General features: G+C 42.4%; 3 protein-coding genes across 4 annotated transcripts in view; 2 read left to right on the top strand and 1 right to left on the bottom strand.

Moving 5' to 3' along the window:
* The window catches only part of siah2l (seven in absentia homolog 2 (Drosophila)-like), a 28,073-nt gene extending 25,566 nt beyond the window's left edge, over nt 1-2,507 (bottom strand). For both annotated transcript variants that reach the window (XM_028595059.1, XM_028595058.1), the window contains exon 1: nt 1,950-2,507. In XM_028595059.1, coding sequence (XP_028450860.1) covers nt 1,950-2,405 — 456 coding nt within the window. In that variant the 5' untranslated portion in view covers nt 2,406-2,507. The remainder of the gene's footprint in view (nt 1-1,949) is intronic.
* Nucleotides 2,508-12,816: 10,309 nt separating this feature from the next.
* LOC114566836 (neuronal acetylcholine receptor subunit alpha-10) lies at nt 12,817-45,639 on the top strand. Its single transcript, XM_028595621.1, has 6 exons — nt 12,817-12,980; nt 28,903-29,048; nt 33,435-33,589; nt 34,784-35,030; nt 35,120-35,405; nt 44,077-45,639. The coding sequence occupies exons 1-6, from the start codon at nt 12,923-12,925 to the stop codon at nt 44,802-44,804; spliced, it is 1,620 nt and encodes a 539-aa protein (XP_028451422.1). The 5' UTR covers nt 12,817-12,922; the 3' UTR covers nt 44,805-45,639.
* Nucleotides 45,640-70,792: 25,153 nt separating this feature from the next.
* The window catches only part of LOC114566264 (olfactory receptor 52D1-like), an 11,554-nt gene continuing 10,257 nt past the window's right edge, over nt 70,793-72,089 (top strand). The window contains exons 1-2 of the mRNA XM_028594592.1: nt 70,793-71,175; nt 71,652-71,878. Coding sequence (XP_028450393.1) covers nt 70,799-71,175; nt 71,652-71,878 — 604 coding nt within the window. The 5' untranslated portion in view covers nt 70,793-70,798. The remainder of the gene's footprint in view (nt 71,176-71,651; nt 71,879-72,089) is intronic.

Below are 72,089 nucleotides of genomic sequence, written 5' to 3'. Positions count from 1 at the left end.
CATACCCCCCCTACAGTCCTCCAGAGGACCCCTAGGGGGACACATACCACCATCAGTCCTCCAGAGGACCCCTAGGGGGACACATACCCCCCCTACAGTCCTCCAAAGTACCCCTAGGGGGACACATACCACCTGCAGTCTTCCAGAGGACCCCTAGGGGGACACATACCCCCCCCACAGTCCTCCAAAGTACCCCTAGGGGGACACGTACCCCCCCCTACAGTCCTCCAAAGTACCCCTAGGGGGACACATACCACCTGCAGTCTTCCAGAGGACCCCTAGGGGGACACATACCCCCCCTACAGTCCTCCAAAGTACCCCTAGGGGGACACGTACCCCCCCTACAGTCCTCCAAAGTACCCCTAGGGGGACACATACCACCTGCAGTCCTCCAAAGGACCCCTAGGGGGACACATACCCTACCCTACAGTCCTCCAAAGTACCCCTAGGGGGACACGCACCCCCCCTACAGTCCTCCAAAGTACCCCTAGGGGGACACATACCACCTGCAGTCCTCCAGAGGACCCCAAGGGGGACACATACCCCTCCTACAGTCCTCCAAAAGTACCCCTAGGGGGACACGTACCCCCCCTACAGTCCTCCAAAGTACCCATAGGGGGACACATACCACCTGCAGTCCTCCAGAGGACCCCAAGGGGGACACATACCCCCCCTACAGTCCTCCAAAGTACCTCTAGGGGGAGACGTACCCCCCCTACAGTCCTCCAAAGTACCCATAGGGGGACACATACCACCTGCAGTCCTCCAGAAGACCCCAAGGGGGACACATACCCCCCCTACAGTCCTCCAAAGTACCCCTAGGGGGACACGTACCCCCCCTACAGTCCTCCAAAGTACCCATAGGGGGACACATACCACCTGCAGTCCTCCAGAGGACCCCAAGGGGGACACATACCCCCCCTACAGTCCTCCAAAGTACCCCTAGGGGGGACACGTACCCCCCTACAGTCCTCCAAAGTACCCATAGGGGACACATACCACCTGCAGTCCTCCAGAGGACCCCAAGGGGACACATACCCCCCTACAGTCCTCCAAAGTACCTCTAGGGGAGACGTACCCCCCCACAGTCCTCCAAAGTACCCCTAGGGGACACATACCACCTGCAGTCCTCCAGAGGACCCCAAGGGGGACACATACCCCCCCCTACAGTCCTCCAAAGTACCCCTAGGGGGACACGTACCCCCCCTACAGTCCTCCAAAGTACCCATAGGGGGACACATACCACCTGCAGTCCTCCAGAGGACCCCAAGGGGGACACATACCCCCCCCTACAGTCCTCCAAAGTACCTCTAGGGGAGACGTACCCCCCTACAGTCCTCCAAAGTACCCCTAGGGGGACACATACCACCTGCAGTCCTCCAGAGGACCCCAAGGGGGACACATACCCCCCCTACAGTCCTCCAAAGTACCTCTAGGGGGAGACGTACCCCCCCTACAGTCCTCCAAAGTACCCCTAGGGGGACACATACCACCTGCAGTCCTCCAGAGGACCACTAGGGGAACACATGGTTGTAAACAGAACTTTTCACGTTTTAAAAACAGCTTGAGAAGAAATTTTAGAGCGGGGGAAAGTTCACGTTTGTAAACTTTTTACTGAAAAATCCATATCTAGATTTTCGATAACAACCAGGGTTCACTGTCAGTCAACTAAAGATTAATTCTTCTTGCCACAAGTCCATTTTTAAATGCCCCTATACACATTCCCCCCTGAGAAAAAAAAACACACGGACACACGCGCACACACACACATAGAGACAGAGACAGACACACACAAACCCAGTCCGAGAGACACACACACACACAAACACACACTATCTGTCAGCACGTTGATGTCGCAGAGAATAAGGAAGTGGTGTGAAAAGTGTGCCAAAGTGAGCAGTTAGCTCGTGTCTGTGCCCGTTTATCCGGGTGTTCCGGTTCGCTGTTACCTTGCAGGGGAACGGCAGAGTGGACGCCACCTTCTCCATGGCCAGGTTCCGGATGCTCGGGGTGAGCGGGCCTCGGCAGGTCGGACAGCAGCTCAGCTTCTGGCGGCACAGGTTGCACACCAGGTGACCCGCCTGGCACTGCAGGATGGGCGGCAGGACGTAGTCGAAGCATACCGGGCACTCGAACAGCGCCGTGAGCTCCGGGGACTGCCCCGGTAGACCGAGCGACAGAGACACAGCGGGGGAAGGGGAAGGGACAGCGGACCCGGCCCCGGTGCTCACTCCGGCGGCTACTCCCGTAACAGCCGCCGCGGCTCCTCCGTGTTTTCCAACGCCCACTTTCCCGGCCCCGAGTCCTCCTCCACCACCGGCTCCGGTTCCGTCTGGGGACGGACGGCTCATATCTTCCAGCTGCGGTCCGTTTCCTGTGAACTGCCGGGCGAGTGGTAACGTCATCTACTGTTTACTACCGGACGACGTCGCTCGCTCCTCCCGCTGTTGCTACGTGACTTGAGTGTCTGGCTCTCTCCCCTGGAGACACAACATGGCGGCTGCCAGTTTGTATCAACTGCCGCGCCGCTCTCATTGGACGCTACGTCACAGATTGACAGGGCGCTCAGCCAATCAGAGAGCGGAGTCGTGTCATTCTGGAATGCGTGGCAGCAAATAACTGAATTATAAACAATGCATAAACTAACAAAAAAGCAATTAAGACTTTTGAGTTATTAAATGATTATAATATTAAATAATACTACAAAAATGCTGGCTTCATGAAATGTGTATATATATATATATATATATATATATATATATATAGTATTGCCTTTTCTTTTCAAAAAATAAAGGGTTTATTTGCCAAAAAATGTTACTTATGTACCATTACACTTTTGTTTCTGTTTTGTAATATTTTTTTCATGTTTGTATCTTTTGTATATGAGCTTTTGCACAAAAGAGGTTGAGAACAAAAAGAACTGCTTTCTTTTCTCAAGTATTAGGTATTAAGTTTTAAGATTTTGGAAACTAAAGAGCTTTTTTTCTACCGAATGAATATACTTTTATATGTGTGTCATGTTCTCGTGTTTTTGGTCTTTTTTATGTAATATATCCTTTATATTTTCTATTTTTATTCATAATATTTTGTATAAATTAGTTTTGATTTGTATTTCCTAATGTTGTTTACCTGAATCTTTGTGAAGCTGTGTTTTTTGATGTGATAACTAAGTCTACTATTGTTAACTTTTACTATTGTTAATTTCATTCATAAAGTTCAATATCTTGATCCAACCCCATCTTTTGATGTAACGTGTCTGTGGCTCCCCTCAGTGGAGGATCAGGTGTAAATGCATCCTGCTTCTTCATTGCTCTCTTATGTGTAATATTTCTTTCTTTCCGTCCTGATTAGGCTAATACATTGTTTTTCGAGCGTTGTAGATCCCTAGTACTTCTGTCTCGGTTTTGGCTGAGTATTCTCTGTTTTTTTTAGCTTCATTTGGCCCAGTATCCTCTGCTGTCTAAGTCCTGGTTAGGTGGCTAGTGTTCAATATTCTCTAGTGTTTTGGCCCAAGTCCTATATTATTCAGTGTTTTATTCCCAGACTTATATCTTGGTTTGGCCTGTATTTTTCTGGTTTTGTAGCTTCATTAAGGCCCAGTATTCGCTGCTGTCTAAGTCCCAGTTTGATCAAATTATTCTCCAGTGTTTTAGCCCTTGTTTGATCCAATATTCTTCAGTGTCTTAGCCCTAGTCTGGTCCAATATTCTCCAGTGTTTAGCCCTAGTTTGGTCCAATACTCTCCAGTGTTTGAGCCCCAGTTTTATCCAATATTCTGCAGTGTTTTAGCCCTAGTTTGATCCAATATTCTCCAGTGTCTTAGCCCTAGTCTGGTCCAATATTCTCCAGTGTCTTAGCCCTAGTTTGATCCAGTATTCTCCAATGTTTTAGCCCTAGTTTGGTCCAATATTCTCCAGTGTTTAGCCCTAGTTTGGTCCAATACTCTCCAGTGTTTTAGCCCTAGTTTGATCCATTATTCTCCAGTGTTTTAGCCCTAGTTTGGTCCAATATTCTCCAGTGTTTAGCCCTAGTTTGGTCCAATATTCTCCAGTGTTTAGCCCTAGTTTGATCCATTATTCTCCAGTGTTTTAGCCCTAGTTTGATCCATTATTCTCCAGTGTTTTAGCCCTTGTTTGATCCAATATTCTTCAGTGTTTAGCCCTAGTTTGGTCCAATACTCTCCAGTGTTTGAGCCCCAGTTTTATCCAATATTCTGCAGTGTTTTAGCCCTAGTTTGATCCAATATTCTCCAGTGTCTTAGCCCTAGTTTGGTCCAGTATTCTCCAATGTTTTATCCCTAGTTTGGTCCAGTATTCTCCAGTGTCTTAGCCCTAGTTTGATCCAGTATTCTCCAATGTTTTAGCCCTAGTTTGGTCCAATATTCTCCAGTGTTTTAGCCATAGTTTGGTCCAATATTCTCCAGTGTTTTAGCCCTAGTTTGGTCCATTATTTCCCTCATAACTACAGCCACTAGAGGCCGCCACTACTATGAACGTAAAGATGAGTCTTACAGTTTTTCTTGATTGCTTTGACGCAGCAGTACACTCTAATTCCACATTTTTCAAAATATTTAAGACACAGGTCGAAACAGTGCACCACTGCTTGTCATTGAAGTCTATTACTGTACGTAGCTTTCATGCCAGTGACATTTGTTAACAAATTTGCCTTCTTGCAATGAATTGTATCCAGAATCAGAAATGCTTTTATGCAAATTTTATCATTTCCATTGATTCTTATTTTGAAACTGTGGCTGAAAACTTAAATACTGTAAATATTACACATAATACATGTAAACCAAAATAAAATCTATTAGAGTATAAGCAATTAAGAAAATAAAAATAAAATCTATTACAGTAAAGTATAAGAAATAGCCACTATTGATACTGAGTCTCTTCTGTCTTAGACCTCTTCCATCCATGTTGGCAAAGAACAACACAGACGCTGCACCTTTAAGGCCTGCAGACTGATTGTTAATTGAAGATTTGTGTGAATGAGTGTCAAACAGGTGCTTCAGACCCTATTTACACGTACATGGTTATTTTTACAAACGGAGACATTTCCCTTTGTTTGTGCCCTTCGTTTACACGCAAACGGGGAATTCTCCTATGAAACCAAGTCTTTCTAAAAACTCCTGCAATAGTGGAGACTTTTGAAATCTTCGTTTGCACGTTTGCATGTAAACTGAGACAAATTGAGGTTTAGGCAGCCGAGAGAGAGAAAGAGGAAGTGATTGGTTGCTGTTGTTGCTATTTTCTGGATTCTGATTGGCTAACGTGGGCTTGAGCTTCTCATTACACCGCCACCTACAGGTCTGGCGTGCTCTTGACTGCATTTACGTCATAGATACACACTGGTACGTGTAAACAAACACTTTTCTGAAAACTGACAGCTGTGCACAATGTTATTTTTGAAAACGGAGAGGTTGAAATGTCTGTTTATGAAAATAGCCCGGCCACATGTAAACGTGGCACCAGTGATTTCATACTGATGTAGGTAGTTTCTAATAGTTAAGAACAGATGCTTTCTCTTTGGTTACAATAGCTAGAACAACGGAGTTTGGACTGCTTGAATGACATCCGTGTTAAAGATGCAGTAGGTAAGTCTTATAAAACTAACTTTCTGTCACATTTGCTGAAACTGACCCTATGTTCCTGTAGAACTACATGAATTATGTAATATAAAAAAAATCCAGCTCCTCTGGCACCACCTACAGCCTGTACTGCTATTGGCAAAATTCCACAGCTCCCGGTCAATTTTCTTCAATCAGGGCCACAGGGGGGGTGTCTATCTGCATGTCAATCACTGCTCAGGCACTTACACGCATATAATAGTGTTCTCCCCTCCCAATTCCCCAGCGCACGAGCTGCAGAAAAGTTTCCTAAAACTCTGGTGGTGAAGTGGCTTTTCAGAGGTGGCGTGAGGACACGCGCTCTCCCTCAGCTGTTGCCTCGTTCTGACTCATGAAAAAAAAACACGAGTAAAATAACACTGCATAAACTCCGCTACCATGTGTTTATTTAAATATAGGTACACCATGTAGGCCTAAGAGATTGCAATAAGCCTGTATATTACTATTAGGACTATAGAAAATGTGTCAAGGATGTATAAATTAAATAGGCTAAACTTCAGCTGGAGTCCGATTTACTACGGCAACACTGTTGACCACATCAGTGATACAAATTTTCATCCCGCATTCAGGCTGCAAAATAGTAGCTACACACGTTAGTGCAAATGAACCTGAGATATCAGGGCTTCAATCTCCACCTCTGAAAAGTTTCTCTTCTCAGCCGGATTACGTCTCGCCATGTCGTAAATTGTAGGGGCGAGGCCTCAAAACCGAGAATATATTGGGGCGTGATATTTAAATGACGATCGTTCAGTGGCGTCCATACTTCAAACCTTCAGAAATACCTATCAGTTTGGTTTCTAAACGCACACTGAATCCCCATGTTGCCTAGTCCTTAGTTTCCAATCCAATGCTTCAATACCACTGTACTAGGCCGCCGCTGCTGAGAAACTAATCCCTCAAAATGTAATGCGATCATTGAGTTGCAAGGGAAGTCAAATTTCTAACATTATTATATGAACAGACATTTGCATCGATATTCTGGCGTTATAATTTATTTGCCTCGGGTGTACTGTGGAGTGGGTAAGACTGTTTTTAGTGGCAGGCTAGCAGATACTGTTGACTTGCGCTAGCCTAGCACCAGCGAACTCTGCAAGTGGAATGAATGGATGATAAATTACACACTCGCTAACTTGGAAATGAGGTCCTATGTCCAAAATTCTGAACCACCCCTTTAAGGTTAGGGATAGGTTGCGCTGCCTGGAAGGAGGTCTACGTTGGGGGCTTAAAACACCATCGAGCTAAATGTACTCAGTGTGTGTTGTTAAAGTTTGGCTCCATAACTGCTTTCTGTTGGCTGGTTCAGTCCAGCTTTGGCCCTCGGCCCGCCTGAAAGGCTCTTACTTTTATTTCCAGGGGGAATTAAAGAATTGGCTGACAGCAGAGTCCCAGCTCAATTAACCTTCAGACGCCTTCAAGTTCACTTCAACAAAAGCTGTTTGAAAAGAAAAAGAAGAAGAAAAAAATGGACAAAGCCTGTCCGGGCGGAGTCTGAAGCTGTGAGGATTCGAGCTCTCGGATATTTGCTACAGCTTCCTGTGTGACAAAGAATTTGAAAATACTGCTGTTGGTTTATAAAGCAGTGGACGGTTTCCATTAGGAAGACCTCTCAGATGGCCTGCTTCGGGTCTGCTTACTGTCCTCAGAGTCCAAACTAAACATGGAGAAGCAGCATTATTGCTTTACAGTCTTCACGTTGCACATATCGGAAACAAACTCCCAGAAAACCTTAGATCTACGTCTTTTATATCAGGGCTGAAGACTTTTTACATCTGTTTTAACATCCTATTTAAATGTCTCTTTATATTACCGTGTTTTTCCTTTATCTGCCTATTTATGGTTTATGTCTTATGTCTTATGCGCTTTTACACCTTTAATTACAACCCGGTCTCACGGCAGTTCGTGAAATGATCACGTTATTTAATCTATTGAGTTGTGTACATGGACAGGTTTATCTTGTTTTTTTCGTGGTGGCCGAAAGCATGTTTTTTAAACTAATGTAACAAAAAAATGTAACATCGACAACTTCTCAGTCCCTCCCCCCCTTTTCCGCTAAAGCCCAAAACGGTCTCCTAAGCCCCTCCCCCCACAAGGGAGAATGAATGCGCGTGCATGAGCAGTGATTGACACACAGTTAGACACTCCCCCTGGCCCTGATTGGTGCATCTGAACAGTTAGACACTCCCCCTGGTCCTGATTGGTGCATCTGAACAGTTAGACACTCCCCCTGGTCCTGATTGGTGCATCTGAACAGGGAGTAGTGGATTTATTGAAGTCCCACTACAGGCTGTAGGTGGAGCCACAGGAGCTGGATCTATTTAATTTTTTTATTACCTGCTTCATGTAGTTCTACTGGAACATAGGGTCAGTTTCAGCAAATATGACAGAAAGGTAGTTTTAGAAGGCTGACCTACTGCACCTTTAATAACACCGACCCAAACCAACCAAACTCTGGAGCGCTGGATCATCACTTGAGACACAAGTTGTTTGTAACCACACGGCCCGGAAAAACAGTTTTTAAAACACAAATAGAACAAGGTTTACAAATATATTTCCATTGAAAATTGATTTACAAATGTCGAGTTACAAATTAGAGGCACAGTCACAGATACACCTTTATGGCACTTACCCACGCCCTGCAGGTTTTCACGCCACCTTTTGGTATCGCCTCAGCTCGCTTGGAACCTCGAATAAAGAATAAACTAAATAAAGTACCTGTTAGCAGGTACCAGGGACCTTTTTATCATTATGGAAAACCAAAAAAGGCGAGTTGAGTCGAGGCGAGTCGAGCTGGTACCATGTGATGGAAAAACACCATACAGATACGAATCATTCTGTATTAATTTGTATGTTGTGTTTCAGTGTTTTAGCAACATCCTTAAACTGCTAAAAGCATCCTTGTGCTTTTATTCCGATTTTAAAGATGAACTTCAAGTCAGATTTATTTTCATATAAAAGATATTATCTCATATGTTTATGTGCTTATGATTAAAACTGAAACCAACATTTGAAATTAAAAACAAATGCAACCACAGTTTTCCTCTGTGGTTTTCTCCTAATCACTGAGATCTTTTATTCCATCTTAAATTCCTTTATATAAAAAGGGAGACCATGACTCTTTGACTTCATCACCACTGTGTCTGTCAGCCAATTTATTTTTTACTAATCCGTTAATCTCTTCTTTGCAGCCTCACTTCACTTTTCAAACTTTGTTATTCAATGACAATTACAGTTCTAAGGAAAATGTGCTCTTTTAATGTCTTCTCCGAGATGATGACTCTTTTATAGAAGTTTTATTGAACCAGTTTTAAGGTTTTGTATTGTGGGTTGGTATGGAAAATTGACTTACTTGGGCAACAAAAATAGGCTCGGTTATCAAAGTGGCTAGTAAATACAGAGTCAAACGTTCTCTGCACATGTTTTCATGCTAATCTGATGCGTCTCTAGCTTTAAAAAAGCTGCCGCAAACCGCTGATTAGCTGCTAATGCTAGCTTTTGGGGCAGAGGGTAAATCTCTATTTCTATACCACTAACAAGGCTCAAAATAGCACCACACTTCCACGGTAGCATAATGAGGATCCCTACATGCAAACCGAAGCATTGTGAACTTTGTAAGTGTACAGACAGTTTATTAAAAAGATAGATTATAAAGACAGTAGTGTTCATGTTTACATGAGGGTGCCATCTTGGAAAACATGACCAGTCGAATCACAAACGCTGTGTTTGAGCTATGTTAATGGTTACTGGTTGCACGGCGTTCATAGCTAGCGTTAGTAGCTAACCACCAGTTAGCGGCAGCTTGTTTAAAGATAGAGACACATTCGACTACCATGAAAACATGTCCCAGAGAACGATCGACTCGGTACACTTATGTTATTAACCCCTAGGGTCATTTTGCGCCAGAATTGTCCTTTAAAGCCCATGTTGCAGGATAACCACCACTGTTGATTAATGTTAAGGTACATATAGCACTCAATATACGTATAGCATTGTTAAAAATGTCTCCAAATAGTGTTAAAGGCCAGTTTTTGTCAGGTTTTTGTCGTTTTTGGTATTAGTGTTATTTTTCCTGGAATTCGGTGATGACGTCACGTTGGGGAGACGTGTATCAGCCTAGTACTGTAACTATGGTGACTGTGTATCAGCCTGGTACTGTAACTATGGTGACTAACTGGTATGAGGAGGATGTGTTTTTTACTGTCTGTGAACAGCACCAAGTGAAAGTCAATGTTTTATTTATATCTAGTGACAGTGATCATGTCGTTAGTTCAGATAAGTACCGGTAAACTTATCTAGATCTAGAAAATACAAGGCATTGTGCTAGCTATGTGCTAACTTGCCAGTCCCACCTGTTTAATCCCCCGATGGTTGTAAACACATAAATATGATTGATATCATGATTAGATATCGCACGTTTTGATGGTAGCCTACTAGCTCCAGTAACAAAATTTTGCCTGGTGTTTATTTATTACTTGGATGCTGTTCAGCTTTTCACAAGTTTAGACAGCTAGCTAACGCTACGCCGACGTTTCGCTAACATTAGCGCAACAGCGTTAGCATAGCCGGCTAGGTAAATATTACAACTGCCTTCAGAGTTTCCTATATCTGCGTCCACGTTGTCAACATAAGACTTGTGGCGTTGGTGCTCCTTTTGTGCCATAACTTTATTGAATGAAACGTTAAACTTCGCTCCTACGAGATGGTTTTTGTTAGTTACACACAAAGCTAACTGGCTATAGTTAGCCTGTACGTATGCTAGCGGACATTAGCTAACGTTGCATAGCCAGCAAGCAGCTTCGGCGAGCTAACCTCGACAGCTAACACATCCATGTGTCTCCATTTCAAAACATCACTGCAGATTGACTGCTTTTAACAGCGGAGGTTGATTGTGGGCAACATACTGTCGCGGTTAGCTCGCCAAAACTACTGCCGATTGCCGAAGTTGCTGGCTGGCTACGCAACGTTAGCTAATATCGCTAGCATACGTACAGGCTAACTATAGCCACTTAGCTTTGTGTGTAATGTTACAAAAAAACACCTATTTTGTAGGAGCGAAGCTTAATATTTCATTCAATAAAAGTATGGCACAAAAGGAGCACTAACGCCACGTCTTGTGTTGACAACGTGGACGTAGCTCCGAAGGCAGTTGTAATATTTAACTAGCAGTCTAAGCTATCGCTGTTGCGCTAACGTTAGCAAACGTCGGCGTAGCGTTAGCTAGCTGTTTAAACTTGTGAAAAGCCGAACAGCATCCCCGTCCAAGCTGCCTTTCACTTCCCCTCCAATATTATTATACACATAATAAAGACACATTGACTCGGTCGAGACCAAAAGCCATATTTTGCCAGACCGGCGGCAGAAACCGTGACCGGGACAGTGAACCGAGACGGGGCTTTTGCCTGTCGTCTCCAATGGTCGTCTCCCCAAGGTGACGTCATGCAATGCATTGTGGGGGAAAGGAGAAACCACTGTAAAAAAGTACTACTTTTTCGTATTTTATTCCGTTTTGTGATATCCATTGTATTTGATGTTGTTGGGTAACAGTTTAAATGTTTATTACCAACAAGCAAATTGCAAAAAATCGTTAGAAAATAAACCCTGCAACATGGGCTTTAAGTGCATCTTACAGATGCTTAGGCTACATTTTTATTGCTACGTTTTGGTTTTTAAGCATTAACTTTTTAGCCAATAGGGATCTCTGTGTGTTTTTATCTCCAGTAGAAGAACTAATCTCTGTTTAAACTAAGACGGCCAAACCTCACATCTCAACATTCTGGTATACTGGACATAAACAGGAGGCAGCGTGTGAATATGCCCATAGATGCCATTACAGTTGAGTTTAGCTGACAAAAAGTGGCACAATGCGGCGACAACAGTTAAGTTTAGACAACTAAACGACTAGTAAAGATTAGAAAAAGATCATTGTTTGGACACGAACACGCAATCTTCTACCAACAGTGTCCTACATTAGCCTATTTTTATAAAACATCTGCTACGGAGCCATAACGTGAGGTACAAGGTAATGGAGCCTTTTATACATTGTAAAAAGTAGTTTTAGTCGTGCAACAGAAAACTCAGATTGGACAGATAGTCTAGCTAGCTGTCTGGATTTACCCTGCAGAGATCTGAGGAGCAGTTAACCATAGTCCTCACAAATCCAAATCCGGAGGTTAGAACGCCAACACAAAGACAGAGGAAGGAGACGGACATCTGGCCATCACGAGTGACATCCAGTGGCACCTGAACAATACCGGGAATGAACGTGGTGGATACATAGACAGTAAAACAATGGACACAGCTACGCCATATATTTAGATGGAGACCTGTGAAGTCACTTTTCCGGTGCTGGCTGAGCGTTACTCAGCAGCCTCAAACTGAGCTTGTAGACGTAGATGTGACGTGAGCAACGTGTCTGAAAGTTGTAAGTCTTCTGGTAGCTGTGCCGAGAGAAATCTCAATCATTCCCAATCTTACAGAGACGGAGAGTGTAGGTATATGTAAGGAGATAACATAGACACAGGCTAATTACTGATCACTAACATGCTAGTTAACATTAGTAATTAAACCTAAACAGATAATGGAAGTCCAAACTGCCTGTGAGCTTCTCCTGTACTATACGGTAATTCCTCTACTGTGTGACAGTAAGTCTCGTGGTTATGACCCAATCGTTAGCCTATTGTTATAAAAGCGTCTGCTACGGAGCCATAACGTGAGGTACAAGGTAATGGAGCCTTTTATACATTGTCGTGTTTCTTTAGAAATAAACAACGGAGAAATAGAGTCTTTAAACGCTTCAGATGTAAAGTTATTCGCTGTCAAAGTGGCGCCAAAATGAATGGGAGTCAATGGGATGCTAACGGGAGGTGATGGCTTGTTAGCCTCAGAATGTCCACATAGGAAGTATGCTTTCTGGATGCTCGCTTACCCCCTTGGGTGGATATAGATTACCATAGCTTCAATCTGACAATGGCTGGAGCAAACTGGAGCTGTAGTTTTCACAGTTTCTCCAGCCTGTGTGGCACTAATGACCCATCATACTTCAGTGACCAATGCACTAGTCTCTCTCTCTCTCTGTCTCTCTCTCCCTCTCTCTCTTTCCCTGCCTCTCTCTCTCCCTCTGCCTCTCTCTCTCTCCCTCTCTCTCCCTGCCTCTCTTTCTCCCTCTGCCTCTCTCTCTCTCTCAGTGTGTCTCATCCTCTCTGCTTGGTGGTCTGACGCTGGGGCTGATCTGTGTCATCACTGTGTTGTAATCGGATTGTTATTTACCGAATCAATAACTGAAGTTACCGGAGCTGCGATGAAGCTTCTCTGCAGCGGATCGATTGCGTGTCTCCTGCTCCTCTTCTGTCTTCCAGGTGAGAACGTGTTAAGCTTTGCTTCTGCTGCTTTTAAGATAAAAACATATACAATAATTACACCCACAGAGTGGGGACTTTATATGGGATAATACACTTTAACTCAGAGTTTAGGCTGTTGTATCCATCAATGTTTTTTCTGTGTGCCATAAAATCTCAGATGCAATTATATCTACATTCACAAGTAGTCTTTTTCTATGGTGTATGTTTCCGGTGCACTTTTGCAATTATAACTTCATTTATCTTACAGCTGTTTTCTCTTTTATATTGTTCTTCTACTTTTATATTTATTTTTAAATGAAGCTGGATCTAAAAGCAATGCACAAAAATGTAAATGCACCACACGGCCGTGTACCTGTGCAAATAGTCATTAAACATGTATTCTACTCTATTTTACACAAGATTATCTCTTTTTAGAAACAAGCTCAAGGTGTTGTTGCACATATCGTCAGAGACTTGTGAACCCTCACAGTTCAAGAGGATTAAAGTAATTTGTGTGTGAACATCTAATCTGAAACTTAACAGTGTTTTTTTCTTATACATAGTTTAGTACAAAAGAGAGTAGTATGTAGATAGACAACAGTAGAGAGTAGTATGTAGAGACAGCAGTAGATAGTAGTATGTAGAGAGAAAGCAGTAGAGAGTAGTATGAAGAGAGACAGCAGTAGAGAGTAGTATGTAGAGAGTAGTATGTAGAGAGACAGCAGTAGAGAGTATTATGTAGAGAGACAGCAGTAGAGAGTAGTATGTAGAGAGACAGCAGTAGAGAGTAGTATGTAGAGAGACAGCAGTAGAGAGAGTAAAGAGAGAGAGACAGCAGTAGAGAGTAGTATGTGAGAGACAGAGTAGAGAGTAGTATGTAGAGAGACAGCAGTAGAGAGTAGTATGTAGAGAGACAGCAGTAGAGAGTAGTATGTAGAGAGACAGCAGTAGAGAGACAGCAGTAGAGAGTAGTATGTAGAGAGACAGCAGTAGAGAGTAGTATGTAGAAAGACAGCAGTAGAGAGTAGTATGTATAAAGACAGCAGTAGAGAGTAGTATGTAGAAAGACAGCAGTAGAGAGTAGTATGTATAGAGACAGCAGTAGAGAGTAGTATGTAGAAAGACAGCAGTAGAGAGTAGTATGTAGAGAGACAACAGTAGAGAGTAGTATGTAGAGAGACAACAGTAGAGAGTAGTATGTAGAGAGACAGCAGTAGAGAGTAGTATGTAGAGAGACAACAGTAGAGAGTAGTATGTAGAGAGACAGCAGTAGAGAGTAGTATGTAGAGAGACAACAGTAGAGAGTAGTATGTAGAGAGACAGCAGTAGAGAGTAGTATGTAGAGAAACAACAGTAGAGAGTAGTATGTAGAGAGACAGCAGTAGAGAGTAGTATGTAGAGAAAGCAGTAGAGAGTAGTAGTAGATGTAGAGAGACAACAGACAGCAGAGAGTAGTATGTAGAGAGACAACAGTAGAGAGTAGTATGTAGAGAGACAACAGTAGAGAGTAGTATGTAGAGAGACAACAGTAGAGAGTAGTATGTAGAGAGACAACAGTAGAGAGTAGTATGTAGAGAGACGACAGTAGAGAGTAGTATGTAGAGAGACAACAGTAGAGAGTAGTATGTAGAGAGACGACAGTAGAGAGTAGTATGTAGAGAGACAGTAGAGAGAGTAGTAGTAGAGAGACAGTAGTAGAGAGTAGTATGTAGAGAGACAGTAGAGAGTAGTATGTAGAGAGACAGCAGTAGAGAGTAGTATGTAGAGAGACAGCATTAGAGAGTAGTATGTAGAGAGATGCCAGTAGAGAGTAGTATGTAGAGAGACAGCAGTAGAGAGTAGTATGTAGAGAGACAGCAGTAGAGAGTAGTATGTAGAGAGACAGTAGAGAGTAGTATGTAGAGAGACGACAGTAGAGAGTAGTGTGTAGAGAGACAACAGTAGAGAGTAGTGTGTAGAGAGACAACAGTAGAGAGTAGTGTGTAGAGAGACAACAGTAGAGAGTAGTATGTAGAGACAACAGTAGAGAGTAGTATGTAGAGAGACAACAGTAGAGAGTAGTATGTAGAGAGACAGCAGTAGAGAGTAGTATGTAGAGAGACAGCAGTAGAGAGTAGTAGTGTAGAGAGACGACAGTAGAGAGTAGTATGTAGAGAGACAGCAGTAGAGAGTAGTATGTAGAGAGACAACAGTAGAGAGTAGTATGTAGAGACAACAGTAGAGAGTAGTATGTAGAGAGACAACAGTAGAGAGTAGTATGTAGAGAGACAACAGTAGAGAGTAGTATGTAGAGAGACAACAGTAGAGAGTAGTATGTATAGAGACAACAGTAGAGAGTAGTATGTAGAGAGACAACAGTAGAGAGTAGTATGTAGAGAGACAACAGTAGAGAGTAGTATGTAGAGAGACGACAGTAGAGAGTAGTATGTAGAGAGACGCCAGTAGAGAGTAGTATGTAGAGAGACAGCATTAGAGAGTAGTATGTAGAGAGATGCCAGTAGAGAGTAGTATGTAGAGAGACAGCAGAGCAGTAGTATGTAGAGAGACAGCAGTAGAGAGTAGTATGTAGAGAGACAGCAGTAGAGAGTAGTATGTAGAGAGACGACAGTAGAGAGTAGTGTGTAGAGAGACGACAGTAGAGAGTAGTGTGTAGAGAGACAGCAGTAGAGAGTAGTGTGTAGAGAGACGACAGTAGAGAGTAGTATGTAGAGAGACAACAGTAGAGAGTAGTATGTAGAGAGACAGCAGTAGAGAGTAGTATGTAGAGAGAGAGAGAGTAGTATGAGAGAGAGAGAGAGTAGTATGTAGAGAGACAGAAGTAGAGAGTAGTATGTAGAGAGACGACAGTAGAGAGTAGTATGTAGAGAGACAGCAGTAGAGAGTAGTATGTAGAGAGACAGCAGTAGAGAGTAGTATGTAGAGAGACAGCAGGAGAGAGTAGTATGTAGAGAGACAGCAGTAGAGAGTAGTATGTAGAGAGACAACAGTAGAGAGTAGTATGTAGAGAGACAACAGTAGAGAGTAGTATGTAGAGAGACAACAGTAGAGAGTAGTATGTAGAGAGACAACAGTAGAGATTAGTATGTAGAGAGACGACAGTAGAGAGTAGTATGTAGAGAGACAACAGTAGAGAGTAGTATGTAGAGAGACAACAGTAGAGAGTAGTATGTAGAGAGACAACAGTAGAGAGTAGTATGTAGAGACAGAGAGAGTAGTGTGTAGAGAGACAACAGTAGAGAGTAGTATGTAGAGAGAGAGAGTAGTAGTAGAGAGTAGTATGTAGAGAGACACAGTAGAGAGTAGTATGTAGAGAGACAGCAGTAGAGAGTAGTATGTAGAGAGACAGCAGTAGAGAGTAGTATGTAGAGAGACAGTAGAGAGTAGTATGTAGAGAGACAGCAGAGAGAGTAGTATGTAGAGAGACAGAAGTAGAGAGACAGTATGTAGAGAGACAGAGTAGAGAGTAGTATGTAGAGAGACAGTAGAGAGAGCAGTATGTAGAGAGACAGTAGAGAGAGTAGTATGTAGAGACAGCAGTAGAGAGTAGTATGTAGAGACAGCAGTAGAGAGTAGTATGTAGAGAGACAGCAGTAGAGAGTAGTATGTAGAGAGACAGCAGTAGAGAGTAGTATGTAGAGAGACAGAAGTAGAGAGTAGTATGTAGAGAAACAGCAGTAGAGAGTAGTATGTAGAGAGACAGCAGTAGAGAGTAGTATGTAGAGAGACACAGTAGAGAGTAGTATGTAGAGAGACAGCAGTAGAGAGTAGTATGTAGAGACAGCAGTAGAGAGTAGTATGTAGAGACAGCAGTAGAGAGTAGTGTGTAGAGACACAGTAGAGTAGTAGAGAGACAGAGTAGAGAGTAGTAGAGACAGCAGTAGAGAGTAGTATGTAGAGAGACAGCAGTAGAGAGTAGTATGTAGAGAGACAGCAGTAGAGAGTAGTATGTAGAGAGACAGCAGTAGAGAGTAGTATGTAGAGAGACAGCAGTAGAGAGTAGTATGTAGAGAGACAGCAGTAGAGAGTAGTATGTAGAGACAGCAGTAGAGAGTAGTATTTAGAGAGACAGAAGTAGAGAGTAGTATGTAGAGAGAGACAGTAGAGAGTAGTATGTAGAGAGACAGCAGTAGAGAGTAGTATGTAGAGAGAGCAGTAGAGAGTAGTATGTAGAGAGACAGCAGTAGAGAGTAGTATGTAGAGAGAGTAGAGAGTAGTATGTAGAGAGTAGTATGTATTTAGAGACAGCAGTAGAGAGTAGTATGTAGAGAGACAGCAGTAGAGAGTAGTATTTAGAGACAGCAGTAGAGAGTAGTGTGTAGAGAGACGACAGTAGAGAGTAGTATTTAGAGAGACAGCAGTAGAGAGTAGTATGTAGAGAGACAGCAGTAGAGAGTAGTATGTAGAGAGACAGCAGTAGAGAGTAGTATGTAGAGAGACGACAGTAGAGAGTAGTATGTAGAGAGACAGCAGTAGAGAGTAGTATGTAGAGACAGCAGTAGAGAGTAGTATGTAGAGACAGCAGTAGAGAGTAGTGTGTAGAGACAGCAGTAGAGAGTAGTATGTAGAGACAGCAGTAGAGAGTAGTGTGTAGAGAGACAGCAGTAGAGAGAGAGTATGTAGAGAGACAGCAGTAGAGAGTAGTATGTAGAGAGTAGTATGTAGAGAGACAGCAGTAGAGAGTAGTATGTAGAGACAGCAGTAGAGAGTAGTATTTAGAGAGACAGCAGTAGAGAGTAGTATGTAGAGAGACAGCAGTAGAGAGTAGTATGTAGAGAGACAGCAGTAGAGAGTAGTACGTAGAGAGACGACAGTAGAGAGTAGTATTTAGAGAGACAGCAGTAGAGAGTAGTATGTAGAGAGACGACAGTAGAGAGTAGTATTTAGAGAGACAGCAGTAGAGAGTAGTATGTAGAGAGACAGCAGTAGAGAGTAGTATGTAGAGAGACAGCAGTAGAGAGTAGTATGTAGAGAGATGACAGTAGAGAGTAGTATTTAGAGAGACAGCAGTAGAGAGTAGTATGTAGAGAGACAGCAGTAGAGAGTAGTATTTAGAGAGACGACAGTAGAGAGTAGTATTTAGAGAGACAGCAGTAGAGAGTAGTATGTAGAGAGACTAGTCAAGAACGATTTAAATCCGAGTCCAAAGAGTTCAAGTAAAAGACAGCTGGGACAGAGACAGAAACAAATAATCCACTTCCTTATCTTACTTACTAATGTCAAAAACATACACTTCCTCACCTTACTTCCTGATTTCCTGTCATAACTACTACGACCACTAGAGGGCGCTGTCACAACAAACCTAATTATAGGTTGCTATTGCTGCTTCAACAAACGACTTTTGGGAGCGTTTTTCAGGGGAGGAGAGTGTTGTTATAGCACAATGTCAAAAACCTAATTTGTGTGTGTGTGTGTGTGTATATGTGCATGTGTGTGGTGTGTGTGGCCTTAAAACAGTAGTCTGTGTTTGTGCGTGTGTGTATGTGTGTTTGTGCGAGCCTGCAAATGTGTGTTTTTATGTGTGTGTCTGTGTTTGTACGTGTGTTTGTGCATGCGTACTTGCGTGTGTGTGTTTATATGTGTGAGTGTGTGTGTGTTTATATATGTGTATATGTGTGTTTGTGCTTGCGTAAGTGTGTCTCTGTTTATATGTGTGTGTGTGTGTGCGTGCGTTAGTGTGTGTGTGTTTGTCTGTTTGTGTTTGCTTGTGTGTGTGAGTGTGTATATGTGTGTTTGTGCTTGCGTAAGTACTTGTCTGTTTATATTTGTGTGTGTGTGTGTGTGCGCCTTAGTGTGTGTGGCCTTAAAACAGTGGTCTTTGTGTGTGTGCGCACGTGTGTTTGTGCGTGTGTCTGTTTATGTGTGCGTGTGTCTGTTTATGTGTGCGTGTGTGTGTATATGTGTGTTTGTGCATGCGTACTTGCGTGTGTGTGTTTATGTGTGAGTGTGTGTGTGTGTGTGTATATGTGTGTATGTGCTGGCGTACGTGCGTGTGTCTGTTTGTGTGTGTGTGTGTGTTTGTATATGTGTGTTTGTGCGTGCATACTTGCGTGTGTGTTTATGTCTGAGTGTGTGTGTGTTTGTGTATATGTGTGTGTGTATATGTGTGTTTGTGCTGGCGTACTTGCGTGTGTCTGTTTATGTGTGTGCGTGTGTTTGTATATGTGTGTGTGTGTATATGTGTGTTTGTGCGTGCGTACTTGCGCGTGTGTGTTTATGTGTGAGTGTTTGTTTGTGTATAAGTGTGTTTGTGCGTGCGTGTGTCTGTTTATATGTGTGTGTGTGTGTGTGCGTGTGTGTGTGTGTGTGTGTGTGTGTGTGTGTGTGTGTGTGTGTGTGTGTGTGTGTGTGTGTGTGATTGATGTGGGAACAATGAGGGTAAAGGAAGGCAGGCTCAGCAGTGATGAGCGTTGATGGCTGTGAGGATTAAAGCTGTCAATCAGCCTGTCCATCCAGATAAGAGGCGGAGTGACCTGCCGAGGTCAATCTACAGAGATAATCCAAACACACTTCAGCTAACACACACATCTTCGCTGTGAAGATCCTGTCTGCTGCTGTAAACACTCCACACGTTGGTCCTGCGTAAATAAAATATAACAATTATGCTGTCCAGAGTGATGCGCTAGAAGAAGAGTGTCCAAAATGTAATGATAATTCCTACTGTTTGTGCAAATGTACATTTTTTCCAGTGGTGTAGTCTACGTGATATGCAGGTATACACAGTATAACCACTAAGAATACTCTAGAATTTCCATATACCAACTTAAAAAATGCGCAATATGGCACGTAACAACATACTTTCCATTATAATTTTGATATATTTTGAATTGTCATCCGTTGTTTTTCTTCGCATAGGCTAAGTAAAGGTATTTCCACTGTATATCGGTGCATAAAAGTGGGTCAGAATGCAAATCAAAAATTCCCTGTACTGCCTACGGGCCCATACAGTACAGTATACTCACTACAATACATTAGACTACACCACTGATTGTAACCTGTTGGTGGCAGTAGTGGTAAAGTGGGGGAGTCACCAAAAGTTAGGGCCCTTTCACTCCTACCTCGTTTGATTCAGATTTTTGGGACTTTTCAGTTTGATCCGAGCCAAAATTACAGGTGTGAAACATTCATGTTCCGAACCAAAGGGACAAAATTTGGTCAGACAAAAAGAGGTTTAGGGTCCTATTTTAACGATCTAAGTGCACGCGCGGGTGCATTTAAGGCATGTCCAAATCCACTTTTGCTAGTTAAACAGCGGAAATAAAAGGCGCTGACACACCAACTTGATTATCGGACAGTCTGGCGAGGTCGGTGACTTGAATCTGTTCAGCGTTCATTTTGGCCGATTTTACATGTATAATCGGCCAGTGGTCAGTCGGACTCAATGACCAATCTGATTGGTGTAGTGCTAACTTTGACTAGCGAATCAGAGCACGAGCTGACAACGGCAGTATCTTTCTTATTACTAGCCATCATATTTTCTTCCATTCAGCGAGTAATGACAACAATGATCCTTCTTGACTACTATCACCACTCTCTGATGAAAACAATTACCATTGACATATATAAAATGGACCAACAGACCCCGTGTCTCTGGACCAGGAAACCAGTGAAGGATATCAGAAGTCTCTTTCCTGGGGCTGGCTGAGTGTTACTGAGCAGCCTCCAGCTGAGCTTGAAGACGTAGATGTGACGTGAGCAACGTGTCTGAAAGTGTGAAGTCTTCTGGTAGCTGTGAGAGAGAAATCTCAATCATTCCCAATCTCACAGAGACGGAGAGTGTAGGTATATGTAAGGAGATAACATAGACACAGGCTAATTACTGATCACTAACATGCTAGTTAACATTAGTAATTACTGATCACTAACATGCTAGTTAACATTAGTAATTACTGATCACTAACATGATAGCTAACATTAGTAATTACTGATCACTAACATGATAGCTAACATTAGTAATTAATCCTAAACAGCTAATGGAAGTCCAAACTGCCTGTGAGCTTCTCCTGTACTATACGGTAATTCCTCTACTGTGTGACAGTAAGTCTCGTGGTTATGACCCAATCGTTAGCCTATTTTTATAAAAGCGTCTGCTACGGAGCCATAACGTGAGCTACAAGGTAATGGAGCCTTTTATACATTGTCGTGTTTCTTTAGAAATAAACAACAGACAAATAGAGTCTTTAAACGCTTCAGATGTGAAGTTATTCTCTGTCAAAGTGACGTCAGAATGAATGGGAGTCAATGGGATGCTAATGGGAGGTGATGGCTCACCTAGCATCAAAATGGCGCCATAGGAGGTTTGAGTTCTGAAGCTAAGCTTACCCCCCCCTTGGTGTTTACGAGGTCTAGAGAGATGTTCTGTCATTTCCGGTTTTCATTTTTTGGCCGACAACACAGATTAGCGCCACCTGCTGTTATGAAAACGTATTACGTCTCGCGCATGTGCAGAACGTACGCTCAAGTCGGCGTCACTTCGGTGTGTTCTGAGGCACTTTATTGATCTCGGGGAGCCGATTGATCAGTCCGACTGGCTTTTCTGCCGATGGTTGGCTGTCGGGTTGGCATGTCAGAGCCTTTAGGCTGATATGAAAGCTGTCAGTCCAACCCCAGTGTCAACTAAACAACTGAAAGACTGCCTTAAAAACGTTGAATCGGACTCCAGTTGGTTTTCCTCCTTGGTACGATTCGTTTGGGTACATCTGAAGAAATTTGCAAACCAAAACAAGCGCACAGAGACCCTTCACAGGAAGTGGTCTCAGTCTGGTTTCAAATGAACTGGTTTGAACAAGATCAGAGCTTGATCTGAATTCAACTACTAACTACATAGTTGCAGTCTGGGATGCCCATGGGTGAAATCAACAGTCGCTAACAGCTAGTTTTTATGATGTTTTTGTAGATTTTTTTCGGCGCTTTATTGACGTTTTCGTCGATGTGTTTCGCTGCATTTCTGAAGCTTTTTCCGGATTTTTAAAAACTTTTTTCAACGTTCTTTTGTAATTTTTTTTTTTTTTTCAAATCCTATAACATTTAATAAAACACCCAAATTCAATGAAAGTAGTGAACTGATCGGAAGTTTCCACGTTACACACACACACACACACACACACAGACACACACACACACCATGGTTGAAAGAAAGGACAACAGGAGGGTTAAGGTGTATACTTGCAGAAATTCCCCCGGCAGTTCTCTAGGTCTGTTTACTGGGTTATGAGAACTCAGATTTTAACCGGAGTAAGGTCTTTACATGCCGTTTGAGAAATCGGGGTACTGCCTACACACGAATATAATCTTTTTTTTTAAACTGCATGTAAACGCAGTGACTATTGAACTGGTTGCATCCATCTAAGGAGCCAAACTGGCCCTCTCCCAGCCGATTTGCATTGTGTCTCGTTGACTGTCCCTTAGATAATAATTTAGAATAATCATCTCAGAATCACCTCTTGAAGACATGTCGAGACAATCCATCACTGTATAATCAGCCTTGAAAGGACAAACAGAGCTGAGGAGATTTGGACTGTCTCTATCTGCTTCTCATAATGAGATATCTCCTTCTTCATGTCTCTCTGACAGATTCAGAGCTTCACTTCAACATTTCCATGTTTGTACAAAGTTATGTTAACACTATACCTGGTGGCATTTAGTCACATGCTGTTTTCTTGTTATCTGAAGGTCATTGAACTCACGGTGGTCTTGTGCGTTCCCTTTTTTGTGCAAAGCATGTAATTAAACCTCTGTGAGTCTGTTTATTTTTATCTTTAATGTCTCTCCTCTTGCAGTTATGGATCTCTCTGTCCTTGTTGAGTGTTCAGAGCAGCAAACAGAAGTTTAGATCACTGTTGTGTTCTGGTTTTTTCTCTCACAATCAAACATGGAGGAACAGAATACTTTTTTTAATGATAATTCTACTAATTTAGTGGTTCATAAACTACAGGTTAGGGGGCCCGGGATTAATCTCGGCAGCCGTAGTCCTGTATGCAGCGTGCATACATTTTCCGTTTTTTTGTGTCTCTGTTTCTGTTACCAGGGTTGAATTTTTAATAACAAATGCACCTGCGCCCATCTGTGGGCCCATTGGTGTGCTGGTCTTACAGGGAGGTGTGTTCAGGTGCATTCTGGGTGTGCTGGTCTTATAGGGAGGTGTGTTCAGGTGCATTCTGGGCGTGCTGGTCTTACAGGGAGGTGTGTTCAGGTGCATTCTGGGTGTGCTGGTCTTACAGGGAGGTGTGTTCAGGTGCATTCTGGGTGTATTGCTATCTTGAGAAGCGGGAAGTGATCGCGCCATTGACCAACACAAACCTGGTCTAAAGTCAGTAACGCAGCATTTCATTGTTATTTTAACAGAGCATTAGTAAGATGCTCCTAGGCTCGTGCACAGCACGCACACTATGCTTGTTACACTATCTTAGCACACACACACACACACACACACACACACACACACACACACACACACACACACACACACACACACACACACACACACACACACACACACACACACACACACACACACACACACACACACACACACACACACAAGGTCAAACGCGCCTGGCTTTTAAAGGGAATGGGAGCTGATCTCTGATTGGTTGATTGCATGTTAGGCCCAAAACACACCTCTGACTAATGAAGACAACCCTTTAGAACCAGGTGCCCGGCGCGTGGACACTTTTTAACGCCGTCAAACTAGCAAAAGTGGATTCCTACATGCCCTAAACGCACCTGCACCAGGCGCTTCACCCCGTGCTCTTAGATTGTTAAAATAGGGCCCCTAGTGCCTAACTTTTTGAGTGAAATTATAAGCATATAAAGCACTCAATTTTCTGCATTCTGGTGAATTTTTCTGCAACAATTCGTGCCATTTTTGCATCAATCTATGGTGCAAATGTCTATTAATTTAAAGGAAATTACAAAAGGTTGTTGGAAGGGTTGTACGGGACCCCCCCCTCCAAAATTACGCCTATGATTGCGACACAGTTGTGAGTTTTCTCGGCATTGTTTTCAGTGGTTTAATAAACCGGTTAATGCGAGAACTTTAAGGTCCTTGCACACTGAGTCCAAAATGTCCACAGGTTAAAACATAAATACAACCTCACGTTATGTTTTCTGTCAGTAATCTGTAAAAAAAAAAAAAATCTGTTTGGGTTCAATGTTCTGAGTTTTTTCTTATCCGAAGCCAACATGTTTAGGTGTTTGGACACTTGATTCACAGAAAACGAAGGGCCTTTTTATGCTTAAAGCTAAAAAAAAAAATGACTCCACTGCAGCAACCTCAGAACAAAGGTTACACTGGAGCAATAAAAGCAGGTTGTGTGTTAGGAGGCAGCAGCCAACAAAACCTCTCACTGTGACCTTCCAGGAAGATTCGTTGGCGACTGAACTTCATTCCACAGCTGTCTAAAGATGACCGATTGTGAATTCTTTGTCGTTAGCAGATTTTTATAAACAATTCACCCAAATTAAGTGTTGGACGTTCAAGCCATTCAGCTATTTACTTATATGGTTACAGGACTAAAGACGCTGCCATGTCTGCTGCTTTCAGCCTGATGGTTAAGATGAGTCTGCTCTGAATAACAGCATGACGATCTGATATGAACTTTGGAATACATAACATTTAATTCTGCTCTTCACGTCGCACGTTATCTTTCTTTATCCAAAAGGTCTTTGTCCATCTGTTTCCAGCGTTTCTCTGATCTGATAAAAGTTTTTATGGATGCTGAATGTCACGTCAGACTTTATCCCCATAGTTTTTGACCATTTGCCAAATCCAAACACTCATGAATGTCATGGTTAGTGAGGCTTGGGCCCAAGTGCAGAAAGGCAAGGAGGGAGCAGCAGTTAGTAGGAGTAATTTAATGAAACAGAAGGAGAACTTACAAACCACATTCTCTGAGGAATAATACCGACACAGGAGAAGTCCGGAAAACGCAGAGAAATCCAGAAACACGAAAATACAGCTTTAAGCCACTTGTGTCAAACTCAAGGCCTGGGGGACCAAATCTGGCCCCTTGCAAATTTTGATCTGGCCCACATATCAATTTAGGTTCACAGCGAATTTTGGCCCGACTAGTTGTGCACCACACCAAAAAAATAAATGAGGAAACTGTTTTTCATACTGTAATTATGACTTTGAGACTCAGAATTCCTCGCAGAAGCAGAGTTTTTAAATATTCAGGCTGTGAAAAAGGTTGTTGTGAGTCGGCTGGGTGGAAGCTGCTTTTAAAAATGTATTGCTTGTTTTTCAAGACTTGCTAAATTCTACAATGGCTAAGAAACTGCTGACTTTTTTAGGGTTCTATGTCGACCAAACTGTATGGGAGAAAGCTATATGAGACATGCAATAATATAAAGTTAATTGACTTTTTTTGTTAAATAAAAGCATGTCAAACTCAACATGTCTGGCCGTTATTGTGATCGTCACGCCCAGTGTGGCCTTAAGTGAAATTGAGTTTGACACCCCCGACTTCAGCACAGGAAAGGAACTAAAAGGATGCCGAAAGGACGAAAGACAATCAACCAACAACAGACACAGAAAGCCCAGCGACTCAATACACAAGTAAACGAGGGTTAACAAGGGACAGGTGACACGAGGGCTGGGGAACAGGTGAAAGACATCAGGGCGGGGCAGACACTCACAAAGGCGGAAAAACCAAAAGACAGGAAGGAAAAATAAGACAACACATAAAAGAACAGAGGGACTACAAAATAAAACAGGAAATGGGAAACCAATCGAAAACACGAAACCAACTTCGACACAGAAACTTGTCATAGGGACGAGACGTGACAATGAGCACTAAACGTGTGTCTTTTGACCAATTTTGGGTTGAAATGAGGATGGTGAAGGTTGCTCGTTTGTTGAGTTATTGCGTAGCAAGAAATGAAAGGGGGGAGAGAGAGGGGAATGACATGCAGCAAAGGGCCGCAGGTCAGAGTCGAACCCGGGCCCGTAACTTTTAAGAGCACTAGTGACATTCAAGCAGGGCTTTAAATTAACTTTTTTGATCACTAGCCAACATGGCTAGTCAATTTTTAACGTTACCAGCCCATCAGATTCTCCACTAATCGGTTCCATGCCCCCCAGGCACGTAGCAGACGGTTGAACGACACGTCACGACAAAGTGTTCATGGGAAATGTAGGCTTAGTACTACAAGCAGTGTTGCCAGATAAAGACTATGTTTTACAAGCCAAACACACACACAACCGCTGACATTTTATTTGAGGAAAACAGACCAATCTGGCAACATTTCTGCAGACGGCCGATTCAAACAGATGCAGAGTTATTTGCTTCATTCATTGTTGCAGCCAATTTGGATGTGTGTGTGTGGGTGGTAGGTTTGTGTGAATGGTTTGATCGTTACGTCACCTGCGCACCTGTGTGTATGTGCTAATTAGCCAGGGTAGTAAGGGAATCACAGGTGAGCCAGAGGGAGAATCTAGTCTGGGAAGCCACACAGTTTTTCAACCTCAGCTGTGCGATAGTGATGGTTTTTAGATCTCGTCTGTTCGTTTTTAATCTTGCAAGTCAGTTTTTTGTATGTGTTTTTAAATACATTTCTGAAATAAAGAATTAACTATACGGCGATGGCGGACCTCATTTTTTGCAACAGCAAGAGTTGGAAATGGCTTCAAATTCCCTGCAGTGGCATTTTTTGTGGACAGATTGCCACTCCATTCATCACCGGCCAAATTGGCTCGTAACTTTACAAAGTTACCCTCCAAAATGAACCCGCATTTGGGGGATTGGCAGGTGTCAATTTAAAGCCCTGCATTCAAGAGTGGAAGTATTAAATAGTAGATCTCCCTTTCTCTCTGCCTCCCATCTCCCATGTACTTTCAAAAATTAGAATTATAAAAAAAAAGGAGACATAGGGGAGCTTCTACAGAGGGATAACGAGGGACAGGATACCTAAATTTAAAATAGTGGTGAACCTCAGAAGGGGAAAGGACTGAGGCATGTCTCGGAGGGTGATAGCAGAGGAGCAATACTTGTTTGTTTTTGTATTTTTGCGTATAGCTTTGCTGCAAGTGCCGTTGTTCTGTGCATGTAATAATGTATATAATAATAATTTCTTTTGTTTAAATGGCTCTTGTGATACGCCAGTTGTCGGGAGAGAGATTTTGCTGTGGGCTGGGACTAGTCTGGCTATCACCAGACCGAGCTCAATCTTTAAAGATTGAACATTAGTCTGGGGGAGTCTGCTCTGTATTTTCTACTGCACAACAGGCATAGTTCACATGACTCTGTACGCGACTGGATAGTCCTTCAACCAATCAGAGCAACGATGAGGGTGACATAGCAGCAGAGGTGTCAATTCCAGGTCCAGAAAGTAAAAGTCCTGCCATGTGTTTATTCCACCAATGAACTCAGCCAGCTGATTTCACTAATTAGCAGCTGATTTCACTAATTAGTAGTGAAATCAGCTGGCGGACTTTTACTTTCTGGACCTGGAATTGACACCTCTGCATAGCAGCGACAGCGGCATCAGCCAGTTGCTGCATTTAGGTGGCTGCCATGTTGAAAACAACATTTAAACAAGAAGCTGCTTGGTCGCTTCTCTATCGTCATGGTGTTAAACCAGCCAATAGCGCGCCAGGTGGATAAGCCACTTTGTGATTGGTCCCCGCAAAATTGTAACGGAAGCAGGATAGATAAATGTACAGGTTTCCAGCCTGAGCTACTAGAGGACTTGACTCGTTTGTTTTAGCTTAAAAAAATTTTTTGGACTTGGAAGGTAAAGCCTGCAAAATCTGCACTGTAGCCTCCTGTCTGTGCACCACCACAATCATCATAATCAGCCGCCACAGAAAGGATTTAAAGGAATTATCAGTCTACTGCTGTTCTGCAGACGTTTTCTGATTAACGTGTAAAACTCTAGGTGATTATGAGGTTAATTGAGCTGGGAAATGTGGTTTCCATGTGTACGTGTTATGGTATGTGCGTGTGTGTACGGGGACTGAGCGGCAGGATGTACTGCTGGAGATATGAGACCTTTTTAGGATTAAAAGCAAATTACTGCAGAGAAGAAAGCAGCAGAGAAAAGGGCTTCATGCACACTTGCAACCGTGATACCATTCAAAATAATAAATTCAGGTTAACGTTTGAAATATGAAGTATCGTGTTGTTTTGTCTAATTATATCAAGTTATTTAAAATGAGAAGATGACCAAGAAATTCATTGACATACATATTTATATTTAGAACATTGTGAACTGTAACATGAAAGGATGTGTGTTTAATTTTGTTTACTAGCATAAATAACATTAGTGGTATGATATTCCAAAAAATTCATTTTGGCTGAATTATTATTGGTTTTATTTGACTGTGAATACAAAGACTAACAGTTTATTACAACCTCAACACCTAACTATTGAACAGATCAAACATACTAAACATGTATATTCTTTTATATTCAATCTTCCATTTTGTACTGCAATTTGTGTTTTTATCCTCGAGAAATCTATCTATCTATCTCGAGCAGAAGCCTATTTTTCACGTGACACACAAGCGTGTTGGAAGGGTTTCCAGGCAAAGTAGAATACGAAAAGATGTTTTGTAATTCTGACATAAATGCAGATATAAATCTAATTTAAATAAATAAATAATTAACAATTTTCAAATATTGCACCTATCAACACAGAACGAAATATTCTGGAGCCTATTTTGTAAATACTGCCGACGTTGTCTTTGCTGTAATCAAAACAGTATATATTTATGTTTAACATGAAGTACACTACTGCTACATACTACTACATACGTGTGCACAGACAAGACTAGCAGCAGACACGTTTCTGGTGTGCAAAGACACACAAAACGCCACGCAACTGAAACGCCACGCTCACACTCGCGCCACGCAGGCAGTGCGTAGCCTGTAATTTCAATAGTGTAACTACCTGGATCGATCCAAACGTTTCTCTCTCTCTCTCTCTTTCTATTCCACAGTTTGCTTGGCTGCTCATGGTCGATACGCTAAGAAGCTGTTTAAAGACTTGTTCTCCAACTACACCAATGCTTTGCGGCCAGTGGAGGACACCGACCACATCATCAACGTCACACTGCAGATCACTCTCTCCCAGATCATCGACATGGTAATCAGACCCTGACTGTGTTGCGGGGTGAGGGACGGTGAGGACCCAAATGCAGAGAGAGGCAGGCAGACAGGAGATGGTGGAACTCAGGGATTTAATAATAACAAAAAGCGGCAGCACAAAGACTGGAAAACTTACAAACATAAACTGACGGGCAAAACACAGGCAGGAGTAAAGTGACGCAGGAACAGACACAAGGCACGGGACGGAAACACAAGGGCATGGCCACAAAACGATCTGACACGAGACAAAGGGAACAAAGAGGCTAAATACATGAGGTGATGGGTAAATCAGAAGCAGGTGAGACAACAGGTGAAGCACATCAGGGCGGGGCAGGACAATCAACAAAGGCGGGGAACAGAAAGCAAAGCTAGACATGACAAGACAGAAGACCGGGCTATCAAAATAAAACAGGAAGCAGGACAAACAGACAAAACATGACGTAACCTAGATACAGACACTTGACACAACACTAGACAACACCAGGGATAACAGAGACGACAGGAACACAATTCAGAATAACAAAAAATGGGAAACAAACACACAAAATACAACACGGTCAAAACAGGGTAAACAGAAATATACAAAACAGGCAACAGAAATGTCCGTAACCACAACAGTTCATGTTGTGTGTATTGCCGACTGTGCTGAGTATACATCAGACGGGACAACATGTCGTCCAAGTCAAGTCAGTTTTATTTGTTCACATTTAAACGAACAACAGTTGACCCAAAGTGCTTTACAGGTAGAGCAGGCAAGGCAGAAACAGTATGCCTAAAAGATACATGATCAAATGTGCAAGTTCCCATGAATGTAGTTAGGCAAAGGATAGGGTGACCAGACGTCCCGGTTTTAGGAGGAGCGGCGTCAGCCGATATTGCCGTGTCTTTAGCCCCGAATGTAACTTTGTCCAGTTTATTTTTCCCAGGCGAATAGAACGGGCAGCTACGTGCGGGGTCCGACCATGCTGTATTTGTTGCTATCACCTAGCAACCGTCTCTCCATGAGGAAAGCTGTGAAAGGGGTGAAGTTTTCGGGGGGAATCGTAGCCAAATCAGTGTAATACAGTGATGCCATCAACACAAAGTTAAGGAGCGCAATGCTAATGATTTAGTTTGAAGTTTCCGTGACGTGACGTTTCCAGTCTACGGTTCAGACTCAAACACACGGAGCTCTGAAGCAGACCTGTGGGTCTCTTAGTGTCCACTCTGTCTGTAAAATGCAGCGCAGCTTCAGGTTCATGGACGCGCTCAGCTGTGGCCATGCTGCGGCAGATGTGTTGCGTTTGTGCTCCGTGTATTTCTGTAGTTTTGGGTTTCTACCTCCGACGTAGAGCAGCGTACAGCCACTTCCATAGCTAAACAATTTGTCTCATTCAGAGACCAGAGACCCAAACGGGGCTCTGTGTCTGTCAGAAGGTCTGAGATCTACCGTATCAGCAGAGCAATCACGTAATGCACAGCAGACTATGGTGCAGGTATAGATTATTTTCTGAAATATAGCTTGTAATTTTATTCTTGTAATAGCCTATTATCACTTTATTTTTCTCAAAATATCACGACTCCTCCAAATCACAGAGAACACTACTGTGTTTATATACTTTGAATGTGCACAAAGTTTTGGACAAGAGCAGTAAATCTTGCTCAAACATCTGAAATATTACAGTCCAGGGGTTTATTAATAAATTAAAATGAATGAATGTATCATTGAGGTGAATAATTGTCATATGCACATTAAGGAGGTTACTTAACCAACAAAAGACGCAAAACAGGAGGTAAGACTAAATGATGCCTATAGGCTACATTTGTGCTGACTCAGATATAATTGGAAAAGTCCATCCAAAGGAGAATAAATAGTTGAAAGCAATACAGAATGCCTGACAGCCTTACTGCAATATATTCCATTATGTTTTTATATTTGGATTGTAATCTGTTTCTCTTTAAATAAAGATATTTGCAGCATACATTGATTCAGGAAAAGGTAGAAATAGGTGCATAAAAATTCACCAGAATGCAGGAAATTAAGTGTTTAATACTCAAAATTGTCAATAAATCATTTTAATTACTTTGCTGTTATTGGAATAAATAACACTTCAAAAAATCTTTTTTTAGAAGAAATCTCAACATAAATCTCACACTAAACTGAAAAAGGCTGTTACTGCAATTTTGTTAATTTCACAGGAAAAAACACTTATTATTAGACGAGGAGCCTAGGATCAAAATAATGAAGTTACTGTCTGTGTCTGTGTCTGAACAGGGCTGGCACATGTTCACGTTAAAAAGCGTGTGGGTGCACAAACACACTACGGTCACGCGCAAAGTGTCCCGGTTTTAGCTCCAGGAAATCTGGTCACCCTAGCAAAGGAAGAATTAACTTATATATTAGTATTATATTCTGGTTACAATGACTGGGTTATCAGTTTGTAAAGTGTCTATATGTCAGTAAAGTTTTGAAATTAGCACTTGGCCAGCAAGCAGTAGCTACTGTGTGGGCAGTTGTGCTAAAGTTAGCTTGCTAACATAACATAAACTGGCAGACAGACACCTCAGATTCATCACCCCCTAGCGTTATGGTGAAATGCACTGCGATGCAAAGCAACCCCGACGCAGAACACCAAAATGGTCACAACGCCGTAGGAGCGATGGCGTGGCTACAGAAGCATAAAACTGCATTAGAGCTGTTGTGTAGTTGGTTGCACCAACAATAGATCAACAAACCCTGATCTCCGATTTGTTCCACTGCCATCATGTCTTGAAAAAGATCCTGATAGATGGGCTTTGACAACGGCTGAAACACTGTTGTGTGTAGCAGGTTAACCAAGACTTTCACACTGAGATTTAGGGCTCATAATATATTCACAGTCAGTTTGGTAAATTGCTAAATGACAGTTACTCCTAATTTAAAAAACAACCGTAGTTTACCAGAGTGCTTAAGAAGGTAAAAAAATAACCAAAATGGATAAAACACACAAAACAAACAACAGTAGAAAAGATCAAGGTGTCAAAACTCAACTCAAATTGAAAAGCCAACAAATAGAAGTGGGTCTCAATCAAGGGCTTGAAAGTTTCAGGGGTCCGAGCAGTTCTTATTTAAATAGGTAAACTATTCCAGAGATTTGGAGCAGCCACTCAAAAGACACTCAGGTTCAGGCAAAGTCACAAAATGAATATTTGACATATGTATTAAACAAACATTTGTTTAACAAGAAATTAATCCATACACGTTTGTAAAAAATATGATCCAAACACACTTAAAGGTGCTCTAAGCGATGTCACATTTTTTAGGCTACAACATTTTTTGTCACATACAGCAAACATCTCCTCACTATCTGTTAGCTGTCTGTCCCCTGAACACACTGTAAAAAACATCTCCTCACTATCTGCTAGCTGCCTGTCCCCTGAACACACTGTAAAAAACATCTCCTCACTATCTGCTAGCTGCCTGTCCCCTGAACACACTGTAAAAAACATCTCCTCACTATCTGCTAGCTGCCTGTCCCCTGAACACACTGTAAAAAAACATCTCCTCACTATCTGCTAGCTGTCTGTCCCCTGAACACACTGTAAAAACATCTCTTCACTATCTGCTAGCTACCTGTCCCCTGAACACACTGTAAAAAACATCTCCTCACTATCTGCTAGCTGTCTGTCCCCTGAACACACTGTAAAAACATCTCTTCACTATCTGCTAGCTACCTGTCCCCTGAACACACTGTAAAAAACATCTCCTCACTATCTGCTAGCTGCCTGTCCCCTGAACACACTGTAAAAAACATCTCCTCACTATCTGCTAGCTGCCTGTCCCCTGATCACACTGTAAAAAACATCTCTTCTCTGTGTGCTAGCTGCCTGTCCCCTGAACACACTGTAAAAAACATCTCTTCACTATCTGCTAGCTGCCTGTCACACTGTATAGACTGTGTCTCTATAGACAGCCCAGGCTCCACAAATGCCAACAAAAACAAACTGTGCCAACCTGCACCACCAAACATAACAAACAGTGTTCCAGCATTCCAGCCAATAACCAACAAGAGGGATTTGGGGGTGGGGGTTGGGGGGCTAGTGCAAGGAAGCACGGAAGGGGGGAGGATGGGATGAGGAGGAGGGAGAGGCGAGCTAGCCTCGTTTTGTTTGAAAATAGTCACCCAGCATCGCTTAGAGCACTTTTTAAAAATGCATTGACATCTATTATATGGGATCTTCTGTTTTCTATCCCTTGCGGCCTTAACTGATTTTATTATTGTTTTTAATTGCTTTTAATGTTTTATGTAAAGCACTTTGAATTGCCCTCTTGCTGAAATGTGCTATATAAATAAAATTGCCTTGCCTTGCCTTACCTTTGCCGAACCACATATTTGCTGGTCTGATGTATGTGTCCTTCCACCAGGATGAGCGGAACCAGATCCTGACTACCTACCTGTGGATCCGCCAGGTTTGGATGGATGCCTACCTCACCTGGAAGAAGGAGGACTATGACGGCCTAGACACCATCCGCATACCCAGCAGCTACGTATGGAGACCTGACATTGTCCTGTATAACAGGTAGGTGTAGCCTCCTGCTGGGGGATCTGCCTGAAAGGACATTTGCAGGAAAGCAAGCTGATTAATTGGTAGTGTTACTAAGGTCTTACTGACCATAGACTGTACAAATAGTGGATGTAGGATCTTCTGTTTTCTATCCCCTGGGGTGATGTCACTGGTTGGTTTGTGGACTGCAGTTTAAAGATGTAAAGTTTGCCATCTTTGTATTTTGGAGCCAGAAATGACCACATTGGGACAAAAGCTCAAAGGTGGGCTAGCAAGCCAGGGTTGTTTATGGTTTCATGGTGCTGTGCTAAGCTAAACGCTGAACAGGAAAAGTCGATTTTTAACCCTTCCAAAGCGAGTCATTCAGCAGAGTAAACGCAGGCCTCTGGGTACTTGCGCCATTCACGTGCATGTACAGCAGAACAGAAAATCTGCAAACTTTCCCTTAAGTCACCAGCTAATGATAGAGCTAGAACGCTTAACAAGACATTTCTGGGTGACCAAATTGTTCCAATTAACTTTGTTGAAGTGAAAACACACAGTGAGAGGATCAATCTTTATATTAAAAAACATGGACAACATACAAAAACGAGTTCAAGTCTCTTTTAATATCCAAAATGTTAGCATGGTTAGCATTGCTAAGCCTCTGTCCTGATTGACAGGTCGTACAGCATCCCCTGTTTTATCGTTTATTTTAAAATAAATGGGAGCATTATTTACTAAATGAAGATCATGCTGTATTGAAGAACACTTTAAACTAGCGATTGAGACCATAAAGTCATTATGAAAATGCTGAAAATTAGATAGAATGCAGGTTTTAAGGCGCTTCCACATTGGCTTTACTTTTCAGACCTGCAAGTTGCTGCTTGTGACGGACATATTCTGTAAGGCACTCCAATCTCACCTTAGCCCTTGTGTGGACAAAACAAGGGTTAATACAGCAACTTAGTGCTTGTTTGTACAGCATTTTGATCAGTTTAAACTGTGTTTAAATGTGCTGTAGAAACAAACTTTACTTATGTACTTTACAAGAGACAGGGTTTAGAGAGCAATTCTCAACAAAATAAATGGAAGTACATAATCCTTGTGTGGTCCTTCGGGTCCCGGTGACCCGAAGGACCACACAAGGGTTAATCCCATCTCCCCAACTCCAATCCACTGTTGCTTCTCCCTGCCTTCACACAACTTCCTCCACTTTCTTCACCACAGTGCAGACGACGAGTTCTCCAGCTCCATGGAGACCAACGTGGTTCTTCGTAACGATGGGCAGGTCATGTGGGACCAGCCAGCCATCACCAAAAGCTCCTGCTCCGTGGACGTGGCCTTCTTCCCTTTTGATTTGCAGCAGTGTCACTTAACCTTTGGATCCTGGACTCACAACGGCAACCAGATGGATTTGTCCAATGCCTTGGACAGCGCTGACCTGGCCGACTTTGTCCCCAACGTGGAGTGGGAAGTGAGTGGTAACCTTGTTCACGTGTTGTCAGAACAAGATCTCACTCCTAAATGTAATTCTATCAGAAAATACAATATTTTTCTATGTAGGTTCTGGGCATGCCAGCCAAGAAGAATGTCATCCTGTATGGTTGCTGTTCAGATCCGTACCCGGACATCACCTTCAGCCTCCACCTTAAGAGAAGGGCCTCCTTCTACATCTTCAACCTCCTGATCCCCTGCATGCTGATCTCCTTTCTGGCTCCGCTGGGCTTCTACCTGCCGGCTGACTCTGGTGAAAAAGTTTCTCTCGGTGTCACGGTGCTCCTGGCCCTAACCGTGTTTCAGTTGCTGGTGGCTGAGAGCATGCCACCCTCCGAGAGTGTCCCGCTGATAGGTGAGAAGACTTAAGCTTTGTTAGAGTTGTTAATTTGTTGAGAAAGTATTAAAAATATATATTTAAAAAGGTCTCAAAGTCAAGTAGGTGGAAGTCATGGTGGTTGTAATAAATGTAGGATGCACTGTTAAAAAACACACCTGAGGTCAACAATGCTCCAGGAGCGGCTGTCAGGTCTCGCTCGGATTTCAATTGAGCACGAGGTGACAAAATCGCTGGAAAAAGCAGGGCATTCTCAGCACTCAAACACAGAAGGGTGGATGTCTCAAAAGGGCTCAGGTGAAATCTATGCCCGGTGTGCTGTCCACGGTGCTGAAATAATAAGGAGCCCATCATTGTATTTATGATAAGTTCGGTTCAGTGTCAGGGGGTAGCTCAGACCAAAAAGGTTGGGAACCACTGTAGTACTTGACTATATGCAAACAGAAAAAGTTGACTGAAGATGGGCATACATGTTTTCCAATCCAGTCAACAAATGCAGACGTAGAAAGTGATTTCAAGCCTGATAGGCAGAGCCAGTATGCAGAAGCAATAACTGGCAGCAGCACAGTGTTTGTGACAGCTTTATTTCAGACCTGCATCCTGTCAAACTAGTAGAACTACTTCTGTTAGCTCAGCATGTTCTGAATCTAATGTCAATATTGGAGCCAAAGCAAATCCTCCTTTTAAACTCGAAACCTTTTGGCATTTAACAGTTACTCTTTAAACAACCCTTAGCTTTACTATAGACTGACAATAGGATTGTTCTGGGATTGTTGAGAAGGTGGTGTGTCCTTCGTGAGCCAAATATAAACTATGTTCTTTTAAATGTTGGACTGACCTGTCTTTATAAATGCTTGGGCTGCTATAGGTTACGATTGCAAAAGAGAAAGAAAAAAGTCTCGAGAAACCCTAGGGTGTACATACACACCTTACTCCAGATTGAATTAATTTTGTGCCAAAGGTTTGTCACTATAATTAACGCCCAAGTCAGATATGCAGCGAATGCCATCCTGAAAGCTTCAGCAAGCCAAGAAACATTGGAAAGACGAGAGTTTCAACCCAACACATTTCACAGATGAAAGTGAAAGTTTGTTAGAGCAACAGCAGAGCTGCAGTCGAGTAAACGTTTTCTCTGAAGAAAACTGAGTTCATCAGGACTTTCTCAACCACACAGTCTCAGCCAAACACTGGTGAGTACAGCCGGTGATACTTATTGTAAGTCAACACGTGTTACTACTCAAGAAGGAAGTTCATTCAATTTCATGGTTGACAATACTCAATGTAACTTTCATCAAAGTGACAATAACAACGTACTTTAAAATGTATGTCCTGTTATGACAGATCTAAGACGTGGAAAATTGCAAGCAAATAATTCCAATGTTGAATTTTCACTCTGACTTTTGTTAGTGTGTAGATATGGCTGCTGCCAGCTGTCTGCCCCATCTGTCTGAATGTGTTGCCACAACATGTGGACACAACTACTGCAAGAACTGCATCACTAAACACTGGGATATGAATGTCCCCTTCCAGTGTCCTGTGTGTAAAGAAATTTTCTACACAAGACCTGAGCTGCGGGTCAATACTTTGAGCTCTCAGATGGCTGCTCCGTTCAGAAAGTCGGCTCAACAGGAACAAGCAACAGCAACTCAGCAGCTAAAATGTGCCAGATCAGAATACATTTCCTGTGACATCTGCACTGGAACCAAACTGAAGGCCCTGAAGTGTTGCCTGGTTTGTCTGGTTTCTTACGGTGAGACTCACCTGGAGCCTCATCTGACTATGTCAGGCTTGAAAAGACATCAGTTGATCGACCCTGTGGAGAACCTGGAAGGCAGGATGTGTACGAAGCATGATAAACCTCTGCTGGAGCTGTTCTGCAAGAGTGACCAGATCTGTTTCAGCATGCTTTAGACCACACAACACATGAAAAAAGGCTGAACTGGGGAAGGCGGAGGCTGAAATTCAACAAATGATCCAGACAAGACGGCAGAAGGTACAGCAAATCAAACGCTCAGTGGAGCTTAGTAATGAAGCTGCAGACAAAGAGAAAGCAGAAGAATCTCCTTGATAACTCAAGAGAGATTTTCTTATTAAGCCAGTGTCCTAGGAAAGCAGAATTTCACTTCAGGGAGATCGCTTTGAATCCTTGGAATTGTTACTGGATGATATCATTGAGGAACGAAAATGAGTACAATGCTCTTGCTGACCCTCGTGTCCAACTCTCTGTGAGGTCAAAGCCTGAGAAGGTGGGGGTCTTTGTGGATTATGAGGAGGGTCTGGTCTCCTTCTATGACGTTGATATCGCAGCTCTCATCTACTCCTTTACTGGCTGCTCCTTCACTGAGAAACTATACCCGTTCTTCAGTCCCTGTAATAATGATGCTGGTAAAAACTCGGCCCCTCTGATCGTCTGCCCTGTCCTCAACATCAAGTTTAACTTAATGCGAATATACTCAAGAAGACGAAAAATTCTGTTATCGACGAAATCACCTAATGGATCAAGAACCTGTAACTTGATACATCGGGACTTTTCATTGCTGCTTTCCATCTAAGATGACATTTTTGTCTTTTCACAGTAAACTTCTCTCTTTTGATCCATGTGTACCACCAACCCGTTCTCACTCCGAACTTGTAAAATACGGACAGTGGCTGTCAGTGACGAAAAAAGCCTCCTTCAGCATGTTTGTATAACGTACCAGGGAGAGCACCAGCTACACGGGGTTTGAAGATGACTGTTGTGCCCCAGTCTAGGGCTGCCTAGGACACAACATGGAAAGGCCCCATCTTCCCCGTCTCCCGAGTAGCCACAAACAATTCAGTGATTAGATAAACAAAGGAATTTATTTTACATAGAATAAGATATATATGTAACAAATGTATAAAGCTTCAGGGTGGCCTACCATAAAAGTAACAAACAAAACAATCCTAACTGAAAGATAAGCAACTAACCTAACAAACCAAAGGGCAAAACAAAAGACAAAAGACTTACCTCCCTAACTAACAAAAACATGAGAAAACAAGATCAACACATCTGGAGGTCCACCCTTACTTAACAAACGAAAAACGATATCCAATCTAAACCAAAGAGTACAAAAAGAGTGGCCGGTTGGGAGGTTGGGAGATTAGGAGGATGAGGAAATGCCTGCTGCCCGCTGATGGCCGCCATCTTGGCTCCTTATACGAGGGTAGTATCCTCAGCTGCAGCCAATCACTGGGACGGGCCTGAACTTCTCCACCAATAATCTCCGGGCAATGGCACACACCTGTTTGCATATGACATTGAAACAAGAAAAAACACAGGGCACACACACACACACACACACACACACACACACAGCATACCAACAAAATATGACCACGGTCATAACAATGACGTAACACTAAAGGCAGTTACACACCAATCTCATATTGTACTAAAATAGACCTCGCCAGACTGTCTAACGGCCGATTATCGGGTTAGTGTGTCAGCGCCTTAAGAGCGACTACGGTAGCGATGTAGTATGCAAGGCCAAAATTCCACATAGCGAGGTTGGATGGGGGGTTGGATGGGTCAAACAACACAGGACTTTCACCCAGGAGACCTGGGATTGTGTCCCGCGTGTCACGTTTCCTAAAATCGCTTTCTTTTCTTTCTTTTCCTAAACCCAACCGCCCCGTTATTCCCACGTGTCACCGAAACTTAAGCCCACCCACGACCTTTTGGTTTTGACATAAATGCAGATATAAAGGTAATAAAAAACAATAATAACTAGCGATTTTCAAAGATTAGATTAGGTAGCCTTTTTTTTAGCCTAGAGTAAAAACTTCTTTGTAATACTTTGGATTTTTTTCAAATTCATGGCATTTCTTTATGCAAAAATGTACCTACTAAGTAGGACAGTGGTAGTGTACACTGTATACATCATTGTTCCTATCAGATTTTTATTGGTTGTTTCTTGATGTTTTTCTGATGTGTCCCCATGGCTTCTCACTTCTAGCCTGGTGAGACCGTCCTGATCTCGCGAGCTCCAGTTTTCCACTCGCAGATCAGTCTGGCATCTTGAGATAGAGAAAATTTGGAGCCGCTCGCCAAACCACAATCAGCGTTGGTTTTGAGGTGGGTTAGGTGGTGATAGACAGATGGTTTATCCAATCAGCTAACCAGTATTTTTAGACAGCGGTCCGGGAACCTGAAATGGGGCCTTTTATTCCTAAATTCTCGTTACACAAACGGAAAATCTCCTTCACCGACATGTTGCTAGCTTGCTGAGCTAACGAGCTATACTTTGCCTGCAGAAGCAGGGGTAGCCTGGCTTGTGGTTGTATTTTCATACGCTTCGTGGATCGGATTGGTTGATTTGGCCCGTCTATCACCAACATAGGTGATAGACAGATGGTTTATCCAATCAGATAACCAGGATTTTCGCCCCTTCCCAAAACTTCTCCAACGGAAAAGTTCCCAGATGGATATGCCGAGCAAATGTGAAGCGATCCATCTGGCGGAGTCAGGTTAACTCACTTCTGCAACACACAAGTTTAAAGAGGCGCTATGCAGTTTTAGCAATTGCTTTTTGCTCGCAGGTTCCTCTATAGAGCTCCCTCTACAGCTTCGGAATAGATATTTGGCAACACTGTGTAAAAACTCGCTAGGTCAGTCTGCCATTTCCTCTTTCTCTGTCTCCGACAATGCTTTCCTAGCTTTCTGCTGACGTTAGTGTGAAAATCTCCATCGCTATCGCTGTTAGCCGGTTCCTGAATGGTGCGTGTATGTGTGCAATGCCTAAAGCAATTAGTTACATCGCGAGACGTGATATCTCCCTCGCCAGTCGAAAGTTGCAAGGGTGGTGTTTCAACTCACAGGCGCTAGGGGGGAGTGAGACGACCACCATTCAACCCGAAAATAATTAAATAATTTTAAATATATGTTTTGTATTTTCTGTATACATAGGGCAATGTGAGTTTCTCTCTTCATGGTAACATTTTGAAATAAATAAATAAATAAAAAAAATACTTGGATGGAATTAGTCAGTTGTTTCGAACATGCTTAATCTATTTATTCTCTGACTGATGTATGGCATTCAAAGCTAAAAAAGAAAAGCTGTTCACCATCAGCTGTTCGGACATGCCATGAATTGCAGACCTTCAATATAGATGCCGAAGAGATTAAAGAAAGCCCCGAATAGTAAAGAATATTGGTAACCTGATTCTCACCGGAATATTTTCTCATTGTCCAACATTATTGGATTATTACATAAAATACCAATTCAGGCTGTATGCTATACAACAGGTTAGATATTTGGTAAAATGTGGGTGCAAGCTGATCACAAGCTGCAGATGTCAAGATACACAAAGCGACACACTTCCGATGCAGATAGGAAAGTTATCCCCCATCTAATACTGTGTTCCAGTTGGCGTACACATTAAACCACGAGTCTGAAGGGTAAAAGCTGCGACATGTTGCTGATATGTTGCAGCTGTTGTATCCATGCTTTTTCTTCCCTCCCCTCTGCAGTATAAGGGCCTCAGATCAGATGAGTTAGTCAGTGGAAGAACTATGAATTTTAAATGAATGTCGAGTATGCTGAGAAACTGTTTACTGTTGTGAAAGAGAAGAAAGTTGCCAGGCAAGCAGATCTGCAGTTGTTCTGTGTGCGCCTTTTCGTTTCTAACAACTTTGGTGTATAGTTTTACCACCGACAGTAAACACCACGTTTATGTTTCCTGGCTAACAGCACTGTAATGAGGGAGGCCTGCAGGTCGTTTAGGCCTGTCAGCGGTTATTTAAAATACAGCTCAGGAATCAATGATCTCTCAGAAGTTCAGCATTCAGGTCTCAGTATTGCCAACAGCAGTTTAATTAAATCTTCACGTCTAAGCGGAGAACTTTCTGTACAGCCAGTTAAGCGGTTTCCATCTCATTAAAGAGGTACAAAGAGTACAACGGTTGTATCTTAAATAGTTTGAACTATCTCGGATTGTTATCACATAACTCACCAACTGTCTCTGTTAAAGATAAACATACTTGGGAGATTGGGTTTATTGCTGATATAAATTCTGTCCAGTTTAAAGTAAAGTAGATCTTTAAGCCGTTTTAAAATGTGTGACTTGGATCAGCTGTGCTGTTTTGCATGTCAGATAAAAATGTTGTCTCGAGGTCTAGAGAGATGTTCCGTCGTTTCCGGTTTTCAGTTTTTGGGCGACAATACAGATTAGCGCCACCTGCTGTTATGGAGACGTATTATGTCTTGCGCACGCGCAGAACGTACGCTCAAGTTGGCGTCGCTTCGGTGTGTTTCGAGGCACTTTTATGACCAACTCGGATTGGTGTGTCGGAGCCTTAAAGGACACAAGGATGCATTTTATTGAGTTGCCTCTTTAGCAAAATGTTTGGAGTAAATTTAAGTTGGAATTTTATTGTGAAAGGTATAACTGGAAAGAATAAAGCTGTGCTGCCGTTGATAATGTGGAAGTAAATAAAGGCCTTCTTGGTTCACGCTGGTTCGGACTACAGAGCCTCTATGTTTGTTTTTTATTATTTGCATAAGTAAAGGCACATAACCCTCAGCTTCACGAGTGACGCAAAAGACACTTTGAAATCCGATTTGACCAACCAGAGCGTTGGGAATGAGACTGTAGAAATCCGACTGTAATCGCATTTCAAACCCCCTCCAAATATGGTTTGGATCCGATTTGCCAAAAGTGCATTTAATAGTTTTTTTGCTGTCCAGACTCAATTTGGAAATGCCAAAAAACTGACTTGGGCTGGCAGTCTGAACAAGGCTCTTCTTGTTATCCGACACTTTCCTTACAAGTAAACAGATTGGTCAGAGAAGCAAAGCTCACATTTGTCTTTGAGACTTTAAGGGCCCTATTTTAACGATCTAAGAGCACGGGGTGAAGCGCCTGGTGCAGGTGCGTTTAGGGTGTGTAGGAATCCACTTTTGCTAGTTTGATGGTGGTAAAAAGGGTCTGTGTGCCGGGCGCCTGGTCCTAAAGGGTTGTCCTTAGTGTCTTCATTAATCAGAGGGGTGTTTTGGGCGTAACATGCAATCAACCAATCAGAGATCATCTCCCATTCCCTTTAAAAGCCAGGCGTGTTTGGACCTTGGAGCATTGCTGTTATGATGGAGGATTTGCACCGTAATATTTTTATTTGTAATCTTCTGCATGTGTGTGTGTGTGTGTGTGTGTGTGTGTGTGTGTGTGCTGCTGTGCTTCCCTGTGTGTGTAACAAGCATAGTGTGCACGTTGCTGTGCACGAGCCTAGGAGCATTTTACTAATGCTCTGTTGAAATAACAATGAAATGCTGCGTTAGTGATATTAGACCAGGTTTTTGTTGGTCAATGGTACGATCACTTCCTGCTGCCTCAAGATAGCAATACTCCCAGAATGCACCTGAACACACCTCCCTGTAAGACCAGCACGCCCAGAATGCACCTGAACACACCTCCCTGTAAGCCCAGCACGCCCAGAATGCACCTGAACACACCTCCCTGTAAGACCAGCACGCCCAGAATGCACCTGAACACACCTCCCTGTAAGACCAGAATGCACCTGAACACACCTCCCTGTAAGACCAGCACGCCCAGAATGCACCTGAACACACCTCCCTGTAAGACCAGCACGGCCAGAATGCACCTGAACACACCTCGCTGTAAGACCAGCACGCCCAGAATGCACCTGAACACACCTCCCTTTAAGACCAGCACACCCAGAATGCACCTGAACACACCTCCCTGTAAGCCCAGCACGCCCAGAATGCACCTGAACACACCTCCCTGTAAGACCAGCACGCCCAGAATGCACCTGAACACACCTCCCTGTAAGCCCAGCACGCCCAGAATGCACCTGAACACACCTCCCTGTAAGACCAGAATGCACCTGAACACACCTCCCTGTAAGACCAGCACGCCCAGAATGCACCTGAACACACCTCCCTGTAAGACCAGCACGCCCAGAATGCACCTGAACACACCTCCCTGTAAGACCAGAATGCACCTGAACACACCTCCCTGTAAGACCAGCACGCCCAGAATGCACCTGAACACACCTCCCTGTAAGACCAGCACGGCCAGAATGCACCTGAACACACCTCGCTGTAAGACCAGCACGCCCAGAATGCACCTGAACACACCTCCCTTTAAGACCAGCACACCCAGAATGCACCTGAACACACCTCCCTGTAAGCCCAGCACGCCCAGAATGCACCTGAACACACCTCCCTGTAAGACCAGCACGCCCAGAATGCACCTGAACACACCTCCCTGTAAGCCCAGCACGCCCAGAATGCACCTGAACACACCTCCCTGTAAGACCAGAATGCACCTGAACACACCTCCCTGTAAGACCAGCACGCCCAGAATGCACCTGAACACACCTCCCTGTAAGACCAGCACGCCCAGAATGCACCTGAACACACCTCCCTGTAAGACCAGCACGCCCAGAATGCACCTGAACACACCTCGCTGTAAGACCAGCACGCCCAGAATGCACCTGAACACACCTCCCTGTAAGCCCAGCACGCCCAGAATGCACCTGAACACACCTCCCTGTAAGCCCAGCACGCCCAGAATGCACCTGAACACACCTCCCTGTAAGCCCAGCACGCCCATGGGCGCACGGATGGGTGCAGGTGCGTTTGCTATTTTACGGGACATTGAGAACTGCGTTTTCAACACTAAATGATCTTCAATTTTCTTTTTTCAACAGGAAAGTACTACATTGCTACCATGACGATGGTCACTGCATCAACAGCGCTCACCATCTTTATTATGAACATCCACCACTGCGGCTCTGAAGCTCGTCCCGTCCCACAATGGGCCGAGCGCTTCATCCTTAACTACCTCGCCCGCATCTGTTTCGTCTACGAGGTCGGTGAGAACTGCCTCGGCAGGACCGCGTCCAGGAAGCAACCTCTGTCGCAGGAGGAGCCCGAAGCCCCGGCAGCCAATGGCAGCAACACCAAAGGAACAAACTGGGATGTGAACGGGCAAGTATGGGCCGGGAGGGTGGAAGACGATGCAGCTGGGGAGTCTCTAAAGCTGGAGCGGGATGTGACCAACCAGACGGACTGGAAAGAGGATCTGTTTGTGACCATCAACCATTCGGAGGAGGAAGGAGCTGCTGGAGGACACGAAGGGAAGCCGGAGGAGTCAAAAAGCGCCAGTAGAGGAGGAGGAGGAGAGCATGTTGAAGAAAAGAAAGGCGTAGGAGGGAACAGGAGGGAGATCTTTGTGAGAACCCAGTGTGTGTGCCAGCACCAGGGACTACGCAGTAACGTTGAGTACATTGCCAACTCGTACCAGGACCAACGAGCGGCGCAGCTGCGCATTGGGGAGTGGAGGAAGGTCGCCAAAGTCATGGATCGCTTCTTCATGTGGCTCTTCTTCATTTTGGTCTTCTTCATGAGCATCCTCATCCTGGGAAAAGCCATCTGACGGAGAAGATTCTCCATTGGAGATTCACGTGAGAGGGTGATGGTAGCGAGTAGCGATAAAATAATGTGCTTAGCGTTCCGTTAAGTCTAAAATCAGTCTTAATTTTCTGGAAACAGGTGGGTTTTAAAGGTTAAATCTGCCGTAAAAGTATACTCTATCTGGTGTCTTTTCAAATTATGAATTTCCACCATAATTTAAAATGTAGACGTGAGGATTTAAAGAGACGTGGTCACACAAAAGAAGTTTGCACAGATAGGTGGATACATCAGATTGTGAGGTTTAAAATCATCCACAAAAGGCCACAGATAATTTTGAAGTTCTTGAAAGCATCCCATCAAATATGGAGAAATTTGAATCAAAAAGTACACTCATCAGCTCTTTAGATCAATACATTTTGTTGTAAGATTCAGACAAAAAGGAGCCGACGTTCGCCTGACATTGCCACACCAAATTGCAAATGTGAGTTAGTCTGGAACATCTTAGTTCACGTTCAATTTCCAACGGCTGTAGACGAAAATACACCTGCACGCAATTGGATAGAACTACAACCAATCATGGCAAAGAAACGTGGCATAGCACTGAGCGACGGACAAATGTAAACAGACTACAGCGTGCAGAGATGAGGTTTTTTTTTTAACAGAAAGTTCCACATATGATCGCCGTAGTGTCCCCGGCGTGGGGGTGCAACAATGTGTATTTTTAGTCATTGTATCTAGCCTGCCCCATATGAGATAAACAGTTGTGAATGGCTGAAAATCTGTGTGCGGGCCGGAGACCAGACGTAAAATAGATACACAATATTAAATTAATTTACATATATATATATATATATATAGATAGTACAGGCCATAAGTTTGGACACACCTTCTCATTCAATGTGTTTCCTTTTTATTTTCATGACTATTTACATTGTAGATTCTCACTGAAGGCATCAAAACTATGAATTAACACATATGGAATTATGTACTTAACAAAAAAGTGTGAAATAACTGAAAACATGTCTTATATTTTAGATTCCTCAAAGTAGCCACCCTTTGCTTTTTTTGATAACTCTGCAAACCCTTGGTGTTCTCTCAATGAGCTTCATGAGGTAGTCACCTGAAATGGTTTTACCTTCACAGGTGGGCTTTGTCAGGGTTAATTAGTGGAATTATTATATATATAATAAAAAAGCAAAGGGTGACTACTTTGAAGAATCTAAAATATAAGACATGTTTTCAGTTATTTCACACTTTTTTGTTAAGTACATAATTCCATATGTGTTCATTCATAGTTTTGATGCCTTCAGTGAGAATCTACAATGTAAATAGTCATGAAAATAAAAAGGAAACGCATTGAATGAGGTGTGTCCAAACTTTTAGCCTGTACTGTATATATATATATATATATATGAAAAAATAAACGGATGGTGATATACTCAGAGAGCAACAACAACAAGAAAAAAAAAAACTCATGCTGGGTCAAAAACCAGTGAGAATAAGTGAGTCTTTAGGCGTGATTTATAAACAGGCAGTGTGGGGGCGGCCATCCTCATATGGAGGGCAGTTCGTTCCACAGTTTGGTCTTTAATCTAGTCTTTGGGACCACCAAAAGAGACTGATGAGCAGACCTGAGTGACATAGAGGGGGCATATAGCTGTAAAAGGTCTGAGACTTGATGAAATAAAATAGACGATGCAACGTAAATATAATCTGAATATCTAATGTTGGAAGCAACAAATCAGGTAAAGACTCCACAGGGTTTTGTCTCTCTATCTCCAAAGTTCCAGGTATACGATTTTCTTAAAACATCTGAAAATAAACTTTAAATGCATTTACAAATCAAAAAGTATTTATTTAAAGAGCCCAGTTTCACTTAAATTTGTGAAATCTTTTTCTGAAGACATTTTTAAAAAAGGCGATGGAGAAGTTTTATGCAGCTTAAAGGCAAAATCCCATTTGGTAAAAACATGATCTTAAACTAAACTCCAATGAGTGCTGGTTAAAGTATTTTTCTTGTGGATGGCGAAAAACTTGATTTTAAAGATGAATACAAAATTTAAAAGGCTTCCATCTGTTTGTGATGATCAAAACTGAAAAACCACTGACCACTTTGACACACACACACACACACACACACACACACACACACACACACACACACACACACACGCATACACACACAGTTTACAGACAGATGCATGCACAGACAGACAGACAGACAGACACACACACACAACTCTCACTGCATTCTTAAAGTTTAAACATGTTACGTTTTCCACACTTTTTTAAGATGTATTTTTGAGTGATTTTTGACAACTTACAAATGCATGCAAGATTGCTTTTAAATCATCGATCACATTGAAATTTGTGATATCTGGGACTGCAAAAACAATTAGTTTTTTCTATCTACCAATTTATCTTTTAGTACAGTATATAAAATGTGAAATATGAACGTATTCCCATTTCAACTCTTCAAACTGGAGAAGTTTGTATCACCTGAAATTTTTAGATTGAATATGATAAAATGACTTAAACGTCAATTATCAGAATTGTCATCGTTCAATTGAATTGAATGTCGATCAACTTAATTGTTACTCGAACAACCAATGAATGAAAGTGAATGTTTCATTTGTGAAATCTACTTTTATATTTACAGTTTTAACATACAGTCAAATAGTAATAGTAAGAACAGGTGGGGGAGAGGTGGTAGAAAATGAGAATAACGAATAGAGGAATGAAGGAAGAAAGGGAAGGAGGGATAGAAGTGTCTTATTCCAGATGCCAACGCTGGCCCAAAAAGAGTTTTGCTAACTAGCAGTGTTGTAGTATAGACCACCTAAACCGTGACCAAGTCATCACCAAGACCAGAGTTTACAGAGACAAGACCGAAACTTTGAGGGATTGAGACCGAGTCAAAACCAAGACTTTGAGGGGTTGAGACCGAGACTTTGAGGGGTTGAGACCGAGACAAGACCAAGACTTTGAGGGTTTGAGACCGAGACTTTGAGGGGTTGAGAAAGAGACTTTGAGGGGTTGAGACCGAGACAAGACCAAGACTTTGAGTGGTTGAGACCGAGACAAGACCAAGACATGGAGGGGTCAAGACAGAGACAAGCTCAAGACTTTGAGGGGTCGAGACAGAGACAAGATCAAGACTTTGAGGGGTCTAGACAGAGACAAGATAAAGAGTTTGAGGGGTCGAGACTGAGACAAGATCAAGAGTTTGAGGGGTCGAGACTGAGACAAGATCAAGAGTTTGAGGGGTCGAGACAGAGACAAGACCATGACTTTGAGGAGTTGAGACCGAGACAAGACCGAGACTTTTAGGGGTTGAGACCGAGACAAGACCAAGACTTTGAGGAGTTGAGACCGAGACAAGACCGAGACTTTTAGGGGTTGAGACCGAGACAAGACCAAGACTTTGAGGTGTTGAGACCGAGACCAGACCAAGACTTTGACGAGTTGAGACCGAGAAAAGACAGAGACTTTGAGGTGTTGAGACCGAGACAAGACCAAGACTTTGAGGGATCGAGACTGAGACAAGATAAAAAGTTTGAGGGGTCGAGATCGAGACAAGATCAAGAGTTTGAGGGCTCGAGACAGAGACAAGACCAAGACTTTGAGGAGTTGAGACCGAGAAAAGACAGAGACTTTAAGGAGTTGAGACCGAGAAAAGACAGAGACTTTGAGGTGTTGAGACCGAGACAAGACCAAGACTTTGACGAGTTGAGACCGAGAAAAGACAGAGACTTTGAGGTGTTGAGACCGAGACAAGACCAAGACTTTGAGGGATCGAGACCGAGACAAGATAAAAAGTTTGAGGGAAATTTTGTAATCACCACCCTAGATCTTTGCCGAACTCTAACTAAGGTTTTACTCTGCCTGTTGAAAAATTACGCCACATTGACCGAGAGCATCAAATATCACAGCGGATGGGATTACATTGGAATCAGTTGAAAGCCGCGTCTGACTGAGACATTAAAGGAGACTTTTTGCATCAGTAACTTATGACAAAAGCCCATGACAAAGCGTTGGTTTTTGACTCCTGGTACAGCGGAGTGTTTCGACACAATTGGCTGGAGATCTGGGGAATGCTCTATTAAAACAAATCCTTTCTTTTTATGAAATGATAAAACACTGTACTTTGAAAAGTTCACAGCAGAACAGATCAACTGTCTGAGGTTGTTGTCACAGTTTAATGATTCAGAGAAAATCCTGCATAGTTTTTACTCTCACATTATCTGTTTTTGAGCCACATGAGTCTACTACAGTGTAGTCTCGCATTGCCAGACCTTCCTTCACAGCGCTGCGGATCCAGCAGAATTTCTGGCAGAATGAAAGCAATCCCGGGAAGGGGGACATCATGGATATAGACTAACCCCAGTGTAACTCGGTGGTGTTACCGATGACCGAGCCATGACTGAGCCATGCACTGTATATGCACATTAAAGAAAACTGTAACTTTTATGATGCTAAATGAGTGATAATCATGATGGTGCTCTCAGAGTTATTCACGGCAAGAAATTTCCTTAAGGAGTATTATCATCTTATGTTCAGATTTATCAGACTTTAATGTATTCAAATAAATCAAATGGAGGGACTGTACGGAGGGAACTTTTATGTTGCCTTGTGGGGAGATCGGGCAGTTCATCTGCTTTTCACAAGACTCAACGTGGATTTATGACTTTGCATAAACATACACGCCCACTTTCTTAAGCCAAGTGGCATGTTATCTGTATGCATTTTGAGCTATCCGCGTGTGACTACGCTGTATACAGCAGACGTAAACATACATGCCACTTTCTACAAGTGGCGTGTTATCTGTACGCATTTTGAGCGCCGTATACAGCGAATGGGTTGGGTTTAGGAAAAGAAGAAAATGACGGTTGACTTTAGGAAACGGGACATGATCCCCGGTCTCCTGGGTGAAAGTCCATCCATCCCCCCCGACCAACCTCCTTACGCAGATTTTTGCCCTTTCAAACTACACTCTACGGCGTCAATTCACACGCAATCGCAAGGTAGTGTAAGTCAATGGAGGCCAAACGGCGTTGATAAACACGCTAAAAAGCGAGTATGCGTCTTGATAACACGCCAATAATGCCATAAGAATTGGCGTGTCATACATATGCCACTTCATGAGATCAGTCTGCAAGACTTCCACTTCATCATTTGTTGCAAATTTGAAAAAAATCTCAAAAACATTTGTTTTTACACTGTAAAATGTCCCGATCAGTATCTTGGTCACAATGATTTAATAAATTGAAGGAAGGGATTACTAACCGAAAATGTTTGGACTAAAGTGAAAAAAGTTCAAATGGATTAAACTTTATATGCCTCAAATGTAGTCTTCACAATGTAAAAACAAGAAATGCCAATTTTTTCACTGTAACTTCTTGTTATATATGCTGTTTGTGTGGTGTTGAACATTTGTCAGAAGACATATTTATTACACATGACACATTGTTGATGCCATAAGAATGCATTAAAGATTTCTTATCAAAACAACTTTGTTTTCTGAGGTTTGTGAAGAGATTTTCTTTCAGAATTTACATTTAATAATTGGTATTTTTCATGCAGTCTAAGGCCGGCTACACAATGGCGTGTCCGTTTTTATTTTGGCTCCCATGTTAACAGGTTAGAGTTTGCACACTGCCTGCGCAAATAATTAGACAACTTCATTATGTGCAAAGATTAACACTGGTGTTGGATAGCAAACGAAAACATATCTAAAAGTACTGGTGGTAACCCATTTTGCAGAGGTCAGCAAACTTAGCTCAACAATGGCACACTAGAAATACGTGCGCAAGAGAGTTTTTGGGAAATGTTACAATCCGCATGCCAAATGACCTCTTTCCCATCCATTAGCAAAAGCACAGCCTATTATTTATACAATATATATGTTATTTACGGTAGTTTGATTGACTTTTTCCCCATCCACATTCCGTGAAGATGCGCCCTATTCTGCCCCTGATTGGCTAGCTCTATGGAGCACTGAATAACAAGGCCATTTTAAAATGGCACTTCATATTAAAAAGGTTGCCGATCCCTAACATAATGTTTATCACAGTTGGAGTGTTAAGAGATGCAGTCTGGTCTGTCTGCAGCAGAGGGCGCTGCTGCTGCAGACATCTACCTCAAACTGTTTCACTCGTACAGCAGCTGTGGATGCAGATCAAGAACTATAGTAGAAAAATACAGATTTGCGGATGAGTTACTAAAGTTACAAAGTATATGTAGCTGTGTGAAAAGTAGAATACACCAGAATGGTCACTGACGTCTTTGCAGGAATAAAGAAACATGGCATGACAGCATGAGAGGATGTACATTATAGGAGTTTCTACCCTGATAAAGGCTACAATAATGGTCAAGTGTTGCTATTTACCTTCTCCATGCACCTTGGAAGTAGGTAAAGTTGTGCCAGAATTCCCTACCCTACTTCTGCATTGTCAGTTCCTCATAGACTACATAGAAACTACCTCAGTGCAAAAATTAAAACTTGATTGCTAATTAAGAGAGAATCAAATGGGATATATAGATACTAAATAACTAAAAATACTAATTGACAAATTGACTCCCTTGCATCCTTCATGGATATTCATGCAAACGCAATCAGTTTTTTTCAAGATTACAATTATGCTAACTCAGAAATGTATTTTGCTTCTGGCTTGGCAAAGTTTTTACCAACTACATGAACAGACCACTGAACCCTAATCCTTTATCACACTTTCTCTATAAAGTACAGCTTTTCACACTGCTAACCAAGAAAAGTCTGTATGTCAATGTAAATAGTTTGATTTCATGTGTGGCTCAATGGGCAGACTGGACCGTCACTGTTATAAACATATGCAGACATATTTCTAGAACTTTGAGATAAAGAAAACTCAAACAAATTCTCTCATACGTGTTTGTTAGTGTGTTGTTCTAGTTACTTTTATTGCTATATGGCTTTATGTTGCCCCAGCAGGACCTCTACCCTGCAGTAACAAAAAATGACCAGAAGATGGAGGTAAAGACATTTAAAATTCATACCAGAGTCCCTGCACTGGACCTCTCCAAGCACATTCAGAACAAACATAATTCCATACAAGCCTCATTCACTCTATAATATTTGTGGTATTTTGTATTTACTTTGTCTGACACACAAAGCATGTCACCAAGTTGGAGGCTTAAAACATAGATAAACCCAAATGTCATAAGGCTTGTATGGCGACCCGGAAAGGTCATGGTGGGATTGTTTGTTATATAAACTACTTGCATAATAACTTCCAAAATTTCACATAGCACATGTTTACTTCATAATGTGTCAGAATGATGGTTCAGTGGTTAACAGTTTCCCTTCACAGCAACAAAATGTCGTAAAAAGTGACAAAAACATCGGAAAAAAGGCACCAAAAGAGTCTGCAAAACTGACGAAAACTTCAGAAAAAGCTACAAAAACTAAGCAGGCCAAAATGTATTGTGAACCTAAATTGATATACGGGGCAGATCAAAATCTGCAAGGGGCCGGATTTGGCCCGCGGGCCTTGAGTTTGACACGTGTGTGCTAACAGGTACTTTTTTTAGTACCACCTCAGTCGAGGTTCCAAGCGAGCTGAGGCGATACCAAAAGGTGATGTGAAAGCGACAGAGTGGGGTATCCTGAACAAACCTGCCATTTTTAAGTAGTTTAGCCAGCTGTTTTTTTTTTTTTTTTTGGTGCCTCCAGCTTCATTTGAAACTAAATGTGTCTTCTGGCTGTGGCAACAACAACACACACCTTCGATGTTCTGTGTGTGTGTGGCGTTAGGTCACGGCAGTTTACTGCGGCCATTCGGTCCGTTGTGGCAAGAACAATCTTTGCGGAGTTCCCTCCTCCCCACGGGGTTCGGGAACAGTTTGATTTTCCAGCTCGCTCCGTTAGTGGTGAAGGAGTTGGCTAAGGCGAATGCTAGTGACGCTAAGCCGACGTCACGACCAAATGTTAGCGATTGGTTATGGCAGATCCAGAGTGGCTCTGGGCAGATCCAATAGTTTTAAACTTCAGCAGAGTACCCGCCTTCAAGGAAGTTAACACTTGTTAATGGAGAGTGGCCAGACTCTCTGGACAAACGAAATAGGTAGGATAGTAGGACCAGGCTAATTTAAATGAGCTTTATAGGTCGCGTTACATGGACGTAGGGAAATTAAAACCTGTTTAAAATTATTTAAGACCTAAAACACAGTACTTAAGCGCATTTAAGACTTTTTAAGGCCAAAATTTTAATTTTGAAATTTTAGACTTTTTTCAAATTTGAAGGACCACCCAAAATTTATACAAACAACCCCAAAATGGTTGTCCTATTTCAGTTTCCAATGTCAGTATTTTTAATTAGATTTTGAAGTAAATCTAATAAACGCTTTTTCAGAAACTGTTAGGTTTTTTCGTGCATGGGTTTTTCCGAAAAAAGATAGAAACCTGGCCTTACAGTGACGATTGTAAGTAGGATGGGTAACGGATCGAGCAGATCCAGGTCACACACTCCTATGGGATCCGTGGTGGATGAGATGGTAAATGGTGGTTCAGAATATCTAGAGTGTCTGCCGTATTGGTCAAAATATATATATATTTTTTTGGTTTCCTTTAAATTCGGTCAAATTGAAAACTAATGAAAAAAGACAAAATTAAGACAGAGGCAGGCAAAGAATGCAAAAACACACATACACCAATAACCTCCTCATCAGTTCTAACCAAAGCCCATGTTCTGAGCTTTCTCTAAAAACCAGAAAGACGAGCTGGAGAAACGGAGGGACGAAGAGGACACGGACTCAACACTTGGACAGGACCGACAACATCAGTCACACCTGCATTGGGTGGAAAGACCAACGAGTACGTGAGAAAACCATGTTTGAAGCGTTTGTCTGCATGTTACAACAGGCTGGTGGGCAACATATGGAGCGCAGACCCGAAAAAGGCCGCTCCCACGAAGGACGTGGTCGAGCCAGAGAGGCCGAGGCGGGTACCGTGGGCAAAATGCTGAGCCCTACAACCCAGACCAGTGTTGGTACTGCAAGGACTTTGGACATTGGGTATGTAACTGCCCAAAGAAAAAGCAAAAAAAACCTCAGACAGAGAACAACACCTGTCCCTCTGTTTGACTGAGTCCCAAAACTGATGAGGAAGGTAGTGCTGACACACACACACACACACAAACACCCAAAACAATGGTAAAGATTGTTTCCAACGATTTGTCAAGTGCTAGCAAGCTCTGACAATTGAAAAACATGGAAGACGCTATTGGCAAAAATAGATATAATCATTAAAGTAATTTGTGTATTGTGATTGGGTTGTAATCAAAAGGGTGGAAAGTAATGGGAAAAAATTACATTTAAGCATAATGCCTTATATTTTTATGTTTTATTTCTACTTTAATTCTATCACAAAGAAAGTTTATCTCAGTTTCTGCTTAAACTGCTGAGGTGTCCAGTCTGGAACATTATGTGAGCTGTTTGTCTGAACAGATAGGGGCTACAAGGTCACCCTAAAACTATCTCCAGTTTTCCCATGCCAGTTAAGATGTAACTGGGGGGTGAAAGTCGTACAGGGAGGAGGAGGCGAAATGGCTCCGAGATGTCTCTTGCATTTCTCTGATTGTCTTCATGTGTATCAGATTGCCTGTCAAAATTGTAGCGTCATAATAATCCAAGTGCGTGTGTGCTGTCACTCTGAAGATGCATAAAAGCCTGGTGTTCTGTTCACTCATTTGAGAAACTGACTCCACACTGACTCATGTCGTCGTATGGCTTGGAGGACTTGTTGCATCTAGTAGTGAGGAAGATCAGTGTGAGTCATTATCAGTCAATTCCCTGCAAATCCATCACAGTCTGGTTTGGCTCAGCACCAAACAGGACAACAATAAGGCTGCAACAGACATTCAGCACTGCAAAAAATACACTGGTGGCCAATTCACCAACCAGTCAAGATAGGCAAATGCCCCAGACCTACAGGGGCCCAAACGCCTCAGCTCCACTACATGTAAACTGCTTTATTTAATGCAATTGCAAAACAAAGTACAAAATGAGCATTACCTGCATTATTTCATAAGACCTTTATACTTTTAGTTTATAGTGTATGCTAACATGGTACAAGTTATATTAAATCAAACTGCCAAAAACCAACTATGGTAAATATGGAGCCTCGTGCTGGTTGGTTTCTTGGTCTCTGAAAAAAAAAAAATTGAAGCTGCCATTTGTAGTCTGTTGTGTTCACTGTACTCGATGAGAACTTGATCTGGGGACCTTACACACCTTTGTAGCCAAGAAATGGTCTTGGAAAACCATCATAATGTGTCAAAGTCAAGGCCCGCGGGTAAAATCTGGCCTCTCTTATCTGTGCCTCATATCAATTTAGGTTCACAATAAATATTGGCCCACCTGGTTGGGCGCCAAACCAAAAAGACGGGGAACTGTTAGCAAATTGCAATTACACACCAGTTTCATGAAATAAAAAAAGGTAAAAGCCCTCGTCAACCTTGAGGATGAAAAGTGGTAATGTGACCTGACAGCCAGTGGCAAACACGCACAACTGCTTTCTCCTAAGAGAGATGCGCAACACTAAAAGCAGAATTTGGCAGATTTACCGACTTTGAGACTCAGTTTGCATATTCAGGCCTGTGAAGCAGGTTGTTGTGAGTTGGCTGTGTGCTAGCCTACTTTTAAAAATGTAGGCTAATCAAAATTAATTGTTTTGCTTAAATTGCTAAATTCTATGATGGGAATGGTTTTGCTGACATCTTTTGGGCTTTATGTGGACCAAACTGTAAGTGAGAAGACTATATGAGAATATATTTTACTTTTTCCAAATAAAAGCATGTTAATAAACTAAATATATGTCTGGCCCTTGATGTGATTCTAATTTTCCATTGTGGCCCTAAGTGAAATTGAGTTTGACCCCCCATACCTTAGTCCCATCCCCCTTGTAAGTACTACAGAGCCCTCTACACCTAAAACAACCCAACACTTAAACAGCTTATTTCCTTGTGTCAGTATACTTAACCAATATACATGATCATAATTCTGATTGTCCAAGAGCAGTACTGGCTATACACTATAAACCAGTGTAACGTGGGATATGTAGTGGTAATAAGGTAACTGCCTGACTCCAGGTGCACTCTTGAACATCAAGAGTTTTGCGTTGTGAAACTTTGTTGTGAACAGTATGCCAAAAACAGTATAAACTATAAACTGTCAGGGGACTACACTGCCCCCTAATGGTCCAACAGTTTCATCATTCATGTTGTTCCAGTTGCCACAGCAGCTCGTAATGAGCGTTAATGTTTCTGAAACAAACGCGATTGTTAATGAGTCCACTGTGAGCGGCTCCCTAACTAAACACTTATCAACAGTTTCTGATGGTAATTAGCCCTCTGGGAGCAAAGAGAGAGGCCCAGTAGTACTGTTTATCAGAGCTCAGAGGATAACGCTGATTACAGGCACTAATGAAAGCTCCTGGGATCTATAGGCTGTCCCTTCCTTATCAATGCGTGATGAAACATACAAACAACATACTATGTTTTGGTCTACATGCAGCAAGAAAACTTTCCAGATTTAGATTAAATTTGGACATTCATCATTCCTTAACAATTCAGGTGAACACTGACCTTTCCTCACATAACACTGTTTGGCATTTAAACATAATAGTATATCATGATCTGATATAAAGACTCCCTTGAAACTTTACTGAGCACACACAACTTTTTGGCTTTAATTACTCCATGACCTGTTGTCAAACTAACAACACATTCTGGCCCTTTCTATACAGGTACTTTTGGTTTGAGACGTTTCTTGGTCATAATAATATTTTAGACAATAGTGTGCTTCTAACTTTATGGCATTAGTTTGGGGAAGACTCTCCTGACAATAACAACACCCCCATAAACAAAGAACTGGTCTGGATTTTCCAGTTCGGTGTGGAAGAACCCTGACCTCAACCCCATCCAACACCTTTGGTATGACAGACTGCGAGCCATGCCAGCCAAGTTGTCAAATATTTTGGAAAACCTTTCCCAGAACACACACTTATACAGATTCAGAGAAAGTGGGCATAATATGATGCGCTTCGGTGGGCGCCATGTTGAATGTAAATAAAAATCTGCTTGCCGTTGCTGCACTATCGTCATTGTGTATAGCCCGCCTCAACGGTTGTGATTGGTGCCTGGATTTGGAAAAATTGGAAATGGGCTTGAATGGGCTCTTGGCCGGACTGACTTGCAGAGCAAATCTCAAATTTGCCAGAAGTTCATCAGGGTTTTCCCAGGCTAAGTGGTCAAGCTCTTTCCACAAGACCCATGTCGGTAGCTACTTTCCACTATCAAAAATATTAATTATAATTGTTATTTCTCAGTCTAATCACTCCACAACCTTTTACCTGTTGTCAATGACTATGTTTACATGCACATAATATTCCGTTTTTTGCCCTTATTCTGAAAAAAGATGATATTCCGACCATGCTGTTTACATGGCTGATGAAAGTGAATATTCCACAAATATTCCTGTACCATGTAGCTGTGCAAAATACACTGGTGGTGGACTTGTTCGACCCTGCGAACACATACTCCTGCTTTTATTCCTTCAACTACCTTCTGAAAAGATCGGCGTTGCGATGTTTGCGCATATCCAGAAACCTGTTGATATCCAAGTCTTTCATAATGGTTAAAAGTAGGTGTGTTTGTGTGTTGGGCATGCATCTATACTACTTGTCCTGCAAACTGTTGGTTGGTTGGTTTGTGTACAGAAACCATAGCAACGCACAGAGCTGACGTAAGCCGTAAACAGTCAAGAGGCCTTAAACTGGGGTAAAAATCCCGATTGAGACGCATATTCTTAATGCGCTGTATACGTGTCCAAAGAATGTCTCTAAAACCTGAAAAATACCGGAATATCCCAAGTCTTAATCAGAAAATGCTTAATTTGGAAAAAGGTCTGATCCAACCTGAATATGCTGTTTACATGACCTGTATCAACTTCGGAATATTGTCATATTTTGAATAATACTAGAATATTTTCATCCATCAAGGCCATCCAGGGCAAGCAATGCTTGAGTAAGGCGCGCAGCATCATCAAAAACCCTTCTCACCCAACTCCCATCCGGGAGGCGTTACAGGTCTCTCCGCACCCGAACCAGCAGGTTCAGAAGTAGTTCTTTCCTGCGGCTGTCACCCTACTGAACTCTAGCTGTGCATTCCGGTGAAAACCAACCATCTAACTTCCTCTCTTATAAGGTCACTGCTAATACACTGTACATATTTATATTTAATTTATATTACTCTAAACCACCTTCTGTAAACCAACTGTATACTACTGTCTACACTGCATTATATTTCTGGTCCTGTCTATACTTTGTATAACGCATTGCACTTTTCTGCTCTTTTCTCACTTCTGGTTGGACGCCAAAACTGCATTTCGTTGTCTTTGTACTTGTACTCTGCAAAATGATAATAAAGTTGAATCTAATCTTTTGTGCATGTAAACATACTCAGTGACTATGTTTGCATGCACATATTCAGGTTTTTGTCCTTATTCCAAGAAATTCAATATTCTGACAAAGCTGTTTACCTCGCTAATGAAAGTTAATATATATATTTTTAAGTTTTCCAGCGGTGGAGGACTTGTTGGACCCTGCAAAAAAGGCCTCCCTCTTTCATTCCTTCAACCAGCTTCTTGAAAAGGTCAGCGTTGCACACACACTTCTACAGATTCAGAGAAAGTGGGGATAATAGGTGGGAAAGAGGATGCAGAGAGAAAATTGTGAAGGTAAAGAGAGAAGGCCGGTCTGCAGGCTGGAGTCTCTCCAGAGAGAGAGAGAGAGAGAGAGAGAGAGTGTGGCTCCCTGTGCGTAGTCCCTTGAATGCATCACTGCAGCTTTTAATTCTATTAATCTGCTGGTCACTGAGACACCTGGGAGCTCCGAGGCCTCCAGGACACTCATTATAGCCTAATAATGATAACACAGGTAAACCACAACACACACACAAGTTTCAATCCGGACACACAAACTGAGGAGAGATGATCATGAATATACATGAAGAGAATGGAGAGTCTGGAGGAAACTAAGAGAAACAAGTTATGTTCCTCGTAAGCTGACACAAAAACATTATTCACTAGCTGCAGCTACACACTATGTAGTATACTGAGAGGGGACTCCTAAACTACAGAATGGCATGCTGGGTACAGTTCGCTCTCTTTGTAGCAAACGTAAACCTTCCAAGCATCAGCGATGTAACTTTCAGAATGAACGCTTTGGTTCCCGGGAATAGCCTGTACCCAAATAGCTACCTGTAAGCAAATTAAGCGTAGACTCGAGCATTGGTTGAGCAGGTGAGTTTCTCAGGACCCAAGGAAGCACAGTGTTGAGTGTGAAGTTGTTTGGATGAGCAATACCGGAGGCCGAAGCAATCAGCCCGTTTTCAACAGGCACTGCACAAGTGAGAATAAATTCATGACAAACTAACTACATTTTTAGCATCTTTTCTAATGCCAAAAGAATTCCTTTATGTAGCAAGGTAAAAACTACGGATGTTAAAATCGGGGTTGTGATGGACTTGTGGTACATCCTTGTTTCACACCAGAGAGTTTGTAATGATCCTCTACCATAAAACTGTTGTAGCTAAATACTAAAGGCTGACCTAAAAATACTGTTATTATGATAATACAACGGGAAAACTTCAGTTCAGTTGTCTGCAAAATATGTTTAAGTGGCACCCTAAATGGTCTATGGGTTAAGGGACCGAGCATGAACCACAAAGTCCTGGGCCCTCATTTCCTGGCATTGCTTTCTGTAAATAAATCTACGAAGGCAGCTCAACAAGTAGCTTTAGGAAGAGTGACCTCAGGTCAATACTATAAAGATAGTCACACCAACCCATATCTTCACTCAGGTGGTAAGATTCAGATTTATGTATGGTTAGCAATGTGTTTGAAATATCTCCTAGGAAGTACAGTGGCACTCATAAGTTTATGAACCCATGCTAAAGTTGACTAAAAAGAGGAATAAAAAAAAATCATCTTTTGGAAATGTCCATAATCCATAAAATCATCTCTGAATGCAAATCAAACCAGCTATTTGGCAGGGTTTTATTTCAGTTAGCCTATCTCTAGGTATGGTGAAGGGTATGTGATGATCTGGGGGTATGGTGAAGGGTATGTGATGATGTGGGGGTATGGTGAAGGGTATGTGATGATGTGGGGGAATGGTGAAGGGTATGTGATGATCTGGGGGTATGGTGAAGGGTATGTGATGATGTGGGGGTATGGTGAAGGGTATGTGGTGATGTGGGGGGGCTATTTTAATTCCAAAGGCCAAGGGAACTTTATCAGGATGCATAGTATCCTGGATACATGAAATAACTGGCCTTTAAAAATAAACATCTGCCTGCCTCTATGGGAATTTAACATAGGGGTGGACTGACTTATGCTCCCTGTATTTTAAGGAAGAACATTTATTTATTTACAATACGTTATTCATTCACGAAGACAATTGGCGTCCTTAAAGGTTTCATTTTTTTCTATTTTTTTAATTAAGGCATTAAGATCAATTTGCAAAAGATGATTTTTTTATTCCTCTTTTTAGTCAACTTTAGCATGGGTTCATAAACTTATGAGTGCCAATGTAAGCATTTTAAAATCACAGCCAAACGTTGAGTCTTAGTGCCACCTTCTGACATGATGTGCAGAGGAATTTAAGGGTGTGTTTATGTTTCTGATGGACACCTAGAACCCAAAGGGAAATTATTAAAAGCAAACGCACTCTCCTCGACGAGTCAGAGCCTCATCAGTGCTCTGACGAGAAGACAGGAGAGTGGAACAGGACGCTTTAGGCTTTCCACAAGAACCTTCATAGTGTTGTGATCAATAGACATTACCTTTATTTCTTTTGTTTTAATGTTTGATGAAATCTTTATCGCTCTGAGACGTCTGTTCATTAAGTGTCAGTTGTGTGTTCTACTGCAGGTAAAACTGTGTGATTTATTTAAGAATTACCTCAAGAATGCACTATATATGATCATACTGCATTCTGTCTCTACTATTATATGGACTATGGACTGTCTGATTTCTCAGAACTCTATGCACTTTATTTGATAATGCACTTTAATAATAGATTAACATGATCATACAGCATTCTGTCTCTACTATTATATGGACTATGGCCTGTCTATTTCTCTGAACTCTATGAAAAAATGCACTTAAGCACTTTTTTTAATGATTGCACCTCTGGTTAGATGTTAAACTGCATTTCGTTGTACTGGTTGTCCTTACCTGTGCAATGACTATAAAGTTGAATCTAATCTAATCTAATCTAATTACTAAGAAAGACAAATGTCAGAGGCCAAGAACTCTTTTGTTTATTTTACAACGTTTCATTGAAGTTTGTTATAACGTGTTGTTATACTGTAAGTCTAAAATTATTATCACTATCTCTGATGCCTGAAAAGTTACCTGTTGGGAGGGTTTTGATAAACTTGTCTTTTACAGAACTGCACTGTTTTGGATGGAGAACGTAACAATGGTAACTCCTCTCACACAGCCTATCGTGTTCGAGCTGGAGGGCTTCGATGTACCACCAGGCTACGGCGCCTTCCTCTTCTTCCTGGCTCTGTTTAACTACATGGTCATGCTGTTGGGGAATTGCGTGGTGCTGTGCGTCATTGTCATCGACAAGAACCTGCACAGACCCATGTTCGTAATGGTTTGTAACCTGGTAGTTTGTGATCTGTTGGGGGCCACAGCGGTGCTGCCTCGCCTCATGATACACTTCTTGACGGGCCAGAAGAAAATCGCCTACATCCCAGCCATCGCCCAGGCCTTCTCTGTGCACACGTACGGCGTCGCAGCGCAGACTATTCTGGGAGTGATGGCCTATGACAGGTAATGAAACTCATCCTCACATCCAGAGAGTTAATCACTGATTCAAATCTTTTTCTGTCATGCTTAAATGGTACATAGTGACTCAGATGACTTATCTAAAACAATTCTTCAGTGTTTCAAAGTTGTCATTTTACAGATTTCTGCTGTTAACTGTTATGTCAGGCTGATTCTCTTTGGTGCTGTTGTTTTGTTACTAGGGCAATTTTTTTAATTAATGGGCAATAAAACCTTCTCTCGCTCTCCTACAAAGTTCCCTTCTAGACTCTTTTAAATACTTTCATTCATAAGTTGAATCTTTTGTCCTAAATAATGTCTTAATGTTTATTAACCTTTGCACAAAATTCACGAAATAGTAGATTTGCCACGTAAAATCATCCTCCAGCAGCTTGGCCAACTTTTTATGGACTTGACTGCAGCCATAAAGTGTATTTGGGTTTATGTGTTTGTATGTGAGAGAAGCCTACAAGAGATCAACATCAGGATATTTCTAGTGCATACAGAATCAGATTCAAACATATTGAGATGCTAAGATCTTGTAAAAATATATCTTTAACTGGAATAAAGCTAAGGATGGTTTACATCTTTAACAGTGCTCTCCCTCTGCAGGTATATTGCTGTGTGTGAACCACTTAGGTATCACACCATCATGACATCGGCTCGGCTGCACTCCTATTGCGCCCTGGCCTGGTTCATCGCTCTGCTGTTTATTGGTGTGCTCTTCGCCTGGCACATTGATACCCCGCTGTGTGGCAATACCATCCAACACATCTACTGCAGCAACCGTGCTATCCTGAGCCTGGCCTGCAGTCCCACCCCTATAAACAACATTTATGGTCAGTGCCTTTGTTTATAATTAAGTACATTGGTAGAATAAGCCTGGCAAGCCAAACATTTTATGGATATCTGGCATGCCAGGCTTATCCTGGCAATGTGCTTTGCCCCTCCCTTGCTACTATCTCTGTGTCAAAATCCCTTCGCAAGGGGAAACAAGAACAACCTCCAAGCTAACATGCTAACATTAAACGCTAAAAATGTCAAGTTTTGACGAAAATTTGAACTATGCAAGAAGGCAGGCCTGCTTAGTTCTTTCGGTGAATGATTTACAAAAAGTATGTTTACGACATTTACTATCTAACTGGGACGTTTTTATCAAAACAAGTCCTTAACCAAGACTATTTTGTAGAGCCATCGTCAAGACAGTTGTGATTGGTTTAAAGAAATTCAAGGTCTGGCAATGTGAGACTAAATTAAAGCAACAGACATTCAGTATATTGATGAACATTGTCCTGTATCCACAGCCCTTATCAGCAGGGGTTCAGCATAGTCAGCACTGAAGGGCAAAATGTGACAGATTTATGATAGACTGAGGTGGAAGGTTTAAATGATACCTAATGATGGTTTAAATTATTCCTTATGTTTCTCTAGGTCTCTCCATGTCCTGGTTTGTGAGTACAAGCATCTTCCTCGTCATTGCTTTTTCCTACTGTAGAATCCTGCATGCTTCCGTAAAACGAGGCAGAGCTGACAGCACCATCCGAAGTAAGGCCTTTCAGACGTGCGCATCGCACCTTGTTGTGTATGTGCTCTACGAAATAGCTTCAACGGTCATAATTGTTAGTCAAAGGTTCCCTTCCAGCTCGCAAAATATCAAGAAGTTCTTCAGCATCCTTTTCATCGTCATCCCACCAGTCATTAACCCCATTATCTATGGATTGGTCAGTAAAGAATTACGTGCAAGCATCATCAAGCATTTAACCTATATCCAAGTCAGAAAATGAGAGGGGGTTAACTTCTTTAGGTCATTGTATTCCTGATAATTCACTTAACTGTAGAACACTTCTAAAATCTGTTTTACCTGTTGTAAAGTTTTCAATAACAGTGTACATCTCCGTATGAAAGATTTAGGTTTGCGGCATACTTGTGGCTTAGTGGTCAATAGCCTGGTTGACACCAGACCCTTCTCAGTTGTAACTGAGAGTGGGTCTGGGCAAGCCTCATTCACAGCCCATTTCCAAAGGGGTGTCACCAATGGACGCTGCTCAAATGCCTCTGGGCGCAAATGGATAGTCCTTCAACCAATCAGACTAATGACCCGGGTGATGTAGCAGTGACAGCGGCATCAATGGGTGGCTGTCATGTTGAATGTAAATAAAAAGCTTCTTGCTGTCACTGCTCTATCATTATCGTGTAAAGCCTGCCTCAATGGTTGTGATTGGTGCCTCGATTTGGAAAAATTGGAAATGGGCTTGAATGGGTACATAATATTCTGTTTTTTGCCCTTATTCTGAAAAAAGATGATATTCTGACTAAGCTGTTTATATGGCTGATGAAAGTGAATATTCCACAAATATTCTCGTTCACATGTAGCCGTGCAAAATACACTGGTGGTGGACTTGTTCGACCCTGCGAACACATACTCCCTCTTTTATTCCTTCAACTTCCTTCTGAAAAGATCGCCGTTGTGATGTTTGCACATTTCCAAAAACCTGTTGATATCCAAGTCTTTCATAATGGTTAAAAGTAGGTGTGTTTGTGTGTTGGACATGCATCTGTACTACTTGTCCTGCAAACTGTTGGCTGGTTGGTTTGTGTACAGAATCCATAGCAACGCACAGATCTGATTGTAAGCCATAAATAGGCAAGGGGCCTTAAACTGGGGTAAAAATCCCGATTGAGACGCATATTCTGAATGCGCTGTATACATGTCCAAAGAATGTCTCTAAAACCCGAAAAATACCGGAATATCCCAAGTCTTAATCGGAAAATGCTTAATTTGGAAAAAGGTATTATCCAACCTGAATATGCTGTTTACATGACCTGTATCAACTTCGGAATAATGTCATATTTTGAATAATACTAGAATATTTTCCTCCATCGAAGCCATCCAGGGCAAGCAATGCTTGAGTAAGGCTGCACATAGTTGTAAATACTGTACATATCTGTCTATATGGTTCATAATGAATATCCATATTTATTGTTTTTCTTATAAAAATATATTCTGTTAATAAACTGCATATATCTATATTATTAGTACTACTGTTATATATTTACTGCTGCTACATTGCACATATCTATACATGTTGTTCATAAATTGTTCATATTACATAGCCACATGTATTCTGCTCTTTTAAGGTAACTGCTAATACACTGCACATATTTATACTGTATACTACTGTCTACACTGGACTATATTTCTTGTCCTGTCTATAATTTGTATATCACATTGCACTTTTCTGCTCTTTTTACACTTCTGGTTGGATGCACACTGCATTTCGTTGTCTTTGTACTTGTACTCTGCACAATGACAATAAAATTGAATCTAATCTTGTAACACTGAGGAGAGCTGAAAACCTTCTGAGGAAGCACAGAAGGAAGGAGCAAACAAGATCATGCTTTTATAAAGATCCCTTCAAATTTGTGAAGAGTCTCTTCACAAAGGAGAAGAGTGGAAGTCTCTTGGTATCAAAGGCCGACCTGGAAGAACATCTAAAAAATTCCTGCACAGATGATAGACACCAGGAAGAAGTTACGCTCCCTCCTGACATGCCACCAGCCAATCCACCAGAGCACAAACTGGATAACAGTCTACCCAGATGGAGTGAGTTAGAACAAATCTTGCGTAGAGCAAGGGCCGCATCATCTCCAGGTCCTAACAGAGTTCCATACAGGCTCTACAAAAACGCACCTGACGTCCTGCGATTCCTCTGGAAACTGATGAGAGTCGTGTGGCAAAAGAAGGAAATACCAACGTCCTGGCGGAGAGCCGGAGGGATTCTTATCCCCAAGGAAAAGGGCTCATCAGTGAATGGGCAGTTCCGCCAGATCAGCCTTCTAAACGTCGAGGGAAAAATCTTCTTCAGTGTGGTCGCTCACAGATACTTGCAAAGAAACAACCTGATTGACACGTCAATTCAGAAAGCAGGCATCTCAGGCTTTTCTGGTTGTGTAGAACACGCTAGTGTCATCTGGCATCAGATCCAGGTCGCCAAGTAGGAGGGAACAGATCTTCACGTGGTATTCCTGGATCTCGCGAACGCTTTTGGTTCAGTACCTCACACCCTCCTGTGGACAGCCTTTGACTACTTCAGGGTTCCAGCAGCTCTCACAACCCTTGTTAAGGCCTACTTTGAGGATGTCCAACTCTGCGTGACAACAGCAGAGTACACGACAGCATGGCAACACCTGGAGGTGGGAATCATGGCCGGCTGTACCATCTCTCCGTTGGCCTTTACCATGGCCATGGAGGTCATTATCCGGGCCTCGTGATGGACGGTTGGCGGACAGCGAATAAGACCTGGGCTGAGGCTGCCACCGCTCAGAGCCTTCATGGACGACCTCACAACTTTAACCACGACCAAGGTTTGCACTGTATGGCTACTAAGAAAGCTACAGGAAAACACTGAGCGGGCCCGCATGAAGATCAAGCCGAGCAAGTCCAGAAGCATCTCCATTGTCAAGGGGAAACTGTCAGAGCACCGCTTGCATATTGGCGAGGAACCCATTCCAACGGTCTCCGAGAAGCCTGTGAAGAGCCTAGGTCGGTGGTATGATGCCTCCCTTAAAGACAAAGAGCAAGTAGAGCAGCTCAGGAGGGAGGTAACCAGCGGCCTGGAGAACATCGACAGAACCCTGCTTCCTGGCAAGCTGAAGCTCTGGTGCAGGCAGTTTGAACTACTCCCACGTCTCCTGTGGCCACTAACCCTCTATGAAGTCCCGCTCTCAAAGGTGGAAAAGCTGGAGAGACTGGTTAGTTCATATGTAAGGAAGTGGCTTGGCCTTCCCAGGTGCCTCAGTAGCATTGGGATCTATGGCAAAGGGACGTTACATCTGCCCATTTCCAGCCTGGCAGAGGAGTACAAGTGCGCCAAAATCAGACTGGAGATGATGCTACCTGATTCGAGCGATCCATTTGTAGCCCAAGCTGCTCCCATCCTGGCTACTGGGAGGAAATGGACTCCATTGGCTGCAACTGAGCAGGCAAAAGCAGCACTCAGACACAAGTACATCGTGGGTCGAGTGCAGGAGGGGAGGAGTGGTTTTGGCCTACAGGTGTCCAGTACACCAGTGTGGCGTAAGGCTTCTCCATTTAAAAGACGCAAGCTGGTGGTCCAGGAGGTACGTTGGGAGGAGGAAGCAAGAAGGTGTGCTCAAGCTGTGGCAATGGCAAAGCAAGGGCAAGGCAAGGCAAGGCAGCTTTATTTGTATAGCACATTTCAGCAACAGGGCAATTCAAAGTGCTTTACATAAAACATTAAAGAGCAGTTAGAAAACAATTAAAAAACAATAATAAACAAATTAAAAACATTAAAAGACAAGAATAAAAGTTACAGTGCAGTATAAGAAATTAAAGTTAATAAAATAGATTATTTAAAGAAAAGCAACATCAAAAAGATAGGTCTTTAGCTTAGATTTAAAAGAACTGAGAGTTGCAGCGGACCTACAGGTTTCTGGGAGTTTGTTCCAAATATGTGGCGCATAAAAACTGAACGCTGCTTCCCCCTGTTTAGTTCTGACTCTGGGAACAACAAGTAGACCTGTCCCAGACGACCTGAGAGGTCTGGGTGGGTCATAATGTAGTAACAGATCAGAAATGTATTTTGGCCCTAAACCGTTTAGTGATTTATAAACCAGTAAAAGTATTTTGAAATCAATTCTTTGAGGCACTGGAAGCCAGTGTAGAGACTTCCTAACTGGAGTGATGTGATCCACTTTCTTGGTGTTAGTGAGGACTCGAGCAGCAGCGTTCTGAATCAGCTGCAGCTGTCTGAGTGATTTTTTAGGGAGACCTGTAAAGACACCGTTACAGTAGTCAAGTCTACTGAATATAAAAGCATGGACAAGTTTTTCCAGATCCTGCTGAGACATAAGCCCTTTAACCCTTGATATATTTTTAAGGTGATAATAGGCAGATTTTTTTAATTATGTTAATGTGGCTTTTAAAATTCAGGTCTGAGTCCATGACTACACCAAGATTTCTTGCTTTGTTGTTTTTAACATTGTTGTTTGAAGCTGAGCGCTAACTTTCAATCGTTCCTCTTTTGCTCCAAACACAACCACCTCCGTTTTTTCTTCATTTAATTTAAGAAAGTTCTGGCACATCCAATCATTAATATTTTCAATGCACATATTTAACTGTTGTATTGGGCTATAGTTCCCTGGCGATAAGGTTATGTAAATTAGTGTGTCATCCGCATAACTATGGTAATTTATTTTGTTGTTTTCCATAATCTGAGCCAGTGGAAGCATGTAGATGTTGAACAGAAGAGGCCCCAGAACTGAGCCTTGGGGAACTCCGCACGTCATATTTGTATGCTCAGATGTATAATTACCTATAGACACAAAGTAGTCCCTATTCTTTAAATAGGATTCAAACCACTTTAGTACTGAGCCAGAAAGACCAACCCAGTTTTCTAATCGGTCAAGCAATATGTCATGGTCTACCGTATCAAATGCAGCACTGAGATCAAGTAATACTAAGACTGAAATTTTGCCACTATCTGTGTTTAAGTGGATGTCATTAAATACTTTAAGGGCAGTGGATGGCATGGAAAGGAGTGGAGAAGAGGAAGATCTCCTGGAGTGAATTGTGGGAGATGGAGGCATTCAGGGCAAGCTTTACCATCAGGGCTGTCTACCATGTCCTGCCTTCTCCTGCAAACCTAAGCCAGTGGTATGCCGAAGACCCCACATGCCCTCTATGTCCAAGTCCAGCAACACTGAAGCACATCTTAGTGGGATGTAAGACCAGTCTCACCCAAAGCCATTACACCTGGCGGCACAACCAGGTGCTAAAGTGTCTTGCAGCAGTGCTGGAAAGCTGACGGACAGGTGTGAATGCCCTTCCTCCCCCGTCATCTCGGTGGCGGCCAACACCATTTGTCCGGGAGGTTGAGAGTAAAGGCAGCCTCACTACCGTAAGACCAGACACTGGGAGGCTGAGCAGAGCACGCGACTGGAAGCTGCTGGCAGACCTGGATAAGAAACTCTGCTTCCCAGCCGAGATTGCAGCTACCAACCTGCGACCAGACCTTGTTCTGTGGTCAGCCTCGCTGAAGCTTGTCTACATCATCGAGCTCACCGTGCCCTGGGAGGTTGCAGTGGAGGAGGCCTATGAACGGAAAAGGCTGAGGTACGCAGAACTTGCAGCCAATGCGCAACAACAGGGCTGGAATGCGAAGGTACACCCAGTGGAAGTAGGTTGCAGAGGGTTCGTAGCCACCTCAATATCTAGGCTACTCAGGGAGATGGGAGTGCGAGGGAAGGCCCATCGACAGGCAATCAAAGACCTCTCCAAGGCTGCTGAAAAGGGGAGCCAGTGGCTGAGGATGAAAAGAAAGGACTCCGCCTGGGCTTTCAAGTGAGTTGGTGGCATCTAGGGAGTGAACCTGGGACGCTGGGACTCACTGCTGAACCCTCTGGAGGTGTCGTGGGCGTATCAGCGAAACACCTAAGAAGGAGGGCGCCCACTTGACAACCCAAAGGGTGCCATCACTCAATTGACCAACCCACGGAGTCTCATCGGTGCCTCAAGTACGAATAATTTAGGGATATTAACATCTAGTCCTACACAACAGACCTAATCTAATCTTGAATCTAATCTAATATTTGTGCATGTGACTATGTTTACATGCACATATTCAGTTTTTTGTCCTTATTCTGAAAAAGTCAATATTCTCACAAAGCTGTTTACATGGCTAATGAAAGTGAATATTCCACAAATATTTCCGTTTGCATGAATAGTATTTTTTTCATTTTGTTTTAAGTTTTCCAGCGGTGGAGGACTTGTAGTAAGGTAGTCACTAAGGCCATCCACATATCAAGGTTATACTAAGGATTCATTAAAACATGATTTATAAAAGCATGCCAACAATTATTGGGCTATTTTAATAGCTTAGTATCCTATGCAAAAAGGTATAAAGGCTTTAGGCGGCCCTACACATTATTGTAGGCCCAGTTTATTATGCAAGTTCATTTTATACAAAAATGTAGTAGGAGGTTCCTGCTCTATCTCTCTTTTAGTTAAGGGGTCCTTGGCTTAAAAAAGCTTGAAGACCCCTGGTCTACGGGTTAAGGGACCGACGATGAACCACAAAGTCCTCGGCCTTCATTTCCTGACATCGCTTTCTGTAAACAAATCTATGAAGGCAGATCAACAAGTAGCTTTAGGAAGAGTGACCTCAGGTCAATACTATAAAGATAGTCACACCATATTCACTCAGGTGGTCAGATTCAGATTTATGTATGGTTAGCAATGTGTTTGAAATAACTCCTAGGAAGTAATCATTTTAAAATCACAGCCAAACGTTGAGTCTTAGTGCCACCTTCTGACATGATGTGCAGAGGAATTTAAGGGTGTGTTTATGTTTCTGATGGACACCTAGAACCCAAAGGGAAATTATTAAAAGCAAACACACTCTCCTCGACGAGTCAGAGCCTCATCAGCGCTCTGATGAGAAGACAGGAGAGTGGAACAGGACACTTTAGGCTTTCCACAAGAACCTTCATAGTGTTGTGATCAATAGACATTACCTTTATTTCTTTTGTTTTAATGTTTGATGAAATCTTTATCGCTCTGAGACATTAAGTGTCAGTTGTATGTTCTACTGAGGGTAATACTGTGTGATTTATTTAATTTATTTAAGAATGACCTCAACAATGCACTATATATGATCATACTGCATTCTGTATCTGCTATTATATGGACTATGGACTGTCTGATTTCTCAGAACTCTATGCACTTTATTTGCTAATGCACTTTAATAATGGACTAACATGATCATGCTGCATTCTGTGTTTTATGTCTTTTTTAAGCAGTGCTATGAAGAAAAAGCACTTTTAATGATTGCACTACTGGTTAGATGTTACACTACATTTCGTTGTACTGGTTGTCCTTACCTGTGCAATGACAATGAAGTTGAATCTAATCTAATCTAATCTAATCTAATTACAAAGAAAGAAACATGTCAGAGGCCAAGAACTCTTTTGTTTATTTTACAACCTTTCATTGAAGTTTGTTATAACGTGTTGTTATACTGTAAGTCTAAAATTATTATCTCTATCTCTGATGCCTGAAAAGTTACCTGTTGGGAGGGTTTTGATAAACTTGTCTTTTACAGAACTGCACTGTTTTGGATGGAGAACGTAACAATGGTAACTCCTCTCACACAGCCTATTGTGTTCGAGTTGGAGGGCTTCGATGTACCACCAGGCTACGGCGCCTTCCTCTTCTTCCTGGCTCTGTTTAACTACATGGTCATGCTGTTGGGGAATTGCGTGGTGCTGTGCGTCATTGTCATTGACAAGAACCTGCACAGACCCATGTTCGTAATGGTTTGTAACCTGGTAGTTTGTGATCTGTTGGGGGCCACAGCGGTGCTGCCTCGCCTCATGATACACTTCTTGACGGGCCAGAAGAAAATCGCCTACATCCCAGCCATCGCCCAGGCCTTCTCTGTGCACACGTACGGCGTCGCAGCGCAGACTATTCTGGGAGTGATGGCCTATGACAGGTAATGAAACTCATCCTCACATCCAGAAAGTTAATCACCGATTCAAGTCGTTTTTCTGTCATGCTTAAATGGTACATAGTGACTCAGATGACTTATCTAAAACAATTCTTTAGTGTTTCAAAGTTGTAATTTTACAGATTCCCGCTATTAACTGTTATGTCAGGCTGATGTTATTTGGTGCTGTTTTGTTACTAGGGCTTCATTTCTTTTATTAATGGGTAATAAAACCTTCTGCATGTCACCCCCTTGCTCTCCTACAAAGTTTCCAGTCTGTATCTTGGGGATAAGAAAGGTCTTAGTTTCTTTAAAAAGTTCCCTTCTAGACTCTTTTAAATACTTTCATTCATACGTTTAATCTTTTATTCTAAATAATGTCTTAATGTTTATTAACCTGCTAAGATCTTGTAAAAATATATCTTTAACTTGAATAAAGCTAAGGATGGTTTTACATATTTAACAGTGCTCTCCCTCTGCAGGTATATTGCTGTGTGTGAACCACTCAGGTATCACACCATCATGACATCGGCTCGGCTGCACTCCTGCTGCGCCCTGGCCTGGTTCATCGCTCTGCTGTTAATTGGTGTGCTCTTCGCCTGGCACGTTGATACCCCGCTGTGTGGCAATACCATCCAACACATCTACTGCAGCAACCGTGGTATCCTGAGCCTGGCCTGCAGTCCCACCCCTATAAACAACATTTATGGTCAGTGCAAAAGTTTATAATTAAGTACATTGCCAGGATAAGCCTGATAAAAATGTTTTAATTATGCAAGAAGGCAGGCCTGCTTAGTTCTTTCGGTGAATGATTGTAAAGATTTACAAAAAGTATGTTTACGACATTTACTATCTAACTGGGACGTTTAAGACAAGTCCTTAACCGAAAACTATTTTGCAGAGCCATCGTCAAGACAATT

This window comes from Perca flavescens, chromosome 13 (genome assembly GCF_004354835.1).
Source record: "Perca flavescens isolate YP-PL-M2 chromosome 13, PFLA_1.0, whole genome shotgun sequence".
Taxonomy (NCBI): domain Eukaryota; kingdom Metazoa; phylum Chordata; class Actinopteri; order Perciformes; family Percidae; genus Perca; species Perca flavescens.
Note: the sequence above shows the minus strand (reverse complement) of the source record. Positions and strands in the feature narration are given on the sequence as shown.

Bases quoted from the DNA above. Each gene is read 5' to 3' on its own strand.
- LOC114566836 (XM_028595621.1), top strand. From the start codon at position 12,923: ATGAAGCTTCTCTGCAGCGGATCGATTGCGTGTCTCCTGCTCCTCTTC. The intron at 33,590-34,783 runs GTAGGTGTAGCC...TCTTCACCACAG, and splicing joins GACATTGTCCTGTATAACAG to TGCAGACGACGAGTTCTCCA. The intron at 35,031-35,119 runs GTGAGTGGTAAC...TTTTCTATGTAG, and splicing joins TCCCCAACGTGGAGTGGGAA to GTTCTGGGCATGCCAGCCAA.